The sequence below is a fragment of the Leucoraja erinacea genome, chromosome 7 (assembly GCF_028641065.1).
Source record: "Leucoraja erinacea ecotype New England chromosome 7, Leri_hhj_1, whole genome shotgun sequence".
Lineage (NCBI taxonomy): Eukaryota > Metazoa > Chordata > Chondrichthyes > Rajiformes > Rajidae > Leucoraja > Leucoraja erinaceus.
Genome location: NC_073383.1, coordinates 1,254,370 through 1,326,458, shown reverse-complemented (window position 1 = coordinate 1,326,458; position 72,089 = coordinate 1,254,370). Strand labels below are relative to the sequence as shown.

Genomic DNA, 72,089 nt, shown 5'->3' with positions numbered 1-72,089 from the left:
GAAATAGGTGACGCTTCGGGCCGAAACCCTTCTTCAGATTTAGTCAGATTGAAGAAGGGTTTTGGCCCGAAACGTCACCTATTTCCTTCGCTCCATAGATGCTGCTGCACCCGCTGAGTTTCTCCAGCATTTTTGTGTACCTTCGATTTTCCAGCATCTGCAGTTCCTTCTTGAACACAGGTGATAGGCTGATGCTGGTTAGGGAGGTTTGTTTGGCAGCTAGGTGGAGTAAGTGACAAAGGTTAGAAAAAGAGAAGGAGAGAAGAGGAGGAAGGAAATGTAAAGTCAGTGGGAGGGATACAGATAGAAGGAGACGGGGAGGGAATGTGGATAAAAGAGAAATGATAAACTCTCAGATGGGAGACGAGGAGGAGAGGGGACCAGGGATATTAGGTGCATGTGAGGGAGGGTTTTCTCAAAATTTGAGAATCCATCATTCAAACCATTAAGTAAGTTACCCAAAATGAATAGGAGGTGCTGATTTTCTAGTTTGCATGTTGGATCACTTTGGCAATGTTTAAGAAAGAACTGCAGGTGCTGGAAAAATCGAAGGTAGACAAAAATGCTGGAGGAAATCAGCGGGTGAGGCAGCATCTATGGAGAGAAGGAATAGGCGACGTTTCGGGTCGAGACCCTTCAGACTTTTTAGAATAAATGTTTTATAATACTAAACAATATTGACTATGGTCCTTATCTGATGGTGCTTACTAACCCACTGTTCGTAAAAAGTCTCAAAATAGCCCAGATTACGTGACCCGCAAGATTACTTTATGAGGATAGTGGGGTAGCTTCTATTTCCATGGATTAAAGATCCTAGCTCATCAGAAGTTATGACATGGTCTGGTTTAGATTGAATGATAATATAAAATATAAATATAACATTTAATATAACATTTCAACTAATTCAGATTACAACCTCTTGAAGGGCAGAGATATCCCTGGGGGGGGATGACTGGCAATCACCAAGGTGCAGAGTTAAGTACGGTGACAGCCGCAGGGAAGAAGCTGTTCCTAAACCTGCTGGTCCGGGAATGGAGAGACCTATAGCGCCTCCCGGATGGGAGGAGGGTAAACAGCCTGTGGTTGGGGTGAGAGCAGTCCTTGACGATGCTGCGCGCCCTTCGCAGACATCGCTTGCTCTGGACAGCCTCAATGGAGGGGAGTGTGGAACCGGTGATGCATTGGGCAGTTTTCACCACCCTCTGCAGTGCTTTCCGGTCGGAGACAGAGCAGTTGCCATACCATACTGTGGTACAGTTGGTAAGGATGCTCCCGATGGTGCAGCGGTAGAAGTTCACCAGAATCTGAGGAGACAGATGGACCTTCTTTAGTTTCCTCAGGAAGAGGAGATGCTGGTGAGCCTTCTTAATCAGTGTTGAGGTATTGTGGATCCAAGAGAGGTCATCAGAGAAATTTACTCCCAGGGGGTAAATTTTGTCTACCCGGGGGGGGGGGTGAATTTGTTGATTCTGGATTTTGTACATATATTTTCTCATTGACTGACTATGTTTGGTTCTGGTATACAGGTATCTGTTCATCATTAGTTGTTCATAAATAAGTGAAATAACATTGTTATGTGCTATTAAAGTTGCCAGGGATAAACGGGACAAAAAAGGTTGGGAATCCCTGATCTGGAGGATCATATTTTAACACAAGAAGAACTCATCGGCTTTTCGGTCAAAATCTCACGTTTTGGTCACTCACTTACCCAGTTTAACAAAAGTAAAAGCTTTCCACTTACTGCAAATGCATTGTGGTGATTAGTTTGAGTACTTTTCTCATTATTGCTCCCATTGTTTGCAGTTAAAACAACATATGGATATATTCCTGTCGCATGACTGGCCACGGGGTATCTACCACTATGGCAACAAAAAACAACTGCTTAAGATGAAGGCTTTTTTCCGCCCAGAGGTGGAAGATAACACCTTGGGGAGTCCTGCAGCTACAGAGCTTCTGCAGCACCTCAAACCTTCCTATTGGTTTGCAGCACATCTACATGTGAAATTTGCAGCTCTGATGCAGCATCCGGTAAGAGGCGGGCTGAAATAGTGTTGGCTTCTACACTCGCTTAATAATTCACTTACTGCAGAAATTAATGCCTGTTACTAAAATGAAGGCTTGCAAGCACCGACTGTTGTATTGTGGGAAAAATAGAAAATTTCAGAGTTTAATTTAGATTTCACACATTTGCTGAACGAGCATTTGGAAGGAAGGATGGTCTTTTCACAAGTGGTTACAATGATATGGATCATTATCTAAAGAGTGCCAAGCAACCTTAATCTTATCCTGAAGATAGACACAAAATGCTGGTGGGAAAGACAGCATCTCTGAAGAGAAGGAATGGTTGACGTTTTGGGTCAAGACCCTTCTTCAGACTTATCCTAGTGTTTACTGAAGAGATTGAAGCAACACATGGCTTTATCTCAGTAGAGGTTATTCCAGCTCGCTGCATGTTCCAGGATAATAACAGAATTTGCCTTGCATAATTAAGAAGAGTTACTTTGCATAATTTTATGAAATCTCGGGGCTTTGGTGAATTTTTAAAGTTTGGTAACGGAAAATTGGAATGAGGAAAAATTGGAATGAGGAAAATCATTTGTTTCTTACAAATAAAATAAAAAATGCAGCTGCTGGAAATCTGAAATAAAAGGGAAAATGCTGGATTCGCTCAGCAGGTCAGGTCGCATCTGGGGAAAGAGAAACGTTTCAATCCTAATTTTCAATTTGTTAAAACCTATAAAGGGCCCCTTACCTGAAATGTTTCTCTTTCCACAGATGCTGCCTGACTTCTGAGTGTTTCCTGTATGCTTTGTTTAAATTTGATATAGAATAAACCAACTTGGCTTTGATCTGTCTTTATCCTTTTTGGAGGGAGAATCGGGGCATTTCTGTCCATCCCTAGTTGCCTTTGTGAAAGTAGTGGTTATGCCCTTGTCCCACTTAGGAAAGCTGAACGGAAACCTCTGGAGACTTTGCGCCCCACCCAAGGTTTCCATGCGGTTCCTGGAGGTTTTTGTCAGTCTCCCTACCTGCTTCCACTACCTGCAACCTCCGGCAACCACCTGCAATCTCCGGGAACCGCACGGAAACCTTGGGTGTGGCGCAAAGTCTCCATAGTTTTCCGTTCAGGTTTCTTAAGTGGGACAGGGGCATTAACCACCTTCTTAATCTGTTGCAATTCCTCGGCTGAAGGTACTACCATAGTGCATTTGTGTTGGGAGTTTCATCGTTTAGATGGAGTCATGATGAGACCCAGGAGATAGTACCAACATGCAGCTTTGAGAGGAATCTGCCGGTCATAGTATTTTTTTGCAATGCTTGAGCTTGGGGAAATGATGTCAAAACAACCCAGTAACGGCCGTGCATTTTGGTGAAGGTACACACTGAGCCCATGGAGGGGATTAGTGTTTAGGCTGGTTGTTGAGGTGCCAATCAGTGGACTGCATAGTCCTGTACGCTTTGAATTGTTGCAGCTGCACTTAGTCAAGCAAGTGGAAAGTATTCCAATACACTCCTGATGTGTGCCTTAGTGGAAAGGCATTGAGGTTTCAGGAGATCTGTCACTAACTGGAATATCCAGCTTTGATGTTCTTGTAGCCATGGTGTTTATATAGCAGATGCAGTTGAGCCTTGCAGGAGCTTATGGCCTGGGGCTTGTGATCGTATGGCCATTGAATGTCACGTTCAGACTTTTCTTTGATGTTTCCTTACAGAAAGGTGACGGTGAGCAGCTACCAAAAGCAACAAAATTTTTGGCCCTGGATAAATGTCTCCCTCGCAGAGATTTCCTACAGGTATTGTGCAGCGCTGTTGTAGTCTTCAATCTACCAGAAATCTGAAGCATTGAATCATTCAACCCTTCTCTTTTTGGCATTTCTGTAGGTTGGGTAAATTCAGATGCTCATGAAGTGTCCTTGCACAGGATGCACAAGGAATTGCACATGCAGGTTTACAAAAAAAAAACAAAGTGCTGAAGTGATTCAGCGGGTCAGGCAGCATCTCTTGAGAATATGTAGAGGCAATGTTTTGCATGGGGACTGTTCTTCAGATTGAAGGTATTCACAAAATGCTGGAGTAACTCAGCGGGACAGACAGCATCTCTGGAGGGGAGGAATGGGTGACTTTTCTTTCCAACACATTTTCTTCTGATTGATTCGAGTTTGGGAGGGGTTAGCTGGGAAAGAGGTGAGGATGGGACTAAACCAGGCAAGTGATTGAAGCCTTGCACAGGATGCCAGTTGTAAACCGCTGTTTGTTGTCATAAACATTTAGTTTAGAGATACAGCACGGAAACAATCCATTCGGCCCACCGAGTCTACGCCGACCAGTGATCCCCACACATTAACACTACCTTACACACACACTAGGTACTATTTATAATTTTACCAAGCCAATTAACCTACAAACCTGGAAGTCTTTGGAGTGTGGGAGGAAACCAGAGTACCTGGAGAAAACCCACACAGGTCATGGGGAGACCATACAAACTCTGTACCGACAGCGCCTGTTGTCAGGATCAAACCGGGTCACTGGCGTTGTAAGGCAGCAACTCTACCGCTGCACCACTGTGCTGCTAGGTTGTTGGGCCAGGTTATGTTGGACCCAACTTGTTGCTCATATTTTCCTCCTGTGGTGTCCAATTTACTTTTTATGAATGCAGAAGGCCAGATAGGTTGAACTTGGCAACTCAAAGGTGGAGCGGATTGCTGACAGTGAAGTCTGTCTAACGTATCATTAATGTAGCTTGATGATTTTAAGGCTTTTAAACTGTCTCTAAGCGCCTCTGAAAGTCCAATTAATTCTACACCTGTTCTAATAGATTTGACAACATTTTAAGCCTTACTGGTTCATGGCACAGGTAGTGATCCTGAGATTACAGCCCTGGATTTCTTGCTTTTTAACCTTTTGAATTTCCTAAATTCTCTTTACAAGACCTCACCTCCCCTCCTACCTATGTAATTGGTCTCAATCTGTACCAGAACTCTGGTGGTTGATCCTCCTCTCTCAATGTCCTCTACCGTTTCAGACCTCCTCTGGCACTAGGTCTTACTTACAGCCACAGAAATAATAGCGTCTGTCTAACTAGAAAGTCCCATGTCACTATTACTCACCTAGACGTAGCTCTGCCCTAATGTTCACCAAAGCCCAGCCATGATGCAACTATTCTGGTTGCTGCTACTCTGAGAGGTCATTTCCCCCAACAGTACCCAAAATGTTACCCATTTTAGGGGGAGAAAGCCACATGAGACTGCTGCACTACCCATTGAAGGAAATTGAGGTATTGGTGAAGAATCAGAAGGATGCATGGGACAGGTATAGGCAGCTGGGATCAAGTGCGTCCCTGGATGAGTTTCGGGTACTGAGGTGTAAACTAAATAAGGAAATCAGACGGGCAAAAAGAGGCCAGGAGATAGCTCCGGCAGATAGCATTCAGGACAATCCCAAGAGATTTTATAAATACATAAGGGGGAAAAGAATAACGAGAGAGAGAAAGTGGGACACCTCGGGAATCAAAGCTGTCACCTCTGTATGGGTAGATGGGCAAGGTTTTCAATGGGTATTTCTCTGTATTTACCAAAGGGAAAGACAGGAGGATGGAGGAACTTGGAGCAGTCAATGGAAGTGTCTTGAGACCAGTCAGTGTTGTGGTCCAAGTGATGCTGAAGGTACTATCGTGTATGAAGATAGACAAATCTCCAGGGCCTGGTCTGATATATCGAGGACATTGTGGGAAACCAGAGGAAACTGCGGGGGCCCTGGTTGAAATTTACGTGTCGTCTGTAAAGACTGGAGGGTGGCAAATTTGCCTCTATTCAAGAAGGGCTGCAGGGAAAATGCTGCGAACTATAGGCCGGTGATGCTTAACATCTGTAGTAAAGTTACCGAGAGAGTATTCTGATCAGGGATCATCAGCATGATTTGATATATCGAGGACATTGTGGGAAACGAGAGGAAACTGCGGGGGCCCAGGTTGAAATTTACGAGTCGTCTTTAAAGACTGGAGGGTGGCAAATTTGCCTCTAGTCAAGAAGGGCTGCAGGGAAATGCTGGGAACTATAGGCTGGTGAGCTTAACATCTGTAGTTGTAAAGTTACGAGAGAGTATTCTGAGGGGTTGGTTATACAGGCATTTGGATGGGAAGGGGCTGATTAAGGACAGTCAGCATGATTTTGTTTGTGGGAAGTCGTGTCTCACAAATCTAATTGAGTTTCTTGCAGACATGACCATAAAGATCAGTGAGGGCAGAGCTGTAGATGTTGTGTACATGGATAGAAAATTGGCTCCATGGAAGGAAGCAGAGGGTAATGGTGGAAGGTTGCTTCTCAGACTGGAGGCCTGTGACTAGTGGTGTGCCTCGGGTTCGGTGCAGGGCCCGTTACTGTTTGTCATCTACATCAATGATTTGTATGAGAACATACAGGGCCAGATTAGCACGTTTGTTGATGATACAAAGTGGGTGGTTTTGTGGATAGTGAAAAATTGCAGCAGGATCTTGATTGATTGGCCAGGTAGGCTGAGGAATGGTTGATGGAATTTAATACAGAGAAGTGTGAGGTGTTGCATTTAGGGAAATCTAACCAGGGCTGAACCAACACAGTGAATGGTAGGGCTCTGGGGAGTGTTGCAGAGCAGAGGGATCTAGGAGTGCAGGTGCATGGTCCCTTGAAGGTCGTAGCAGGTAGATAATGTGGTCTTTTGGCACATTAGCCTTCATCAGTAAGAGTATTGAGAATAAGAGTTGGGAGATCATGTTGCAGTTGTATAAGATGTTGGTGAGACTGCATTTAGAGTATTGTGTTCAGCTCTGGGCACCATGTTATAGGATGGATGTTGTCAAGCTGGAAAAGGTACAGATAGGATTTACGAGGATGTTAACAGGACTAGAGGTTCTGAGCTATAGGGAGAGGTTGAGTAGGCTGGGACTCTATTCCTTGGAGCACAGGGGGATGAGGGGTGATCTTATGGAAGTGTATAAAATGATGGGAGGAGTAGATCAGGTAGATGCACTGAATCTCTAGCCCAGAGTAGGTGTATCAAGGACCAGACAACATAGGTTTGTGAAGGGGAAAGGATTTAATAGGAATCTGAGGGGTAACCTTGTCATACAAAGGATGGTGGGTGTATGGAACAAGCTGCCCGAGGAGGTAGTTGAGGCTGGGACTATCCCAAAGTTTAAGAAACAGTTAGACAGGTACATGGATAGGATAGGTTAGGAGAGACATTGACCAAATACTGGCTGGTGGGACTAGTGTAGCTGGGACATATTGGGCGGTGTGGGCAAGTTGGGCCCACACTATCACGCTCTGACTAACCTGCCTTTCTTGGAAGTCACCTATCTATCTGGTTGAACCTTTGGTGTGGCAGCCTCCCTGAAACTACTATCCATAACCCTCTCAGCCTCTTGTATGCTTCTCATGTTTTCAACTGCTGCTATAACCAATCCATGTGGTCTGAGAGGACCTAGCATGATACAGCATCGTAACAGGCACATGGGCCCGACTTGCCCGCACCGGCCAATATGTAGCAGCTACACCAGTCCTGCATTTGGCCTATATCCCTCCAAACCTGCTCTATCCATGTTCCTGCAGCTGGACTGCTCCCTAATTTCCCCACATAATACAGGAGCAGCATTCCACTCCACTGACTACCATAGCTGTTCCCTTAACACACAATAATAAATCTAATGGTTGTGAGGAGAAATAAATGTTAAAGTAGCTTGGCTTTTCCATAAGATCAGTGGCCCCATGAACTGAGTGTGGTCAGTATTTGAATGCCAGCTGTCCCTGAATGTCCAATGTAGCTGGACTCTCTTCAAATCATTGATCTGCCACAGGGCTGAGCAGAAAAGCCCAATGCAGAGCAAGAGGTAAGGTGTGCTGGCATGTGTCATCTTGGAATTCTTCACTGACTCTGCCATGCACACATAAAAACATAGAAAATAGGTGCAGGAGTAGGCCATTCAGCCCTTCGAGCCAGCACTGCCATTCATTATGATCAAAATCAGTACCCTATTCTGGATTTTTCCCCACATCCCTTGATTCCCTTAGCCCTAGAAGCTAAATCTAACTCTCTCTTGAAAACATCCAATGAATTGGCCACCACTGCCTTCTGTGGCAGAGAATTCCACAGATTCACAACTCTGTGGGTAAAAACGTTTTTTCCTCATCTCAGTCCTAAACAGCCTACCCCTTATTCTTAAACTGAACTGTGAACCCTGGTTCTGGATTCCCCCAACATCGGGAAAATGTTTCCTGCATCTACCCGGTCCAATCCTCTAAGAATTTTATACATTTCTATAAAATCCCCTTTCATCCTAAATTCCAGCAAATACAAGCTCAGTCGACCCATTCAAGATTCAATTTAATTGTCACATGTACAATTAAGGTACAGTGAAAGTTGAGTTACCATACAGCCATACTAAGGAAAAAGCAAAAATACACACGTCATCATATGACAGTCCTGCCATCCCAGGAATTAACCTGATGAACCTACGCTGCATTCTCTCAATAGCAATAATGTCCTTCCTCAAATTAGGAGACAAAAATTGCACACAATATTCCAGGTGCAGTCTCACCAATGCCCTGTACAACTACAGTAATACCTCCTTGCTCTTAGATTCAGATTCAGATTCAATTTTAATTGTCATTGTCGGTGTACATACGGAGACAACGAAATGCATTTAGCATCTCCCTGGAAGAGCGACATAGCAAATGATTTGAATAAATAATAATAAGTGTCCGGGGGGGGGTGGTGATTGGCAGTCACCGAGGTACGTTGTTGAGTAGAGTGACAGCCGCCGGGAAAAAGCTGTTCCTCGACCTGCTGGTTCGGCAACGGAGAGACCTGTAGCGCCTCCCGGATGGTAGGAGGGTAAACAGTCCATGGTTGAGGTGAGAGCAGTCCTTGGCGATGCTGAGCGCCCTCCGCAGACAACGCTTGCTTTGGACAGACTCAATGGAGGGGAGCGAGGAACCGGTGATGCGTTGGGCAATTTTCACCACCCTCTGCAATGCCTTCTGGTCGGAGACAGAGCAGTTGCCATACCATACTTAAACTCAAATCCTCTTGCAATGAAGGCCAACATGCCATTAGCTTTCTTCACTGCCTTATGTACCTGCATGCTTACTTTCAGTGACTGATGTACAAGGACATCCAGAGCTCATTGCACCTCCTTCTAAACTGATACCATTCAGATAATAATCTGCCTTCCTGTTCTTGCCACCAGTCACATTTATCCACATTATACTGCATCTGCCCAAGTCACCCTGCAGCCTCATAGCATCCTCCACGCAGTTCACACTGCCACCCAGCTTTGTGTCATCCGCAAACTTGGAGATGTTAATTTAATTCCCTCGTCTAAATCATTAATATATCTTGTAAACAACTGGGGTCCGAGCACCAAGCCTTGCGGCACCCTATGAGTCACTGCCTGCCATTCTGAAAAGGACCCGTTAATTCCTACTCTTTGCTTCCTGTAGACAACCAGTTCTGTTATCCATGTCAATACCCTATCCTCAATACCACGTGCTGTAATTTTGTATACTAATCTCTTGTGTGTGACCCTGTCAAAGGCTTTTTGAAAGTCCAGACACACCGCATGCACTGGTTCTCCCTTATCCATTCTACTTGTTACATCCTCAAAAAATTCTAGTTTAGTTAAATATGATTTCCCCTTTATAAATCCATGCTAACTTTGACCAATCCCATCATTGCTTTCCAAATACGCTGCTATAACATCTTTAATAATCGACTCCAGCATCTTCCCCACTACCGATGTAGACTAACTGGTCTATAATTCCCCATTTTCTCTCTCCCTCCATTCTTAAAAAGTGGAGTTACATTGGCTACCCTCCAGTCCACAGGAACTGATCCAGTCGACAGAACATTGGAAAATGGTCACCAATGCATCCATGATTTCTAGGGACACCTCCTTGAGTACTCTGGGATGGAGACTGGGGATTCATCTGCCTTCAGGTTGAGAAGTACTGAAACCTGGATCATTTTCTACTAGAAGTTGGCTTGACTCACTCCATTTATTTGGTTTACAATTACGTTCAATATAGTTTGCATTTTCAGTCATTTTCTTTTGTCATCTTCTCACTTTAGATTGTGGAGATAGAGCATGACCCAAATGCTTCTGACCAACTTGAATATGATTCCGAATGGCTGGCCATTCTGAAAGCAACAAATGAATTAATTAACGTCACACCGAAAAATTGGAACATGCCTGAGAATAACAGCTTGTACATAAAGTAAGTCTGGTGCATTTTGCAAGTGTTAGATCAGGTTTCTTCAGATCGCACATTTTAAAGCTGAACCTTTAATAACAATTTATGAAATCTATGTATTCAGAAAGAGTAGACCCAGATCATATTTAGAATACAGTAAACTTGAACAAATTAAATTTGAAAAGGCAATTTAGAAAAGTGAATTGTGTATAAATTATTACATTGACCCTTCCTATATGTATGAGTGTGTTCCTCAACATTTGACTGATGCATCCTAATCATTACTGCTTATAATTATATGTCTGATATCGGTCACAGAGTGATATAGAATGGAAAAAGGCCCCTTTGGCCCAAACTCGCCCACGCCAGCCAACATGTCCAGGCTACACTAATTCTACATGTCTGCATTTGGCCCATATCCCTCTAAACCTGTCCTATCCATTGACCTGTCGAAATGTTTCTTAAACGTTGGAATAGTCCCTGTCTCAACTACCTCTTCTGGCAGCTTGTTCCATATCCCCACCACCCTTTGAGTGGAAAAGTTACCCTTCAGATTCCTATTAAATCTTGAACGAATACGCGACAGTCATTACAGACTTCATTAAGAAATGTGTGGAGGACTGCATCCCCATCAAAACCTTCCGAGTGTTTCCCAATCAGAAACCTTGGATGAACTTTGAGATCCACACTCTTCTGAAGACCAGACACCGGGCATTCATGTCTGATGATACAGTGGTCTACAAGAAGTCCAGATACGACCTTGGAAAGGCCATCAAAAAGGCTAAAAGGGACTTCTGCTCCAAACTGGAGGATGATACAGATGTTCGGCAGCTGTGGCGGGGCCTGAATGCAATCACTTCCTACAAGGCGAAACCAGGAGGCAGCTCGAATGTTGGCAAAACATCACTCCCTGACGAGCTCAATGCGTTTTACGCACGCTTTGATAGGGAGAATACTGATGTGCCTTCCCGAGACCCCATTCACTGTGATGGTATTTCAGTCTCAGTCACAGAGGCCGATATCAGGAAATCCTTCAGAGGGGTGAACCCCCGAAAAGCACCTGGACCTGATGGTATACCCGGTCGTGTTCTAAAATCCTGTGCGGACCAACTGGCTGGAGTTTTTACGGACATTTTCAACCTGTCACTACTGAGGTCTGAGGTCCCCACTTGCTTCAAAAGGGCATCAATTATACCAGTGCCCAAGAAGAGTAAGGTGACGTGCCTCAATGACTATCGACCAGTGGCACTAACGCCGGTGGTGATGAAGTGCTTCGAGAGGTTGATCATGGCGAAAATCCACTCCTACCTCGACAAAAACCTGGACCCACTGCAGTTTGCTTACCGCCATAACAGATCAACGGTGGATGCGATCTCGCTGGCCCTCCACTCCACTCTGGACCACTTGGACAACAAAAACACATATGTCAGGCTGTTATTCATCGATTACAACTCGGCATTTAATACTATCATCCCCTCCAAGCTGGTTACCAAACTCGCAGAACTGGGTCTCTGCGCATCCCTCTGCAATAGGATCCTCGACTTCCTCATCCACAGACCACAATCTGTTCGTATTGGTGGAAATGTGTCAGACTCGATAACAATCATCACGAGAGCACCTCAAGGCTGCGTGCTCAGCCCCCTGCTGTACTCACTCTATACACATGACTGCGTAGCCGGTCATAGTGCGAACTCCATCATCAAGTTCGCTGATGACACCACTGTTGTGGGACGTATCACTGATTGGGATGAGTCTGAGTATAGAAGAAAGATTGAGCAACTGTCCATATGGTGCCAGCACAATAACCTGGCCCTCAAGACCAGCAAAACCAAGGAACTGATTGTGGACTTTGGAAGGAGTAGGATGGGGACCCACAGTCCCGTTTACATCAACAGGTCAATGGTTGAAAGGGTCAAGAGCTTCAAATTCCTGGGCGTGCACATCTCTGAAGATCTTTCCTGGTCCGAGAACACTGATGCAATTATCAAGAAAGCTCATCAGCGCCTCTACTTCCTGAGAAGATTACAGAGAGTTGGTTTGTCAAGGACTCTCTCTAACTTCTACAGGTGCACAGTAGAGAGCATGCTGACCGGTTGCATCGTGGCTTGGTTCGGCAACTTGAGCACCCTGGAGAGAAAAAGACTACAAAAAGTAGTAAACACTGCCCAGTCCATCATCCGCTCTGACCTTCCTTCCATCGAGGGGATTTATCGAAGTCGCTGCCTCAAAAAGGCTGGCAATATCATCAAAGACCCACACCATCCTGGCCACACACTCATCTCCCTGTTACCTTCAGGTAGAAGGTACAGGAGCCTGAAGACTGCACCAACCAGGTTCAGGAACAGCTACTTCCATCAGGCTATTAAACCTGGCTCGGCCAAACTCTGAGCATTAATAACCCATTATTTGTTATTTGCACTTTATCAGTTTATTTATTAATGTGTTGTAGTAAATGCCTATTCTATTCTGTGTGCTGAAGTAAAGCATGAATTTCATTGTCCTATCAGGGACACATGACAATAAACTTGAACCATGTCCTCTGGTCCTCGATTCACCTACTCTGAGCAAGAGACTGTGCATCTCCCCGATCTATTCCTCTCATGAGTTTTGTATACCCTTATAAGATCACCCCTCATCCTCCTGCGTTCCAAGGAATAGAATACCAGCCTGTTCAACCTCTCACTTTTAGCTCAGACCCTCTAGTTCTGGTAACATTCTCATAAATCTTTTCTATACCCTTTCCAGTTTGCCAAAATCTTCATTCGCCACTTAGAAATTGAATGATTTAATTCCTCCTGATAGAAATGTAATATAATCATTCTGGTTGTTCTGTTTATTCATGTAGCTGTGTTTTTAAAGGTCTTGGCTGTGTGTCCATCTGTGCATTTATTTTTAATGCATGTATAATCTTCTTAGCTATTAACAAAAACAGTGTTAATTTAATCCCTTCGTTGTTTTATGTGCCTGTAATTCTGTTTTGATGCAGATGGGATTACAGTGTGTCTGAAGAAAACATTGCCGAACTGTTGGAAGAACAGGGCCATGATCTCCAAATTCCCAATAATTTTAGTCCTACAGTTCCCGTCTATGACCCAGCAAATCCACAGAAATCAAGAGAATCTGTCCATTTGATCAATCCTCAAACAACTGAGTTCTGTGCCACCTTTGGCCTCAATGATCTGAATGCCAAGGTGAAACAAATGGAAGATGAGGGGCTCATTGATGAAGAGGATGATATAGATGGTGCTGAGAATCCCGAGGAGCCCAGTGATTATACCACTGATACATCTGGACTTTCCTCCTCCATTAATCCAGATGAAATAACACTGGAGGATGATGTTGATGATAATGGGGAACTCAGCGCACATTCCGTAGAACCTTCCCCAGACCATCCATTTACAGACTCATCAACAAATTTATCTGATGTGCGGGATCTCCCCGATTCTATGATCGTCTCATCTGATGAGACACAGGACTCCGCAAATGAGGAACTGGACAGATCAGGAGATAGCAGCATGACCGAGGGAGAAGGAAAGAGTACACTCACAAAGGCTGTGAAACGAAACAGTAATGAGCATGAGAATGGGAGCAGTGGAATAAAATTAATTAAGAGGCGCAACCAGAATATATATCGCACGCAGCTTGATGAAAATGAAGATAATGAATAAAAAGACAATGTGAGATGTCGGACAGCAAGAGCAGTGCTTTTACCCACAATGTTTTTAACTTGACATGTACGAGTTAGAATATGATCAGTAGAGGATTTGTTTTAAAAGCTGAAGATGCCTAGCACAATGTAGGAAAACAATTTATTTTTAACAATAAAAATGCATTTAATGCATAAATTGGCCCCCTATTAGTCGATTGACACAATGAAAGGCCGAACAGCTAAATAATCTGTGCATTGACTTTTATACTGTGGGAATTAAGCTCATCAAAGTTGCCATATAATGCAACATGTCAAAACGATCAAGTACCTTTCAAACAAAGTTTTTGCCTGGAATTATTTTCCGTGTGTTGCCAACTATTTTACATTTTTTACCTGTTTATTTTCTTCCAAAACAGGAGCAGTCCTGAATTTTCAAATCTTGTTTGATCAATATAAATATTAGAGATTGAAATTAGATTGGCTACTTTCATATACGAGTAATCTTGACTTCTTTTGTTTAAAGTGTTGTTTAAGAGGATTTTCGGAAACAAAATCCCTCTGTTTTACTTTCAATAGTCCACCTTGCGATACAGTAAATAGTATGGTGCTGACTATTTTCTCCCCCCATCTCTAGCCAAGGGCATCTGAAGAAATTGGCACCACCAGTCCAAAATTAACACCTTCAACTTGCTGTCTGACCTGGTACTCTATCAAAGATACTTAACATGCATTCTTCATGAGTTAGCCTCCCCATTTTTAAGGTCTTGCAATAAGATTGTAGAAAAAATCAATGCATTTCTAAAAACAGATAATTGCAGTTTGTGAATTTTCTCATGGGAAATCTCCCCGGTGTCAGTGATTTACCTGACATGCTTCTTACATTGATTACAAAAGCTATCATTCAATTTGAGTTACTACAAACATTAATGTTTCTTTCTACCTAATTATTTAGTAATTTACTGCCTTCAGTGACATTGCATTTGATCTGTCATATTTCAGTTCCTTCTAATTTTAAATCTTAACCATCAGCTCAAAGTGGCACATTGGCTGAGAGCCAGTGCCTTCCTGATGGATGAGGAATAAGATAATAGAGAACTGAAAGGAGGAACAATGTTAATTAGAAGGTTGCTTTGCACGTGCACAGTTGTCAGCAAGGAATGTTCTTCTTTCCTATTACGCAGAGTATGGAAGCAAACTTGCTATTGCTGAATCAAATTGGTCTCTTTACATTGTGTATTTATTATATTAAAATGTTCCAAGTAGTATCACAGGAATATTAAACAAAAAATCCCATGAAGGTATTGGTAATGAAGGCCAAAAGGTTGGTCAGTAAGATGGCTCACAGAACTGTAAATTACAGAGGTGGAGATGTTCAGTGGGCACATTCACAAGCTGCCTTGCTTGGCAGCTGAATGCATCAATGCCAAAGCTCAAAGAAATGAATTTGGGTAAAGCTAGAGGCAAGGATAAAGGAAGAGCTAACATCTTAGAGGGCCAGAAGGGATCATAAAAGTTAAGTACTAAATAATGCCTTTCCAAGAGTGGTAATTCTAACAAGTTGTTGCATAACTAGATGTCTGGTTAAGGAATCTTAGGATGGATGAAATGTGGTTAGAGTAATAAAACATGGGCAGGATATGATATATTTTCTAAAATTCTTTAAATTAAAAGGGATATGGGGAGAAAGTAGGAGCGGGGTACTGATTTTGGATGATCAGCGAAAGGGCCGAATGGCCTACTCCTGCACCTATATTCTATGTTTCTATTTGTGAAATGGCTGTAACCAGCTATTGGAAGTTACGAGTGTTAATGTAGACACCTTCATATTTTATTTGCTACTGGAGCTGTGAAAAGGATTCCAATACAACTGAAGACCATCTGCAAAACTGTCAAGACTTCAGCAATGCAGTCCTTTAATCTAGAAAATGTAGGATTCTTGCGTAAAAGCATAAATGTCGATTTGCTAATGGTCACCAAGAGAAAGCTCTCACTACAAACTAGGTGCAATTTACAAGTTTTTATTAAACTAATTAACGTACAAACCTGTATGTCTTTGAAATGAAATGAAAATGAAATGAAATGATTCAATTTATTGTCATTGTCAGTGTACAGTACAGAGACAACGAAATGCATTTTTAGCATCTCCCTTGAAAGGGAGACACAGGGCGTCGCGGTGTGCCCGCGCCTGCCGCCGTAAATGTATTGGACGTGGAGACGAGAGCTGGAGGTAAACCCTTCGAGTGAACCAGACATTACGCCTCAGTTGTAGAATTAAAGATTGATCACTCTCCCCAACCCCCTGCTTTTCCTTCCATCGGTGTTCAAATGCAGGATTGCCCACTGATAACTGGTTTCAGGGAAATGAACTTTAGCTGTAAAGTGACTAGAATAATAGTTACATTGGGAAGATTTCCTAATATTCAGTAGGACAATCATCAGACTTGGCAATACATTTCTGGATGCACCAGATCGCCCTGATTCTCGGGCATCTAATATAATTATCCTGTATGTACATAGCAGCAAAACTGAGGGGGGAGGAGAAGATCAAAGTAAAAATGGTCCCTGTACTTAATCTTCTGCCTTAATAAAAATGTACTTTTGTGAAAGCAATTAGTGTTGCTAATGACGACAGATATCACAATGAGCTGACTTTCCATCTCTGAGCGTATTGGAGACATGGTTACATTTTTTGCTGAGTGACAAATTAAAGTTCTGCCACAATGTTTTGATCATGGTAATGGCATAAGAATTGGCCTAAAGGACCTGTCCTACTGCTGGGACCTCATTTGCGAGTTTAGGAGAGCATGAAAAAGTGTCATGGTCATTTTGTATCGCCGAAGTAGAACACCTACGACCTCCTTCGACTATGTAGAGAACCTACGAATATGTAGAAGACCTCCTTCGATCTCCTTCGACTATGTTGAAGACTAGCTTCGACTAGCTTTGGGAAAATTGGACGCCGAATAGTGGAGAGTGAAGACCTCCTTTGACTACCCCTTCGACTATACAAACACTATCTACGACTACCTTCGATTACCTATGAATAACATGCCGACCTACTTCGACTAAACCTACGAGTAAAAGAAATCTTGATTTTTTTTCCATGCCAACCAATTTTTACTGGCAGCATACTCCTCGACCTAACTGAGGCCTTGAGTATGCGGGAACTTCTCTCGAGCATGAAGGAAAATTACATAGACCTCCTAGGACCACGTGTCGATCATGCTGTGAATTTGAGTCGAGCGCAAACTATTCTAAACTCGCAAACTAGGTACCCGCAGTGGGACAGCAGGCTATGGAAGCTATTAGAACTGTTCTTAAAGTCATCCCTAGATCTATCATTCTTCACAACCTTTCAGAATGTATTGAGATTGGACAAAGGCACTGTGAACCTCAGAAGTGATGTTTTCTACAATCAATTATGTACTATACTCAACTGAGAAATTGCAACTTAAATGGCAGAGAGCATACTGTACAATAAGTAGTAAAACCATGAATCAAAAACATACATTATGAAGAGGTAAGAGTTTTTCAATCCAGAAGTTTGTATCTTACACCATTAATGGCTCGTAAATATGGACTTACCAAACGACAATTATCCTGTTTATGATTTTATTTATTAAAAACCCACAAAAAGACACTATAAACGGTGCTGTCTGTACGGAGTTTGTCCGTTCCCCCCATGACCGCACGGGTTTCCTCCCACGCTCCAAAGACGTACAGATTTATAGGTTAATTAGCTTGGTATATATGTAAACATTGTCCCTAGTGTGTGTGGGATCGTATTGATATGCAGGATCGCTGGCCGATGGGCCAAAGGGCCTGTTTCCGTGCTATATCTCTAAATTAAAACAATAAGGTACATATCCACCTTAATGGAATGCCATGAGAGGTTGGTTTTGGTACAATTCAACTCTTACCTCAGAAATAATCTGGATCTGCTTCAATTTACCTATCGCCATTACAAGTCTACATTACATGCTACCTCTCTGGTTCTCTAAGCCTTGGACCATCTGATGAACAGAAATGCATACATCAGGCTGGTGTTCAACGATTACAAATTGTTGTTCAACACAATTACCTCCTCCAAACTCATCACCAAGCTTCTATATCTCCCCTTCCAACTGGATCATTGGCACCCTCATTGGCAGACATCAATCAGTGCAAATCGCTAACATCAGTGTCAGAGGTTATGGGAAGAAGGCAGGAGAATGGGTTTCGGAGGGAGAAATAGATCAGCCACGATTGAATGGTGGAGTATGTTTGATGGGTCGAATGGTCTAAATCTACTATCACTTATGATTTTATGATCTCACTGACAACAAACACTAGTTTGTCTCAAGGCTGTGCTTAATCCGCTGCTCTAATTTCTTTATTCCCATGACGGTGTGGCAAGGGACAGCTCCAATGCCATCTACAAATTCAAGAATGACGCCCGCACTGTTGTTGGCTGAGTCACGTTTGGTGATGAGTCAGCATACAGGATAGATAGATCATCTGGTTGAGTGGTACTGCAACAACAGCTTAATGTGAACAAAATCAAGGAATTAATCATTGACATCAGAAAGGGGAAGTCAGGTGACCATATGCACGTTTTCAATGATTGGTCAATGGTGGAGAGTTAACACACTTACGGTTCCTGGACATTAACATCTCAGATGACTTCTCCTGGGGCCAGCGCATAGATGTAATCACATAAAAGGCATGCCTGGCCCGCAACCTTGGCGTGATCTTTGATTCCACCCTCTCCCTTGAGCCTCACATCCGCCATGTCATTAAAACCTCCTTCTTTCATCTCCACAACATCGCCAAACTCAGACCCTCTCTCACACCTCCCGCTGCTGAAACACTCATCCATGCCTTCATCTCCTCCCGACTGGACTACTGCAACTCACTTCTCCTTGGCATCAGCTCCACCTACATCAACCGACTCCAACTGGTCCAGAACGCAGCCGCCCGACTCATCACCCATACCAAATCCTGGCATCACATCACTCCAGTCCTCAAACAACTTCACTGGCTTCCCATCTCCCACCGGATCACCTACAAAATCCTGATCCTCACATACAAAGCCCTCCACCATCTGCCCCCCCCCCCCCCCCCCCATATCTCACTGACCTCCTCTCCCCCTACCAACCCTCACGGTCCCTCAGATCCACATCAGCCGGTCTCCTCTCCATCCACGTCCAACCTCCACAGTTTTGGGGACAGAGCCTTCTTCAGGGCAGCTCCCAGGCTCTGGAACTCCCTCCCCCAACTGATCCACAATTCCGTGTCCCTCACCATCTTCCAGTCCCGCCTCAAGACCCATCTCTTCACCTCTGCCTATCCTTAGCCCCACGTCCCCCTCCCTTTTCATCTGTGCATTAATTGCCTCATATTGTGTTTTGTATTGAATTGTCTTTACTTTGTGTACTAGTCATGTCTCTACTATGTATTTCATTCCCCTTACATGTTTTTCCTCTACCTGCTAAATTTTTGTAAGGTGTCCTTAAGACTCTTGAAAGGCGCCCATAAATAAAATTTATTATTATTATTATGAGTCAGCATACAGTATAGATAGATCATCTGGTTGAGTGGTACTGCAGCAACAGCTCAATGTGAACAAAATCAAGAAATTAATCATTGACATCAGAAAGGGGAAGTCAGGTGACCATATGCACGTTTTCATTGATGGGTCAACGGTGGAGAGTTAACACACTTACGGTTCCTGGACATTAACATCTCAGATGACTTCTCCTGGGGCCAGCGCATAGATGTAATCACATAGAAGGCATGCCTGCTACTTTATTAGAAGAGATTCAGCTTGTCATAATCATAGGGTGATAAAGCATGGAAACAGGCCCTTCAGCCCAACTTGCCCACATGGACCATCATGTCCCAGCTACACTAGTCCCACCCGCCCATGTTTGGTTCATATCTTCCCTCACCTCCCGTCCTACCCATGTACCTGTCTATTTCTTAAAGATTGGGATAGTCCCCGTCTCAACTACCTTCTCTGGCAGCTCGTTCCATACACCCACCACTCTTTGGGTGAAAAAGTTACCCCCCATATTCGTCACTGAATGCTTTAATGAACTTGTACAGATGCATTGTAGAGTATCCTGACCCGTGGCACCATGGCCTGCTACCTCAATTTCAATGCATAGGAATGCAAGAGGCTACAGTGAGAGCTGGACAGCTCAGCCCATGACAGGCACAGTCCTCCCTGTCATTGAATGCATTTACACGAGGTGCTGTATCAAGGAAATTACATCTGGCATCACAGATCTCCACTATCCTGCTCATGCTCATTTCTCACCGTTACGGTCGGGCAGCGAGTACAAAAGCCATAAGTCCACACGATCAGGTTTAGGAACATCTACTTTCCTACAAACCATCAGCTCTTACAACCAACCTGCACAACTCTAATCCTACTTCGACAAAACACTACTGACCACCACTTGGACTTATTTTAATTTTAATTTTAAATCATGTTTTGTACAATTGTCTTGCTTTTTGCACAATCTTTTTCTTTTCACTGTCTTACAGAATTTATATATCATTTATGTCTGTGTGCTCAGTCTAAACCTGTGCCTGTGATACTGCTGCAAGCAAGATTTTCATTGTATCAGTACCTTAGCCTGCTTGTGAATACAACAATAAACTCAACTTGGCTATAATACGCACCCAACATCATCTGCTGTTAACAAAACAAGGAACATTGTTGGCCGGTGTGGGTGAGTTGGGCAAAGGGCCTGTTCCCACACTGTATAAACGTTGGTTTTCTTCTTTCGTGTCCATCTTCCATGTTTCAAATGTTGACATCGCTGTCATCGTCTGTCCTGAAAAGGTGGCAAGCTTCTGGCGACAATCAGTGGGAGCCATCACTTGTTGCAATAGATGATGGTGGTCACAGAATTAGCGCAGGATACTTCCAGTTTCCAGCCTCGCGACGTGGACGCTTCTACTATGGGACCAAGACGTTGGTGAGACCGCATTTAGAATATTGTGTTCAGTTCTGGGCACCATGTTATAGGAAAGATATTGTCAAGCTTGAAAGAGTCCTGAAAAGATTTACGAGGATGTTGCCAGGACTAGAGGGTGTGAGTTATAGGGAGAGGTTGAGTAGGCTGGGACTCTATTCCATGGAGCGCAGGAGGATGAGGGGTGATCTTATAGAGGTGTACAAAATCATGAGAGGAATAGATCGGGTAGATGCACAGAGTATTTTGCCCAGAGTAGGGGAATCGAGGACTAGAGGGCATTGGTTCAAGGTGAAGGGGAATAGATTTAATAGGAATCTGAGGCGTAACTTTTTCAAACAAAGTATGGAACAAGCTGCCAGAGGAGGTAGTTGAGGCTGGGACTATCCCGTCATTTAAGAAGCAGTTAGACAGGTACATGGATAGGACAGGTTTCAGGATTTGGAAATTAATCTTGAAATTTTAATCGCTTGGTCAAAATCTTGAAACTTTATACCCAATAGGAGTTTTCTGCACCAAAAAGAAAGCAGCTTTTCAACAGTCTCCCCCAGTTACTCAAGCAGTGTTGGGTATGTGCAATATTGTGGTCCTGTCCACATCCTTAAACAGAATACATTTAAAAATAGAGCACAAGTTTTGATGATCTACTCAGTAGCATTTACCATCAATATCAAAAGTAGTACAACTGGTCGTTCATTTCATTTTCCTAATCAATCTGAAGATTAGTAATCAATCAATATGATCAATCTGACTTCCTTTACCTCCAACACTGCGCCTGCTATCCAAATGCCACAAACTGAATATGGTCTTTTGAGGTGCCCCACAGCCATGACATACTCATAAAATAGTTTTACAAGTAGCATGCTGCAAGGTTTGTTTCATATATACCATCTTGTTAGAAAATAGAAAAGTTACCCTAGCGGGGCGAATATTTTGAAGTTTTCAAATCCTTTTTTTTGCTACCTGCAGAGGAATGACATCTTAATGCAAAGTCCATTCATATAGAACAGAACAGTCTAAAATTAAAGATGCATTCAGCTTTTCATTTTAATATATTACTTCAACTAGGAGACACATCAGTGTTACTCTAGCTTTTGTCAGTAATAATACAATGTTTAGTAGCCAGTTAGTTCCAAGTTTATTAATCTTATAAACATAACCATAATCCAATCTGTTATTTTATGACAAATGATTATCTTTATCCAGTTTTAATGATCCAGATTTATTGCAATAAAATTGCAACTAAAAGCATCTTTACAAAATCATTTCCACATTTAATGAACACAAGACAGTATTGGTGTGTTATTGTATATAGTGTTTAATTTCAAACTGAAGTTACAGCACTGTTTTCCAATAGGACAAGGATGACAATTTTAACACACATCTTCCATTTGTGCAAGAATAAATTGAAAAAACAGTATTGAAAAGTAATTTTTCCAACTTTTGGAAATGAAGGAAAATGGTCCTTCCATTTTCTCCACCAATAATGACCAACTTTCTGCCTTTTCTGACGCCAGGCTAGTTTTAAAAATAGGACAATCCTACTGCATCTTAGTCATTCTTGTGTTGGACGGAACTGCAGATGCTGGTTTACACCGAAAGAAGACAAAATGCTAGAGTAACAGTGGGACAGGGAGCATCTCTGGAGAGAAGGAATGGGTGACGTTTCCGGTCGTGAATCTTCTTCAGACTGAGAGTTAGAGGAGAGGGAGATGTGTTATTTTGATGTCTCATTTTCACACTTACTCTTCCTTACCTCTGTGTCTCCCTCTCACCTGACTCTCAGTCTGAAGAAGGGTCTCGACCCAAAACGTCACTCATTCCTTTCATCCAGAGATACTGCCTGTCCCGCTGAGTTACTCCAGCATTTTGTGTCTATCTTAGTCATTCTTTGTGCATAAGCATGGATGGAGAAGCTGTGAGCTATTTGATGATGCAGTGCACTACACAGCCCCAATGCGGCCTTCACCCAAGATCCACCGATGTGCACTTTGGAATCATAAGCCTCCCTAACATGGATGTCCCAAGGCCTCAAGCAGCACAGTTAATGTTAAAATGAAGCAACAGTGCCGAGCGCAGAAACAAATGAAGCAGCTCATTTTCTTAAATATATATATAGCAGGGCAGTCCAAATGAAGCCAACTGAAAAGTCTGATGCATCTTTTTACATGAATGTTAACTTGAATTAAAATGTAGAACAACAAAGTATTTGTAAAAATTAAGACCCCATAAAAACAATGCTTTTGAAGCATCTAACAAATGTGGCTGCTTAGATTATTTTTTAAAGAATATTTAGTTTGAGAATAATCAGATATAGAAAGCAATCTTTTTACGTCACAATTCTGGGAAAAACTAAACTACACATTATTCTCAAAGATTTCATCAATTCACCTCCACTGCTTACACACCCTTAAATAAAAATAAATCTCAGTTTCAAAAAAAATTACATGTGCTTGATGTGGGGAAGAAACTTTAAATTCAGGAATGCAAACAATTGGATGAACAATATCATTTTTATAATTGCCAATTTGACTTCTGCATCAATAGGTCTATGTTAGTGATTTCACAATGAAAAGAAAATGCATGAAATGTAAATGTCCAAGTCTGGTATCTCCCTCTACCAACATACTCCATCACCACAGTGGTGACATCAGGTTCACTCATGACTCCTGGTGCTGGAGTTGGGGTATGGGTTGCATACAGGGGCATCTTTTCATTTGTAGCAGGAGGACCACAAAAAAAACAATATGTTTAATAAAACCAATTGTACATTCATAAATTAATTTTACTTTGAACATAACATAAACTATAACAGTTTCAAAAATTGAAATCATTCCAATGACAGATGTCCCATTCCCATTTCAATTTTTAAGAGACATTAAAGTGTTTCTGCACCTTCCAGTCTTATTATTCTAGATACAGAATAAGATATACTTTCATACTGAATTGGCCTTTTTACTTCCTTCCTCTGAAGTCTAGGCATGATGCATGGTTTCACATCTCAATAGATAACTGATGTGATCCATGGTCAGTTCAGCATTCCTGGTGTTTTGGGTGCAAAATTAGCTGTGAGAAAAGTGTTTGTCCTTTCATTACATTTCCACCATGCTTTTATCTTATTATTCACAGCACCAATGACATGTAGTGCCCGAAAGTTGCAACAGATGCCAAGGTTTAAAATGTAGGTAATGCTAACTACCAAGCAATGAGATATTGTATTTGATAAAATTAGCCAATTTGTAACTGAACAAAATGAAGTTCAGTAAGAAATGTACAAAGGTCAATTTTCAGTTTGAGAAAACTGTATCAGAACATAATAAATCAGCCTTGGGCAATGTAAAACTAGAAGAAATAGTATTCATAAAGAGAAAAACTGGTAGAAACTGGAGATTGGGAAAATGTGATGAAATGTAAAAGACAAGATAGCAAAAGACCCACTAAAAAGGAAGTGAGAAGAAACTTGCAAGGGCTATCAAAATTAACATTTTATTTCCATTAGGAAAAGAAGATCAATGATGTACATTTTTAGTACTTACCAACTTAGAATAATGATGTTACAAATGTAGATACAAAATAGTACACATGTTGAGCGATTATTGTGCATCAGTTTTATGGAAGAGGGACAAGGTATCACACAAAGTAAACAAAACAATACAGGTAGTTCTGCTATAAAGCGGGTTTCCTTACGGCAAACTGGATACAAGACGATTGATGAATTTGGGAATAATATGTTTAAAGCTGGCTGAATTGGTATAATATATTGTTGACCGGAAATGAGAGAAACACTTTAGTTACTTTAGAAATTGTCAAACTGTATTGGAAAAAAGAATCTAGGGGAAAAAAACTGTTTCCTTGTAACGTTCTCACTGTTATCAGACACCATTGTCTCTGAAAAACTATCTGTCAGTTTCACAGCGTGGCCATTGAAATTGCCAAGCAATTGCTTCTATTGACACTTGCGCAATGATACTCTATTAAACAATGTAACATATAACCTTTAAGTACTTTCAGCTTGCAGTAAAAAATAACCATACCTATTAAAAAATACTTTTTGAACATTATGCTGAAAAAACATTGTAATTACGAGCCTAAAACTCTCTCACCCCTTTCCCCCATTGACACAATTGTTATTATAATCGATTTACAATAACACCATGTTTATTAAGAATGTAACTATTGCATTCTAGCAGAACTAACTGTAGAAAGAAATGTTGTAAAGACATGAAAAGAATGGCAAAGGATCACATTTTTTTACGCAGTTTTAAGGAAAGTAAGTACATAAGCAGTGCAAATGCTCAAATGATTATCTGAAATGTCCTTGATTCAGAAATGGATAGTATAGACTGGGAAGTAGTACAATAGTACAACACTTGGATATTTAGGAAGGGTGAGATGTAAAGGATTAGCCTACTATTGCTTTTTGCTGCATGGTCATCAGGAAAGAGTGACTGATCATCTTCATAACATTTAATTCTTCAGCAATCCAGCTTGATTTAAAGTTGGCCGTGCCTGATAAAGCTGGTTAAATTCTCAGAGGAGGTTCACTAGAAAACATCTATCAATATTGTTATCAACTCCTGGAAAATATTTTCTGGCTAAATTTAACAAAATTATTGTGATCTCCAGAGGTCATATTTTGTGTATACTCGCATTAAGGTTAAATTTCCTGAAATTTTACGGTTAGATTTAAGTTTAAGACATTAACACAAACTCATGGGATTGACAGAAAAATTATCTCCCCTCACTGGAGAGGTCTAACACTAGAGGGTATAATCTAAAAATTTGAACCAGGTTATTCAGGAATTAAATTAACAGATTTCCACATGCAAAAGGTTATAGAGGTTCGGAACTCTTCTGTAAATTGTGGTTGAAGCCAGTTCAAATATTATTTTTATTCAGAGTGATAAACTTCTATCTAAAAGTATTGAGCAATAGGGGACAAGGATACCCATGGTATCTCTGAATGAATGAATAAGCTTGAGGAGCTAAACAGCCTTCTCATGTTCCTTGATAGGTGTTCATATCATAACAGTAAATTGGACAACTCAAGAGACCAAAGTGTCGCCTATACCCTCACTGCTTCAAAACAACTGAGCAAATTAAATCATACTCAGCAGTATTGTTGAAAGTTCTATTAGTGTCCTAGGAGTTTTCATTGATTTTTATTTATTTCTAAAACGATTTAGAGTGTCTAGTTTTAAATAGTCTGTCTCATTGCAGCAATTCTAAATCCATTAATGGAACAACATTTTTTTCAACTGCAATTTAGACAGGAATAATGCTTGGCTATAAAACCCTTTTAAGTTGCTTCCTGCTTTCAATTGATCAATAAAAGACCATTAGCATTACTAGTTTAGTTTAGTTTAGAGATACAGTGCGGAAATATGCCCTTCGGCCCACTGAGTCCGCACCATCCAGCGATACCCACACATTAACACTACCCTACACACACGAGTGACAATTTTACATTAACACCAAGCCAATTAACCTACAAACCTGTACGTCTTTGGAGTGTGGGAGGAAACCGAAGATCACGGAGAAAGCCCACACAGGTCCCAGGGAGAATGTACAAACTCGATACAGACAGCACCCAGTCAGGATGGAACACGGGTCTCTGGCGCTGTAAGGCTGCAACTCTACCACTGCGCCACTGTGCTGCCTGTACTACATGTCTGTATTTTTATACTCCAGATGTACACGGATAAAGCAGTTTCCTGTGCTGGCCTTTTGCCTGCAGACGGCTAGAGGGAAAATACATAGGACAGTGTTGCATGCAACTGAAGGTGTTAGAAAACATAAAAGATATAATTTCAGTTTGTCAATTTAAACAGTGTTGCAAGTTGCTTATCATCTACCACAACAGTAGGTTAAATAAATGAACCGCCTCAATCCACACAAATTTGGAAACTTGGATCACGTTTCTTTTCATTTTATGTAAGAATATTGAATATTAACTCAAAATGTGCTGAGAATCAACCATACAAGGCAGACCTACAATCAGACCATTTCCTTCTTGTTTGAAGGGGGATATCCATATCATCAGGATACATAATGTGTGCAAAACAAAAATATTACTGAAAGCAGCACAAACAATATTTAACGCATCTGTAACAATTTATCCAAGAGCTTTCTTAGCCTGGGTCATGATATCAATAATCCTGATCTAAATGCTAATTTTGTTCATTCAATGAATTAACAGTATTTCCTGTAAAATTAGAATGGATTAACTATTGCCAAGTTTTCAAACTACAAAAACCAAAAAAAGTCAAACTTCTATAATACTGAGCCCAAGTAAACAGGATTAGCACACCCTTCAAATATTCTCATAACTAACTTGTACAAGATTTAATACAAAGCTGCATTACATGTTTTTTAAATATCTCCCCCCCCGCCTCAAAATGACAAGCTAAAACTATATGAGAAAGTATGCAGCTAAATAAGGAGACTTAATGCAGAACATTAGAGAAAACTTAATTTTGTATTCTTATTGTACATCAATTGTATTAAAATTAATAAGGAAGACTGGGATAGGAGATCAGGAGACAGGGAGGGGGGGGGGGGGGGTATTTTCTCTCAGCAAAGTTAAATTTACAAAGAAAACCTTCATTGAAACAGGTGGGAAAAGAGTAACTAACCTTTACATATTGATTTATCACGCTATTTACATTGTTTACTTTCTACAGGACAGATACCTGTAGTCAAGTGTGAGAAAAATGACTCATGCAGATGTCCACAGTGAAGGGTAAAAGGATTTAGCACAATAATGTGTGCTGATAATATAAAAAGGAAGCCAAATTTCCAATATCCATTTTTGAATTGTTCATGTTGTTTCGAGGCCCAAATACTGTTCTTAATTGCCACAGCAACCCCGTTGGCTCTGCTGATTCGTTTCTTGTAGATTTAACCCCCGATTTCTAGCTGCGGTTGCTGGATTTTGAGGATCATTTTTTGGCATTTTCTTAGCTGTGGGGAAAATAATAGAATACATTGATAACTTCCCTAAATAGCCAACCGTGGCTGAGAGAAAGTGTTCCAACTTCCCAAGGATGTTTGTGCTCCAGCATGAGGCACATATGAAATTTAATCTTCACTGAAGCCGAGTTGATGTTTTGTAGCAATGTTACAAAATTTTGAGATTTTAAAAATCAAGTCTGAAATTTATCCCATCAGATAAAGCATAAAAAGAAGTTTAATTTGACACCTAATTCACTTTCATATCTTCAGTATTAAAAAAGTTATGGCCATTTACACACTCGGAAATTAGCATCTTGTTCCCTATTGCTTTTCCATTGACTTAACACAAAAGCTGTGATCAAGGACTGTCAAAAGCCCATAACTTTCTTAAAAATTGAGAGAACTGAATGAAATGTTCAGTTATTATAGATTGAAGCATTCTGAAACAAATATGAAACAATCTTACTTGGATGACCTGAAATTAAAGCATATAATTACTTAGTTACCTAATTGTAGAAACAACACGAAAGAACATGATTTTCCATTTATGTTATACAGAGCCAGCAAACAAACTCAAGTCCTTCATCACCTGTTCAGCATCCAAACAATTCTCTTTGCTGTAATTTTATGCCTCGTGATTCAATTCAAGCTATTTAAAATCATCTAATCTAAGATCCCTGCAAACATCAAAATAGAGAAATTTGTTGATATTTCCAAGCAAAATCTGATTTCATCTGCTTAACACCTCACCACCACCACCTGCAACCACCTACAACCTGCCACACTTATTCCTGCCTCTCCCCTCTCCCAGTTTTCTTGTAAACCCCCCCCCCCCCACACACAGTCTGAAGGACCTCAGCCTGAAACATCACATATCCATGTTCTCCAGAGATGTGTAGGTAGGAACTAAAGATGCTGGTTTAAACTGAAGATAGACACAAAACGCAGGAGTAACTCAGCGGGACAGGCAGCACATCTGGAGAGAAGGAATGCCTGACATTTCAGGTCAAGACTCTTCTCCAGAGATGGTGCCTGACCCACGGAGTTACTCCAGCACTTCATTTCCTTTTTAAAAAAAAAATACGTGGGGTTCATAAAAAGTATAACTTTATTTATAAATAAATAAAGCTGGTGAATGGGTCACAATTAGTAGGTAGTGTGCAGCAGAGAAGGCGAAGAGATTTGATAGCATGCTATAAATATTTAAAGAATGGCAATTATTTATGCATACAATGACATGGAAATTATTTGGACAGGTACATGTACAAGAAAGATTTAAAAGGTAGGGGCAAGTGGGACTAGGTTAGATGGACATTATATATTTTTCTTTGAATGAGGCATTGTTAATTTAAATTTGTTATTGTAAATTAAAGTTTCTTTCTGCAAAGAAGTCCAGAAAGGGGGGGGGGGGGGGGGGGAGGAGTTGATTAAAATAAAAGGGGAATAAAAAAGAATTGACACATTAATTGGCAGTATAGATTAAAGGGGCCAAAGAGCTTGGTTCCAAAATATAACCGTGTAATTCATCATTCAGATGGAAATCTGATCTAGATGAAATCTTCCAGATGAAATCTTATAGTACTATAGTCTGTATATGTTAGATCCTCATGTTCATGTGATAGGAGGGGGAAAATCAGGCTGTTTGTCCCATCAAGTCTACTCCACCATTCAATCATGGGTGATCTATCTTTCCCTCTTAACCTCATTCTCCTGTGAAAATCTTCTACTCTGAAATTAGAGCTATGCGTCATCCCCCTGCATAAAACTACAATTTATCCTGATTACAAACACTTATTTAGATTTCATGTATTCCTAATTCACATTTACCAAACAATGCAAATATTATAATCTAAAACACCTTACCTATTGCTAGAAATATATCATTGACGTTCATGGCAGTCTTTGCTGATGTCTCCATGAAGAGAAGGCCACAGTCTTCTGCATATGTTTGTGCTTCCTAAGGGAAAGAAAGTGAAATGCTTAAGTGCTTAGGCCATTCCAAATATCAGTCCTGCCAAATCTTTTACATTTTGTGCACTTGGAAATTAAAAACACTCAACAATCTAAGATTAATTAAGAAAGACAATACATGATTACAATCGAGCCATCCACAATGTACAGAAACATGATGAAGGGAATTATGTTTAGTACAAGATAAAGCCAGTAATGTTCGTTTAAAGATAAACCGAGCATCTCCAATGATGTAGATAGTAGTTCAGGACTGCTCTCTATGATAAATTGCATCAGTCATGGAGAGGGAAGGTGAAAGTGATGTTTCAAACTGAGGGTGTGAAAAAAATCAGGGACATTCTATGTAAAGGGCACGGCACAATAGCATGTTGTCTCAAATCATTACCTCATACTCCACCATTCGTTTATCTGCCAGATCAGCTTTATTGCCAGCCAACGCTATCACTATGTTAGGACTGGCTTGTCTCTGCAACTCCTTTACCCATGCTTTTGCTCTATCAAATGTTTCCTAAATAAAATCAAATAGAATTAATGCATTAACTTATTACTCAAATACCATAACATATGCAACAAATTTGCTTCTGGAATTTAGCTTCATTTTGGAAATATTATGGCAAATATAGAATACAATAATTGGGTAATAACAAGTCAATATGCATACAATGAATACAACTGAACAACAAGCACTTTAACAAGATCCTAGTGCTTTCATTATTTGAATTCCTTCCTAAAGATGCCAGACATTATGGAGGCAACCTACAGTTTTATTCTGAAATGCAAGCACGCATTCTGAAAACACAGCTCTGTGATGAAAAGCTTATTTGTTTGACCCACTGTACAAGACATTCAATACAAACAACAGTCTGATACATATCGACGTTTTGTTAATTAAAAATAACTTTCAATTCAAATTTCCTCATGACTTGCTAAATACACCATCTAGTGGCTTGACTCAGGATCTATGGTACAGTTGGATTATTAACCATCACTCAGATATAAAAATAAACTAAATGAGAGAAGTTTTTCCTTTGATCAGTGACCCACAGTAGACATTTTAAGAAGATATAACATTTCATAAGGACAAGATGCAGACTGGTCACTGCGATTGTTGACACAGTGTGACGCAGTACACAACTTACCAAACCACAACTTACCAAACCACCAAACCTCCGGTTCTTCCTCGACCAGAGAAGCAACCCATACCCAGCCACTGACACTCTCCTCCGCCTAGCGGAGCTGGTCCTTACCCTCAATAACTTCGCGTTCGACTCCTCCCACTTCCTCCAAATACAAGGCGTAGCTATGGGCACACGCATGGGCCCCAGCTATGCCTGCCTATTTGTAGGTTACGTCGAGCAATCCTTGTTCAATACATACCAGGGCCCCATCCCCAACCTCTACCTCCGCTACATCGACGACTGCTTTGGTGCCACCTCCTGCACCCGCACACAACTGACTGACTTCATCCACTTCACCACTAATTTCCATCCGGCACTGAAATACACCTGGACCATTTCCGACACTTCCCTACCATTCCTTGACCTCACTATCTCCATTGCAGGTGATAGACTTCTAACCGACATACACTATAAACCCACTGACTCCCATGGCTATCTGGACTACACTTCTTCCCACCCTGCTTCCTGTAAGGACTCCATCCCCTACTCCCAATTCCTCCGTCTACGCCGCATCTGCTCCACGGATGAGGCGTTCCACACCAGGACATCTGAAATGTCCTCACTATTCAGGGAACGGGGGTTCCCCTCCTCCACCATAAATGAGGCTCGCACCAGGGTCTCTTCCATACCCCGCAACACTGCTCTCTCTCCCCATCCCCGCACTCGCAACAAGGGCCGAGTCCCCCTAGTCCTCACCTTTCACCCCACCAGCCGTCACATACAAAAAATAATCCTCCGTCAGTTTCGCCACCTCCAACGTGACCCCACTACTCGCCACATCTTCCCATCTCCCCCATATCTGCCTTCCGCAAAGACCGCTCCCTCCATAACTCCCTTGTCAATTCTTCCCTTCCCTCTCGGTCCACCCCCTCCCCGGGCACTTTCCCTTGCAACCGCAAGAGATGCAACACTTGTCCCTTTACCTCCCCCCTCGACTCCGTTCAAGGACCCAAGCAATCGTTCCAGGTGCGACAGAGGTTTACCTGCATCTCTTCCAACCTCATCTATTGCGTCCGCTGCTCTAGATGCCAGCAGATCTATATCGGTGAGACCAAGCGGAGGTTGGGCGATCGTTTCGCTGAACACCTCCGCTCGGTCCGCAATAACCAAGCTGACCTCCCGGTGGCTCAGCACTTCAACTCCCCCTCCCACTCCGCCTCTGACCTCTCTGTCCTGGGTCTCCTCCATGGCCACAGCGAGCAGCACCGGAAATTGGAGGAACAGCACCTCATATTCCGTTTGGGGAGTCTGCACCCCCGGGGCATGAACATCGAATTCTCCCAATTCTGTTAGTCCTTGCTGTCTCCTCCCCTTCCTCAGCTCCCCTGCTGTCTCCTCCCCCCCTCCAGCCTTCTGGCTACTCCTCCTTTTCCCTTTCTTGTCCCCACCCACCCCCACCCCCGATCAGTCTGAAGAAGGGTTTCGGCCCGAAACGTTGCCTATTTCCTTCGCTCCATAGATGCTGCTGCACCCGCTGAGTTTCTCCAGCTTTTCTGTGTAACTTACCAAACCACTAAATGCCCTGGTCAACAATACAGTGACATAAATCCCAATCCCATCAATGTTAATTTAATTAATCATTTGGAGTTAAAACAAATGTTTTAGTCATGATGAAGACAATAAAACTACTGAATTGTAAAAACTAATTTGGTTCACTAATGTCCTCTGGAAAGATAATCTTACCTTTGCTGATGTGAGTGAAATGCTACTCCAAACCCACAGAAATTTGATTAACTCCACCCTATCCACTGAAATTACTCAACTGTGCCATGTGAAAGTAGAAAAGGGATAAATGTGGCCAGACGACAAAAGCTGGAGTATCTCAGCGGGTCAGACACATCTCTGGAGAAAAGGTGGCATTTCGGGTCAAGATGCTTTTTCAGATGGGTCCTCAGAAGGATCTCGTCCCGAAACGTCATCCATTCCTTTTCTCCAGAGATGCTATCTGAGTTACTCCAGCTTTTTGTGTCTATCTTCGGTTTAAACCAGCATCTTCAGTCCTTCCTACACATAAACATGGACATATCGAGGGTCTGAATTCACTCTGGTCTTCCTCACAAACCTTCAGGGATCTGGTGTCTAAACCGAAAGCACACATAAAATACAATGGCCCATTGAATCCACCATCACAACAACCCTGTCTCACCAGCAGGCAGAATCTATAGAAGTTGATGGTGACCATGTGAGATGAACCTAGTTAACCTCAGCCTTTCCAAACTTACCATTGAAGATGTACCTATCCATGACAGCAATAGCAGAAGCTGCTAAATTCTCAGACGAAGGATATGATGGCCACTATAATTTTACTAAATGGGAGAGACTCAATTAGAAACTAGACATCCACAAAACATTGTGGACCCTCACTAGCAACATCACAATAGGCCCAGCCTATTCCTCACACAACCACCACTATGAGGTTAAGGGATTAATCTTAGCTTCATGGGTAATGCTGAAGATCATGCCAGGAGAGGCATAAGGAGTACATAAAAATGGATTGCCGAACAAGTGAAACTGTACAAAACCATATGCACGCAAAACAATGGTCAAGATTAAAGTGATCACACAATAGCGCTCTAATGTCTTGTGCGAATAATTGGGTACAATCAAGTAGTGAACAGAAGGAGAAGGAAGGCCTCAATAATGAACCCATCGTCAAAGACAGCGGGCAAAGCAAGCAAGTGCTGGTAGCAAAATTGAGGCATTCATATCCACGTTCAGCCAGAAGTGCTAAATGCATGATCCATCTCATCCTTTTTCTGAAATCTTATGCTTGGAGCCAATTTTCAATTACAGTACAGTTTAACACTGGCATGTACTCATCGATGTGGCAAGTTCCCAAGGATGCCCTATTCACATTCAATTCCATTCTCTAATTTTAACCAGTGAAATATTGCTCAGATTTTGCACTTCAGAAGTACCAGACAATGACCATTTCCAACAAAAGCATGCTTAACCACCAACCCATCACATCCAATGGCATTGCCGCCACCAACTGTACAACAAGATCCCGGGCGAGGGGGTAGCAATAACCAGAAGTCCAAGTTGGCCATCCGCATAAATATTGTGGTAATAAAGCAAATCAGGGGCCGGGTATCCCGTGACAATTGACTCAGCTCCTGTTGCAAGATGTAATATGGAACATGATGGAGTTGCACTGAATGAGTGTAGCTGCAACAATATTCAGGCAGCCCCACTTTATGCAGGACAGAGCAGCCTGTGTAATCGTATCCTCTGCATTATCGTCAACATTCAGTTCCTCTACCAGCAGTGCACCATGCTGCAGGATGGGCAATCTACAAAATGAACGATTATTACTTCTAAACCAACTGTGTCTCAAACTAGCTCCTCTACCGTGAGGAAGAACAAGGCAGATACATGAGAACACCTGCATAATCTGCTCCATCTCATTCCAAATAGATATAAAGGAAGGAACTGCAGATGCTGGTTTAAATCGAAGATAGACACAAAAAGTTGGAGTAACTCAGCAGGTCAGACATTAACTTCTCAAATCCAATAAACAATGGCCAATAATAACCATATAACCATATAACAATTACAGCACGGAAACAGGCCATCTCGGCCCTACAAGTCCATACCGAACAAATTTTTTTCCCCTTAGTCCCACCTGCCTGCACTCGTACCATAACCCTCCATTCCCTTCTCATCCATATGCCTATCCAATTTATTTTTAAATGATACTAATGAACCTGCCTCCACCACTTCCACTGGGAGCTCATTCCACACCGCCACCACTCTCTGCGTAAAGAAGTTCCCCCTCATATTACCCCTAAACTTCTGTCCCTTAATTCTGAAGTCGTGTCCTCTTGTTTGAATCTTCCCTATTCTCAAAGGGAAAAGCTTGTCCACATCAACTCGGTCTATCCCTCTCATCATTTTAAAGACCTCTATCAGGTCCCCCCTTAACCTTCTGCGCTCCAGAGAATAAAGACCCAACTTATTCAACCTATCTCTGTAACTTAGTTGTTGAAACCCAGGCAACATTCTAGTAAATCTCCTCTGTACTCTCTCTATTTTGTTGACATCCTTCCTATAATTGGGCGACCAAAATTGTACACCATACTCCAGATTTGGTCTCACCAATGCCTTGTACAATTTTAACATTACATCCCAATAAATCCCAACAAAATCCAAATTCTAGAAAAAATAAATAAAACAGCCTCCACCACATTACACAAATGGTTTATGTCTACTTGGATTAATTAAATTGTTATTTGCAAGTTTGTCAGTGTTCTCTAGAGGAAGGAGAATTAAGTTGAATATTTAAATAAGAAATATTTTAAAATAATGATGATTATGATTATCAGCTACAATTTTAGATGTGTTCTGCATCTTTGAAGAATACATTTTATTATATGATATTCTAAAATCTGAGAGGCTGGCTGTGCTCATTCCAGCTACCATTATGTATTAACTTACAATATTTAATGTTACCTGTTTTGTGATATCAAAAACCACTATGGCAGCTTGGGCTCCCCTGTAATACATTGGTGCTAAACTGTGGTAACGTTCCTGACCGGCAGTATCCCAAATCTCAAATTTCACCGTTGTGTCATCCAAACAAACGGACTGAGCAAGAAAGGCAGCTGCAAAATAAAAATATGTAAAGTGCAATTAATTTTATATAGTCAAATTAACAATTTTACATCTTGTTTATTCAGAAATTGTATTTTGTTTTTTCCCCAATTCCGTTGTGGATGCTAATCCAATTACTGATGTACAGTAGAGCATCACAAAGCTCTGCATCAGAATCCAGTGGATTTACGCAGCAGCTGAAACAAAAGTAGTTTCCCTCTAGTTTCTCTCTCCCCTGACTCTCAGTCTGAAGAAGGGTCTCCAATTCATTTTCTCCAGAGATACTGCCTGACCCACTGAGTTACTCCAGCATTTTGTGTCTACCCCAGAAGAACATGGGGATCACAGTGGAGAATAGAGAATGCATGGGCAATTCGACAGCACCCGTAGTCAGGATAAAACCCGCATCTCTGCCCTGTAAGGCAGCAACTCTACCACTGTGCCGCACACCATGTGATGGAAGATTGTTTTGCAGATTGGAGGCCTTTTCCTAATGATGCATGAAGGGATTAGAGATATGCCATTGCTGTTTGTCATCAATATCAATGATTTGTTCGACAATATACAAGACATAATTAGTAAGTTTTCAGATGACACTAAAATAGGTGGTATTGTATATAGTGAAGACGGTTATCAAGAATTAAAGCAGGATCACGATCAGCTGGGCAAGTGGGCCAAGGAATAATTCATGGAGTTTAATTCTGATAAATGTGAGGTGTTGTATATTGGGAGAACCATGACAATGAACAGTAGGGCCCTAGGGAGTGTTGTAGAACAGAGAGATGTTGGAGGACAAGTACATAGTTCCCTGAAAGTGGCATCACACTTAGATTGAGTGGTGAAGAGGCTTTTGGCATGCTGGTCTTCATCAGTCAGAGAATTAAAGACAGAACTTGAGACATGTTATTGTTGTACAATATTTACGTGAGGCTGTACTCAAGAGTATTGTGTGGGAATACTAAAGAATGGTCTCAACCCGAAATGTCACCTATTCCTTTTCTCAAGAGATGCTGCCTGACCCACTGAGTTACTCCAACATTTTGAGTTACCTTAGAGTATTGTGTTCAGTTTTGGTCACCCTGCCATTAAGATGCCATTACACTGGAAAGGTGCAAAGAAGATTTATGAGGAACAGGCTGCCAGAGGAAATTGTTTTGTGGGGTACAATAGCAACATTTAAAAGACATTTTTTCCACACGGACTGGTACATGGATAGAAAAGATTCAGAGGGTTATGGCCCAAACCACAGGCAAAGGAACTTGGTTAGAGGGGCATTTTGGTCCGCATTGGCGAGTTGGGCCGAAGGGTCCCTTTCCGTGCCAGATGACTCTATGAATGCCTTCTTCACTACCTTATTCACCAGTGTCATTTCTATCCACAGATGCTGCCTGAGCTGCTGAATACTCCAGCAGTTTGTTTTGTGTTTTAGATCAAGCGGCATCTATGCAGAGTTAATGTTACAGCTGGATGACCTTACACTGGAAATGACTAATTATGACAAATTTTGGAAAAGTTGCATAACTCAAATTGCTGAATTCAATCGAGTCTTGAGGTCTCTACCTTGCTTAGATGGTGGATGAGGCAATATTCTTCAAGCTTACATTTGGGCTCTGTTGGAACACATAGTTCAAAGTGCTGGTGGAATGAAAGTAGTGACACGTAACTGAAGTAAGTGTCTAAAGGAGGTGCTCTGCAAAGCAGTCACCCGATCTGCATTTGATATGTACAAAGTACAGGAGAGGATATCTTGTATGCTGAATACAATACACTAGATTGGAGGAAGTGCAAGTGAGTGGCTGGAGCATTATCCATCCATCTAAATGATGGCACTCTGAATCAATTTCCTGCTCTATGAGAGATTTGGGCAGATGGGCGAGGGTGAAGAGACCAGTGGAAATGATCGTTAACTGTAGATATTCAGTCAGGATGCTTATATAATATAATCATACTTGGCTTCAATGCAAACTCCACAAAATATGACCAGTGGAAAAAATGTCTCCGCATTGCAGATTTTACAGTGGCCAAGAACATTGTCAAGTGCCTGATTGCAGTTGTCTGCCAGTGCCACTGGTCCAGTCCACCAGGAAAACCTCTGGACAATAAACTGATGTTTGACTAACCATATTATAAAAATAACATTATCAAACAATAAAATCGCTATGGCACATCTAAGATGAAATAGTTATAACATACATCAAATAATGTGTTATTCAAAAACTCACCACCGATCGTTGTCTCTTGGAATTCGTCAAACTGGCCTTTGACAAATCGCAGAACTAAACTTGATTTACCCACTGCCATATCTCCCAGTAGAACTAGCTTGAACTGGCAGATCTTTGTCTGGCCAAGGCCATTTGGTCTGGAGGCTCCTCTGCTTGCCATCATCCCTTATGTTTGTAATTTCCTCTTCCAGTTTCAGTGAGATTGCCACTGTTCAGTCATGCGAGAAGAAAACTGGTGTTCAGTGACTACTTCACAACTGTTAAAGTAGAAAATTCAAGATTCAAATACATCAAATAGTTACATTGAAGCATGTTATAGTATCATACAGACAAAGGGTAGGGTAATATTCAACGACAACAACATTAATGAAATATCCTTCTCAGGACCACAATTATACTGTCCTCAGGAGCACAATTAGTGTCAATGGGATTTTTTTTTTTTAAAACATCACAACGATGTTAAAGCTGTTTTAGAAATCCAGAATCTTGATTAGTTTTAATTCTGGATAAAAGTGCAACTTTTTGGCATTTTGGTGAAAATTATTGAGTTAAGAAGTTACTCTCTTATTTAATAAGTAGCAAAAGTTTCATGATTAAACAAAACAAAAACAATAATACTTACTTTCCTTAAAATTGTTAATTCATACTAGGATTATTCAAACCTTGAATATATGACCCTAATGCAATTTTTCAGAATATAATAAATCATAGCTGACACAAAGAATAAATTCTTGATAAAGTTTGGCAAATTAATACACGCCAATTTAGTTGGTAAACTAATCACCACGTCTCAAAAATAGAATAGAATGTACAAGAAAATTGTAAGCACAAGTTATTTCCATGTGATTAAATTAATTTAAATCAAAAATGGAACAAGATGTTACTCAGCTTCAAATGCATCCAATACAAAAGGTATTCAAAATACACAAGCATTCTTAAAGTTTGCTATGGCAACTGTTCTGTCCAAAGTGGCAAGAAATTGTAGAGATTTGAATGCAGCCTGCACTTTCTCTGTAGCTACAACATTCTGCACTGGTTATTTTATCAATTGCACTACCTGATGTACTCACCTACGGTATGATTAACCAGTATAGCGTGCAAAACAAAACTTTTCACTGTATCTCAGAGCACATGACAATAATAATAAACCAAACCAAGCATTCACGAGCCTTAATTTAATTTAAATTAAGTTAAATTGATGGGTCTCAACCCAAACGTCACCTATTCCTTGTCTCCAATGATGCTGCCTGTTCCGCTGAGTTACTCCAGCATTTTGTGTCTACATTGATATTTACCATATTCCATCCTATGTTACACCTATACCAATGGTTAGCTAGCAAATTCAGAGCATGCCTATGACCTCCAAAAACAAAACAGATGGCGGTGAACTATCGACAACTGCTACAATTGTGTTTTGGAATCTCCATTTGGTCCAACTTCAGATCTGGAATTCATACTATAAAACAGGTTGGAGATCAAATCATTAAAAAAATCCTGAAAACAATGTTGCATTTAAATACAACTTCTTGAACATTTTATACTATTTCAAAATGCTAATTTATCTAAAATGGTTAAGAGATCTTAATGTACATCATAATAAATCTCAACGACAAATCTCAAATATCTGAATTTTATAAGGGAGAAAGAATAGGAAAAAAAAAACACTGCACTTCCAACACATTTGCCCAGTGAAGGAGAGGGGCTTTGGAGATGTATCATTCATAATGTCCCAGAGCTGAACCTCACGATTGAGGAACACTGGCAAATGCAACAAAGAAACTTCTATAGTTGTACTTCCCAAACCCTCCAGCCCCAAATTTCCCTTTCCCTATCAACACACTTGTTTTATAATGTTTAAGAAAGAACTGCAGATGCTGGAAAAATCGAAGGTAGACATAAATGTTGGAGAAACTCAGCGGGTGAGGCAGCATCTATGGAGCGAAGGAATAGGCGATGTTTTGGGTTGAAACCTTTCTTCAGACTGATGTGCGGGGGGGGGCGGAAACAAGAAAGGAAGATGCGGAGACAGTAGGCTGTGGGAGAGCTGGGAAGGGGAGGGGAAGGAGGGAGAAAGCAAGGACTACCTGAAATTGGAGGTCAATGTTCATACCGCTGGGGTGTAAACTACACAAGCAAAATATGAGGTGCTGCTCCTCCAATTTGCGGTGGGCCTCACTCTGGCCATGGAGGAGGCCCAGGACAGAAAGGCCGGATTCGGAATGGGAGGGGGAGTTGATGCGTCAGCCACCAGGTAATCAGGTTGGTTATTGCGAACTGAGCGGAGGTGTTGGGCAAAGCGATCGCCAAGCATGCGCTTGGTCTCACCGATGTACAGCAGTTGACACCTGGAATAGCGGATGCAATAGATGAGGTTGGTGGAGGTGCAGATGAACCTCTGACTCGCCTGGAATGACTGCTTGGGTCCTTGGATGGAGTCGAGGGGGGAGGTAAAGCGACAAGTGTAGCATTTCCTGCGGTTGCAAGGGAAAGTACCAGGGGATGGTTTGGGAAGGGACAAGTTGAACTGTGAGTTTGGAGGGAACGGTCTCTGCAGAAAGCAGAAAGGGGTGGAGATGGAAAGATGTGGCCAGTAGTGGGATCCCGTTGGTGGTGGCGAAAATGTTGGGAGGATTATATGCTGTATGCGATGGCTGATGTGGTGGAAGGCGAGGACAAGGGGGACTCTGACTTGTTGCGAATGGGGGGAGAGGGAGTAGAAGCGAAGCTGCGGGATATCGAGGAGACCCTAGTGAGAGCCTCGTCTATAATGGAAGAGGAGAACCCCCATTTCCTAAAGAATGAGGACATGTCCGATTGAGTCTTTACAGGAAGCAGGGTGGGAAGAAGTGTAGTCAAGATAGCTATGGGAGTCAGTAGGTTTGTAGTAGATGTCAGTCAATAGTCTGCTTCCTGTGATGGAGACGGTGAGATCTAGAAACGGTAGGGAGATGTCGGAGATGGTCCAAGTGAATTTGAGTGGATTGTCACCTTGTCATGGTGGAGAAGCGTGTGTGGTCCTGAGATCCTGAGAGCGATGCTATCTGGAGCTATGCTCCTGGTTGGGTCACCCATGGTGGTAAAGTCGAGGGGGAGGTCTCTGACAAAGAACAATCCAACCAAGACCTCAACGGTGGAATAGGCGGAGGATGATGGCTGACTTTAGTGGAGCGTCACAACGGTTGGGAAGGCGGATGAAGGCTGCAGCAGAAAAGGATCTCCGGTCGTCTTGGATCATGCCACTAGATTCTCACCCAGATTTGTCAAGGTCCATGGGGTGGCTGTCTGTGCACCAGTCACCCCACATTAAACAAAGTCACTCACAGGTGTCCTCAATGAGAGGACAGTCATCCTCGTTTCGAGTGACCGCCAATGATGATGCTGAGTGCAGGATGGAATTTGAGTGCAGGATGGAAATTAGTGGTGAAGTTGATGAAGTCAGTGAGTACTGCATGGGTGCACGAGGTAGCACCAATGCAGTCATCAATGTAGCGGAGGTTGAGTTCGGGGGTAGGGCCAGTGTAAACCTGGAACACGGATTGTTCAACCTACCATACAAAGAGGCAGGCATAGCTAGGGCCCATGCGAGAGCCCATAGCTATGCCTTGGATTTGGAGGAAGTGGGAGGAGTCGAAGGAAAAGTTGTTGAGGGTAAGGACCAGTTTTGCTAGGCGGAGGAGAGTATTGGTAGACGGAAATTGGCTGGTTATGCGGTCAAGGAAGAACTGGAGGGCTTTAAGACTCTCCTGGTGGGGGATGGAGTTGTAGAGTGACTGGACATCCATAGTAAAGATGAGGGAGTGTGTGCCTGGAAAACGGAAGTCATTGAGGAGGCAAAGAGTGTGTGATGTGTCTTGGACATAGGTAGGAAGGGATTGGACCAGGGAGGATATGATGGGAGTCGAGGAATGTGGAATGTGGGACATGAACGAGCAGAAACAATGGGTCTGCCAGGACAGTTCTGTTTGTGGATATTGGGGAGAAGATAAAATCAGGCCGTGCAGGTTTGGGGAACGATAAGGTTGGAGGCTTTAGAGGGAGTTGGAGGCTTAAGGTTGGAGGCTTAAGTAATGGTGCTTGTGATTAAGGCCTGGTGCTCATCTATGGGGTCATGGTCCAAGGGTAAGTAGGAGTAGGTGTCTGAGAGTTGTCGCCTGGCCTCGGTCCGGTTGAGGTCAGCGTGCCAGACTACCAATGCACCTCCCTTGTCGGAGGGTTTGATTATCCAGTCAAGGTTGCTGCAGAGTGAGCGGAGGGCTGTACTTTTGGGGGGGAGAGGTTAGAGTGAATAAGGGGAGTGGAATATTTGAGGCAGTTGATGTCCCGCCGGCAGTTGGAAATGAAAAGGTCTAAAGAAGGTAGAGGGCCATCCGGGGGAGTTGGAAATGAATAGGTCTAATTTTAAAGTAATTCTCCATTTCCCAGAATCTACAGATAGTGTTCCCTAATTCATAAAAGATTGAAACAAATGCTGGAGTAACTCAGCGGGACAGGTAGCAACTCTGGATAGAAGGTATGAGTGACGTTTCAGATCGAGACATTTTTTCAGACTTTTCAGACTTTTAGTAAACCAGCATCTGCAGTTTCTTCCTACACATCCTTAATTCATAAACTGCACTACAATCCAATGAGCATTATGGAAACATGTTAAAGCATAACATGTACTTTGGATGGGCAAATGTAATTGTCAGGCATGAATCTACAACCAACATTGAACTAACTAACTCATTCCACCGTACAATACAAAAATGCATGATGCGCCATTTCACACCAAGCTGAAGCTTACCAAGCATTCAATGTGCTGGTACAGATCAAAACTATAGACGAGCATGTAAGTCAAACAACAAACAAGAACAGACAGAACCCAGGACGCTGTTCAAACTTCAAGTAAAATATTGCGTAATTTTTAGAATATTTTACATGAAACATCATCTCAGGATTTTTGATAAGTAACGTTGCCTCCACCCTTCACACCAAAAATGTTTCCCCCCTCAAAGTGGCTAGCAAAGCAAAAACAACAAGTGATCTTTGTGTGCAATCAAGTAATATATATAACCTATAATATACGATCAGAAAATAAATAAGGGAAGAATCAAGGAAAGGATGATTTAGGTGATCAAATCAGTTTCCAAACAAAAAAAAAATGAAATGGGGGGGGGGGGGGGGGGGGGGGGGGGGGGGTGGGGGGGGGGGGGGGGGGGGGGGGGGGGGGGGGGGGGGGGGGGGGGGGGGGGGGGGGGGGGGGGGGGGAAAGAAAGAGGAAGGGAAATAACCTAATTTCAAATTCACTAATTGCAGGAAAATACTTTTCCAAATGTATTGGTCATCATTATTTATCATGCTAATTAAAATAGTATTAGTGTTTTCTAATGATGACAATTTTTAGAATCTAGTTTAATGAAGATTAAGATAAGGAGGGATAGGACATGGACAGTAATTGTTAGGCCAATAAGGAATGTTGTTGATCAGACACACTGTGGGATTCTATCCACAAATTCCTGAAATTGGCATACAAGTTGATACAGTGATAAAAAGGCATATGACATGCTGCCTTCATAGGTACGGGCATAGAATAAAAGTTGGGAGATTACATTGCAACTTTACAAAATATTGGATAGACTGCACTTGAAATACTATGTGCAGTTCTGATTGCTATGCTATAGGAATGAAGTAATGTGATGCAGAGAATGTCAAGGAGATCACCAGGGTGTAGCCTGAATTGGAGGGTTTTTGTTATAGGTAGGGACTGGACTTGGTTTTTCCTGCAGCAAGTCCATGATAGAGGTTTATGAAATTATAAGAGGCACATATAGGGCAGTTACAATTTCCCTTCCACAGTAGGGAATCATAAAGCAGAGGACATAGGTTGAAGGTGAGAGGAAAGAGTTTTAAAGGGGATTTGAGGAACTTTTTTTTTTAAACATAGCGGTAGATATCCAAAACACATGGTCAAAGGTGAAATCAGAGAAAGTCAGTAGGTTTAAGATGGGCAAAAAGATTGACATGGATGTGAGCCCATGTCTGTTCTGTATAACTCCATGATTATATATAAATATAAATATGAAAACACACAATTGAAAGCAACGATGAAGTGCCAACCTCAGTAATTCATAAGCAGGGACTGATTATTATTATTTTTATTGGTGTCAATAATAATTTTTAATTCTTTAAAAAACTTCATACAAGAGGTGCATCAATGTCCTGCCTTTATAATCCCATTACACTATTGGCACATCCCACAAACAAGTGATTTAGTGAAAGCTCTACAATTAGCACTTTGAAAGTCAATTGCAGCATCCTTTAAAGGCCTGTTCCACTTGGCGATTTTGCCGGTGTCATATCAGTGTCGCCAAAAGATTTTGAACATTTCAAAATACGCTGCGACAGAAAAAACATTGCGACACTTGAAAAAACACCGTGCGTCATACGTCATCACACCGCGTCACCGTTCATATCTAAACTGAAATTAAGTCTCTGAAGTGCTGAATAAAACAATATTCTTTGTTAATGTTTGATAGAAACATAGAAAATTGGTGCAGGAGCCAGCACTGCCATTCAATATAATCATGGCTGATCATCCAAAATCAGTACCCCGTTCCTGCTTTCGCCCCATATCTCTTGATTACATTTGCCATAAGAGCTAAATCTAACTCTCTTGAAAACATCCAGTGAATTGGCCTCCACTGCCTTCTGTGGCAGAGAATTCCACAGATTTACAACTCCATGGGTGAAAAAGGTTTTCCTCATCTCAGTCCTAAATGGCCTACCCCTGCACTGTGAACCCTGGTTCTGAACCCCCCCAACATCGGGAACATTTTTCCTACATAGCCTGTCCAATCCCTTAAGAATTGTATATGTTTCTATACGATCCCTTCTCATCCTTCTAAATTCCAGTGAATACAAGCCCAGTCGATCCATTCTTTTTCTTTACACATTCTAATTCCAATTCTACTTGAGTTTTGTTTATACCATGTAAATCTATTTTTATTTAAGCAAAACAAAATTGGGTTCATTTATACAAGTTACATTTTCTCAAGGGAAAATGTTTTTCAATTTAAGAAATTCAAAATATATACAATTTTTAAAGTTAACATTTGGCATACTCTAAACATCCCAGAAACATCACAGGGCTTCTTCAGTCAGAGTATTGAGTATAGATGTTGGGAGGTCATGTTGCAGTTGTATAAGACGTTGGTGAGAACGCATTTAAGGGCCTGTCCAAATTTGCGGGGACCTAATTTGCGAGTGTACAAGCGTTTAGGAGAGTATGAAAAAGTGTCATGGTCGTGTTGTATCGCCAAAGTAGAACACCTCCTTCGACCCTCCTCGACTATGTAGAGAACCTCCTATGAATATGTTGAAGACCTCCTTCAACGATGTGGAAGACCTCCTCCGATCTCCTTCTACCTCCTTCGACTATATTGAAGACTAGCTCCAACTAGCTTCGGAAAAATTGGACACCAAATAGTGGAGAGTGAAGACAACCTCGTTCAACTATGTTGAAGACTATCTACGACTACCTTTGACTACCTTCGATTACCTTCGACTACCCTCGATTGCCTTTGATTACCTACAAATAGCATTACGACCTACTATGACCTATATCGACTAAACCTACGAGTAAAAAAATATAGATTTTTTTTCCATGGCAACCTTTTTTTTTACGCACTGGCCTTTTTCAGCATGCTAAAGAAAAACACGGCAACCTAACTGAGGCCTCGCGTACGTGGGGCTGCGCTCGAACATGAAGGAGAGTTGCAAAGACCTCTTAGGACCTCGTGTCGACCATGCTGCGAGTATGAGTCGAGGGCAAACTCTTCTAAACTCGCCAATTAGGTCCCCGCAGTAGGACAGGCCCTTTAGAGTATTGTGTTCAGTTCTGTCCAATGTTATAGGAAAGATATTGCCAAGCTTGAAAGGGTTCAGAGAAGATTTACAAGGATTTTGCCAGGTCTAGAGGGTCTGAGCGAGAGGGAGAGTTTGTGTAGGCTGGGTCTCTTTTCCTTGGAGTGCAGGAGGATGAGGGGTGATCTTATAGAGGTGTATAAAGTCACGATCGGGTAGATGCACAGAATCTCTTGTCCAGAGTAGGGGAATCGAGGACCAGAGGACATAGGTTCAAAATGAAGGGGAAAAGATTTAATAGGAATGTGAGGGGTCACTTTTTCACACAAAGGGTGGTGGGTGTATGGAACAAGCTGCCAGCGGAGGTAGTTGAGGCTGGGACTATCCTAACATTTAAGAAACAGTTAGACAGTTACATGGATAGGACAGGTTTGGTGGGATATGGACCAAGCACAGGCAGGTGGGGCTAGTGAGGCTGGGACATGTTGGCCGGTGTGGGCAAGTTGAGCCGAAGGGCCTGTTTCAACACCATCACTCTACGACTCTATGACTCTAAACATTCTAGAACTTCAATTTGCTTGTCCTAGAGTTGCAGGAAGCCGAGAACGTCCAATGTCCTTTTTGTGATCCAAACATTGTCAAACTTTGGGAACTGAGTTTTACTCACCCCTATGCAACTGGATCCTCGACTTTTGCAGCAGACCACAATCAATGCAAAATGGCAACAACACTTCTTCCTCGTTAACCATTAGCATAGGAGCACCTTATTCCCCTGCTCTAGTCACTGTATACCCACAACTGTGCAGCCAGACACAGTTCCAATGCCATCTTAAAAATTTTTGATAATACAAATAATACAAAAATATAAATAATACGAATATAGGGAAGGACGATTCAGAGTATGGGAAGGAGATTGAACATTTGATTAAATGTGCCAGAAAAACTATTTTACACTCAATGACAGGAAGACCGATGACCTGATTGTTGACTTTAGAAGGGGAAAACCCAAGGTTCCATGAATCTGTCTTCGCCAAGTGTTGGTAGTGGAGAGAATCCATAACTTCAGGTTTCTGAGAGTGCATACCTCTGAAGATTGTCCTGGGCCCAGCAAATTGGGACAATACTAAAGAAAGCCCATCAATGCTTCTACTTCCCTAGAAGTTTGAGGAGAATTGGTATGTCAACAAATACTCTGTGGAACTTTTACAGGTATGTCAGAGAGCATACTGACGAGTTGCAACATGGCCTGGTTCGTTAACTCACACCAAGGAACCAAGGAGTGGCAGATGCTACTCGGTTAATCACAGGTACTGACTTCCCCACCAAAAACATCTGGAGGAGGTGCTGCCTCAAAAAGGTAACATATCAAAGACCCATATCACCTTGGCCATGTTCTCATTTCACTCCTTGCATCCGGGAAGAAGGTACTGTGAAAACTGTGGCCACCAGGTTCAAGAATAGTTTATTTCCAACAACTATCTGGCTCTTGAACACCACACAATATTTACTACTGTGAATTTCTATGGACTGGCTGGTTCTATGAACTGAGGAGGATACTATGAGAGTGAACTGTGAGGAGGATGCTATGAGAATGCAGGGTGACTTGGACAGGTTGGGTGATGGGGCAGATGCAGTTTAATGTGGATAAATGTAAGGTTATCCACTTTGGCAGCAAAAACAGGAACGCAGATTATTATATAATTTGTACAAGTACAACGGGATCTGGGGGTCCTTGTTCATCAGTCAATGAAAGTAAGCATGCAGGTACATCAGGCAGTGAAGAAAGCGAATAGCATGTTGGCCTTCATAATAGGAGGAGTTGAGTATAGGAGCAAAGAGGTCCTTCTGCAGTTGTACAGGGCCCTCGTGGACTTTCTTTAGTATTGGAATGAGAGAGGATCTTATTGAAACATATAAGATTATTAAGGGTTTGGACACGCTAGAGGCAGGAAACATATTCCCGATGTTGGGGGAGTCAAGAACCAGGGACCACAGTTTAAGAATAAGTGGTAAGACATTTAGAACGGAGATAAGGAAACACTTTTTCACACAGAGGGTTGTGGGTCTATGGAATTCTCTGCCTCATAGAATTCAGTGGAGGCCAGTTCTCTGGATACATTCAAGGGAGAGCTTGATAGGGCTCTTAAAGAAAGAGGAGTCAGGGGATATTGGGAGAAGGCAGGAACGGGGTACTGATTGGGGGATGATCAGCCATGATAATATTGAATGGCGGTGCTGGCTCGAAGGGCCGAATGGCCTACTCCTGCACCTATTGTCTACTGTCTATTGCACTGAGGACTTTAGGATTTTTTAGCACGCCAACAGTCTGTCTGTTTTTTCGTATTTTTTTGTTATTTTTAGTGCGTTTAAAAGGTTTGTGTAAATGTTCTCCGGTTTGTTTTATGTGGGGGGTGGGGGAGGGGGAAACTTTTATTTCATTCTCTTACCTTGCGGGAGATGCGATTGTTTTCCGGATCGCATCTCCGGTAGTTTTGCGGCCTAACATCATGGAGCTTGAGGCCTCCTCGGACCGACTTTGAGCCCTACTGCGGGGCGTGGACGACATCGGAGCTGATCCCTTGCCTGGGATCGCTCTAACCACGGCCTGCGGACTTTACATCGAGAGCTCGCAATCTCGGGAGAGGCCGAGTTGGGAGCTCCAACGACAGAGGTTCGACACTCTGACCCGGGGTCTGATCACCCGAGGCGGAGGAGCTAACATCCACCCGATACGGGAGCTGATCGCCCCGACGCAAAGGTCCCAAACGTCGCCAGCTACGGGAATCAAGATCGTCCCGTCAACGAAAGGCTCGAGGCCCCCGACCGCGGGGGAACAAAGAAGGGAAGAGATAGAACTTTTTTTTTTGCGCCTTCCATCACAGTGAGGAATGTGGAGGAGTCACTGTGGTGGATGTTTATGTTAAAATGTATTTTGTATGTTCCGTTGCTTTTTATTTGTATGACTAACATGGCAAATGAAATTCCTCGTATGTTGCAAAACAAACTTGGTTAATAAAGTATTATTGTATTGTATTGCAGTTTTTAATTTATTGGGGTTTTTTTTTTATTATTATGTATTGTTTCTGTGGACTGTATTTATAGGTCTGTTATGGTGCTGCAATTAAGAATTTCATTGTTCATTTATCAATACATATGACAATTAAATACTCTTGATTCCTGGAAGTCTATAATTCACTGATCATTTTAAACAAATAAGCAATCTGCTCAATTCCAGGCAGAGAATATCACTTCAAATCATTAAACATCAGACCAGCATCAATCTGGTGACCTTGTGTGTATCAGAATTTCACATGCAGTAGTTCAATACATGTTAAAAGCTGTCGATTAGTGGAAATCTCATTTCAAGAGGAAGTCATTTGCTAGCTTGTCATCAAAGTTTATCTAATCCTATTGTTTTCCTTTTACCCAATTCATTTATTGCTATTCTTTTTATTATCTTGGTTCATTTATAAAATGCAACATTTAAAAGTCATTTGGACAGGTCCATGGATAGGAAAGATTGAAGGATATGGGCTAAATGGGACTAACTGAAGAAGACATCTTGGACTCAGCATGGACAAGTTGGTCTGAAGGATTTGTTTCTGTGCTGTATGACTTTATTAGATACTAAATGCTTGATAAATACTTTAACTTGAGCATAATACTCATTGACAGAGCAGCCTCGACGTTACATTCCAACATTCTACTCTTATGTCTCAGTATAATATCACAAAGATATTTAAAATTATTCCAAGTTCTCATGATTTGATAATTCTAACTTCTTACTAACCATGGGCAAACTGGAATGACATAAATCTGAATAACCTTAAAAAGTTGCATAACCCACTTGAAAACATGTGTTGTGGAAGCCAAAAACAAAACATTAATTCAAGGAGTAATAGTTTCTCTTTATTTTGCTAAACTTGGCCAAAGCTAGTACGTCACATCACATGGTTCACAGGATTCATTAGTTAAATTAGGTTTACCTCAACTGCTGACTGATGCTACAATTTTAACCTTAAATGATGATAAAATCATGGAATTACAAAACCTTCACAATTCCTCCATTTTGTGTCTACCTTCGATTTAAACCAGCATCTGCTGTTCTTTCTTACACATTTTGAATTGAAATGGTTTCTAAATACTGCTCATTAAGCAATACATACTTTAGTATACCGGGCTTGGTTTAAACAAACTATTGAATAAAGCTGATGTCAGACATTCTTGCAACAGCCAATTCCCGACATGCTGAATATGTACATATTGTTAAACACATACTTCATGACATTTATTTATTTATTGATCAATACAAATTTGAAGGATGGTTCAAGCTGCAAAACAGAACAATTCATGTTTAGAATAGACAGAAATGCGGGTGAGGCAGCATCTAGGGAGCGAAGGAAATAAGCAACGTTTCGGGCTGAGACCCTTCTTCAGGGACACGACACAAAACCTTGCCTATTTCCCTCGCTCCATAGATGCTGCATCACCCGCTGAGTTTCTCCAGCATTTGTGTCTACCTTCGATTTTCCAGCATCTGCAGTTCAATCTTAAACATGTTAAGAATGTGTTGTTCCAGACAGCAGTCCTTAAATTAAACAATCCATGCGTGCTCTATCCAGTTCCCTCAAAATGTTAGCAGGTACTATTGCCTAACAGAATAGATAGATACATAGATAGCCTTTTATTGTCATACTAACTCAAAAACGGTTTTGTTACTTGGTGATCTGTAATGTGATAATGGATTTCCTGAAAACAGATCAGTTTATGGTTATCTTTAAAATGATTTGGGCACCATGAAATGCCTTCATTTTTTAAATTTCACAATTGAATAGCTTGTACATTGTAGACAGTTCACACTGCAAGCTTGCAGTTCTAGTTCCTCAAAACTGCCTCCCTGAGCTTTTCAACAGGAACTTTGAATGTTAACTTGAAACATACACACCAACAAACTAATCACGAGTTGATTTTGTTGACACAGCAATCTGCTGGGGTTTCACCTACCCCCAGCACTAATCAACTGCATCTCTATATTTCCTATACTTAATACATTGTTGAACCTGTAAGGTGCATCAGAAATAATTTCATAATTTCAAAATTGTGCTGAAGTGCTTCTTCCCAATCAGTGCCAGCTATCATTTGAACATGCTTCATGGAAAAGTTATAGAATTTTGGATGAATTTAACATAACAGTTTGTTTGCACTTAGTGAAGTAATGCATCCATAGTTAACAGAAGAATTCTCAGACAATTCCCAAAAATGTAAGATAAAATTCAGAGAGATGTAATCACCAACCTAAAGCAAAATAAAAGTAGAAAGGTAAAAATGCTACAGAAAAAGGTTCCAGAAATTAGGATCAAGTCATCCCAAGGCCCTACTACCAATAACGAAGCCATTAAAGGAGTGATAAGCAAATGACAATGATGGAGATGTACACAGATTTTAGAAATTTGAGATCAGAAGTAAGAGGTTATAAAAATGAGGACATGGAAGAACTGTTTTAATTATGAGAAATTTAATGGGAAGCACCTCAGCCTGTAATGGATGTGGTTAGGGGCAACAGAAGTGATTAGCGAGTGAAAGTGGACATCATCAGGGTATTTGCTGAATTTTCCTCCTGTTAGCTGATTTCATCATGCTGTACAAATTTAAAATAGGGTAGGTCCAGGAGAGATGCTGGTGGTGATGAAGCCAAAGAGGGAAGAAAAGAAAGTGATCTGCTGCATATAATTGAGAATGTAAACAGATAACAAAGTAGAGTTCAAGTTCAAGTAATTTACCATGCAGCGTTACAATTAAAAAAGGACATAATACACATAATTCAACAGACATCCACCACAGCATTCTTCACTGTGGTGGAAGGCAATACAGTTCAGACAGTCCTCCTCCTCCCTTGTTCACCCGTGGTCGGGGCCCTGACCCTCCGTAGCCTCTGCTACGGACGGCTCAATGTTCAAGCTCTTTGGTCGGGATGGTCGGGATGGTCGGAACACCGACGTCGGGAAAGGTCGAGCACACCCCGCAGCCCAGAGCTCCCAATCGGCCACCTCCTTACCGGAGTATGCAGCTTCAAGATGTTGTAGGCTGCAGGCCAGCAGTCGGAGCTCTTATCTGGCGAGCCCCGGCGAGGGATCGCCTGCTCCACAATGATAAAGTAAATTCCGCTCCACGCCTGCCGCCAGAAGCTCCACAGACCGAGGCTCCAAGATGTTATAGGCCACAGGCCAGCGGTCGGAGCGCTTCTCCGGATTAGAATTATTAGAAACACATTCTGTAAAATCTGTATTAGAAACACATTCTGTTGTGGCTATATGAAAAACTACAGATGGTTCAAGAAGGTGATGAGAGGCTGCCATTGTCTGTCACAAAGCATGAGCTTTGTCAGTTCTGTAAAGCCTACTTTGGTTCAGGTTTGGGGCTAATCCAATTAGAGTTTGCACATACAATTGTGGAAAAGGTCAGTGATAACTCTGAAGAGAGAAAAAATGTTGGAGATGTTGCAACAGTTAAGGGTTTCTGTTGGATGTGACTGGGCTGGCATGACAGGCTAGTACAAGATAAAGCACAATTCATAATTTCAACTCGTATATTATATTTCAATATAATTATGCAGAGGGTCAGAACTGGACCTAGGGTTGAGATTTTTGATTGGAGAAAGGCTAACTTTGAGGAGATGCGAAAGGATTTAAAAGGAGTAAATTGGGACAGTTTGTTTTATGGGAAACATAGAAACATAGAAATTAGGTGCAGGAGTAGGCCATTCGGTCCTTCGAGCCTGCACCGCCATTCAATATGATCATGGCTGATCATCCAACTCAGTATCCCGTACCTGCCTTCTCTCCATACCCCCTGATCCCCTTAGCCACAAGGGCCACATCTAACTCCCTCTTAAATATAGCCAATGAACTGGCCTCGACTACCCTCTGCGGCAGAGAGTTCCAGAGATTCACCACTCTCTGTGTGAAAAAAGTTCTTTTCATCTCGGTTTTAAAGGATTTCCCCCTTATCCTTAAGCTGTGACCCCTTGTCCTGGACTTCCCCAACATCGGGAGCAATCTTCCTGCATCTAGCCTGTCCAACCCCTTAAGAATTTTGTAAGTTTCTATAAGATCCCCTCTCAATCTCCTAAATTCTAGAGAGTATAAACCAAGTCTATCCAGTCTTTCTTCATAAGCAGTCCTGACATCCCAGGAATCAGTCTGGTGAACCTTCTCTGCACTCCCTCTATGGCAATAATGTCCTTCCTCAGATTTGGAAACCAAAACTGTACGCAATACTGCAGGTGTGGTCTCACCAAGACCCTGTACAACTGCAGTAGAACCTCCCTGCTCCTATATTCAAATCCTTTTGCAATGAAAGCTAACATACCATTCGCTTTCTTCACTGCCTGCTGCACCTGCGTGCCTACTTTCAATGACTGGTGTACCATGACACCCAGGTCTCGCTGCATCTCCCCTTTTCCTAGTCGGCCACCATTTAGATAATAGGAAAGATGTGGAAGAGAAATGGAGGACATTTAAAGGGGAAATTTTAAGAGTACAGAATCTTTATGTCCCTGTTCGGTTGAAAGGAAATAGTAAAAATTGGAAAGAGCCATGGTTTTCAAGGGAAATTGGAAATTGGTTCTGAAAAAGAGAGAGATCTATAATAATTATAGGCAGCATGGAGTAAATGAGATGCTTGAGCAGTATAAAGAATGTAAAAAGAATCTTAAGAAAGAAATTAGAAAAGCTAAAAGAAGATATGAGGTTGCTTTGGCAAGTAAGGTGAAAGTAAATACAAAGGGTTTCTACAGATATATTAATAGCAAAAGGATAACGAGGGATAAAATTGGTCTATTAGAGAGTCAGAGTGGACAGCTATCTGCAGAGCCAAAAGGGGGGAGATATTGAACAATTTCTTTTCTTCGGTATTCACCAAGGAGAAGGATATTGAATTATGTGAGGTAAGGGAAACAAGTAGAGTAGCAATGGAAACTATGAGATTCAAAGAAGAGGAAGTACTGACGCTTTTGAGAAATATAAAAGTGGATAAGTCTCCAGGTCCGGACAGGATATTCCCTAGGACATTGAGGTAAGTTAGTGTAGAACTAGCAGGGGCTATGACAGAAATATTTCAAATGTCATTAGAAACGGGAATAGTGCCGGAGGATTGGCGTACTGCGCATGTTGTTCCACTGTTTAAAAAGGGGTCTAAGTGTAAACCTAGCAATTATAGACCTGTTAGTTTGACGTCAGTGGTGGGCAAATTAATGGAAAGGATACTTAGAGATAATATATATAAGCATCTGGATAAACAGGGTCTGATTAGGAACAGTCAACATGGATTTGTGCCTGGAAGGTCATGTTTGACTAATCTTCTTGAATTTTTTGAAGAGGTTACTAGGGAAATTGACGAGGGTAAAGCAGTGGATGTTGTCTATATGGACTTTAGTAAGGCCTTTGACAAGGTTCCTCATGGAAGGTTGGTTAAGAAGGTTCAACTGTTGGGTATAAATGCAGGAATAGCAAGATGGATTCAACAGTGGCTGAATGGGAGAAGCCAGAGGGTAATGGTGGATGGCTGTTTATCGGGTTGGAGGCAGGTGACTAGTGGGGTGCCTCAGGGATCTGTGTTGGGTCCTTTGTTGTTTGTCATGTACATCAATGATCTGGATGAAGGTGTGGTAAATTGGATTAGTAAGTATGCAGATGATACTAAGATAGGTGGGGTTGTGGATAATGAAGTAGATTTTCAAAGTCTACAGAGAGATTTATGCCAGTTGGAAGAGTGGGCTGAAAGATGGCAGATGGAGTTTAATGCTGATAAGTGTGAGGTGCTACATCTTGGCAGGACAAATCAAAATAGGACGTACATGGTAAATGGTAGGGAATTGAAGAATGCAGGTGAACAGAGGGATCTGGGGATAACTGTGCACAGTTCCCTGAAAGTGGAATCTCATGTAGATAGGGTGGTAAAGAAAGCGTTTGGTGTGCTGGCCTTTATAAAAAAGAGCATTGAGTATAGAAGTTGGGATGTAATGTTAAAATTGTACAAGGCATTGGTGAGGCCAATTCTGGAGTATGGGGTACAATTTTGGTTGCCTAATTATAGGAAGGACAAAATGTCAACAAAATAGAGAGAGTACAGAGGATATTTACTAGAATGTTGCCTGGGTTTCAGCAACTAAGTTACAGAGAAAGGTTGAACAAGTTAGGTCTTTATTCTTTGGAGCGCAGAAGGTTAAGGGGGGACTTGATAGAGGTCTTTAAAATGATGAGAGGGATAGACAGAGTTGGCGTGGATAAGCTTTAAGGGACAGAAGTTTAGGGGTATCATGAGGGGGAACTTCTTTACTCAGAGAGTGGTGGCTGTGTGGAATGAGCTTCCAGTGAAGGTGGTGGAAGCAGGTTCGTTTTTATCATTTAAAAATAAATTGGATAGTTATATGGACGGGAAAGGAATGGCGGGTTATGGGCTGAGCGCAGGTATATGGGACTAGGGGAGAATACGTATTCAGCACGGACTAGAAGGGTCGAGATGGCCTGTTTCCGTGCTGTAATTGTTATATGGTTATATGGTATAGATAAACTTGAGCAGTGAGCAATTTTCCTGGAAGGGCAGAGAGCATGAGATGGTTCATGTGGATGAAGCGAGTTGCAAGGGAGGAGAGAAAAAAGGTTTTCACACACTATTAATATCTATTTATTAAAAGCATGCATAAGTGGCTCTTCATTAAAAGCTTATTTCAGGTTACATTTTTGTTACATTTTCCATTTTAAATGTCCACCTGCATCTTCTTCTCACCCAATATTTACATTGAAGCAGCTGCCCCTTAATTGATCTCTGGAAATTCTTAATGTTTTCCCAATTGTAGATAGTCTACACAACCTCAGGGATCCATATCTAAAAGGTAAAATATTCCTAGACAAAAATATTTTATGAAAATAAACAAAAATATTTCCTTCCAATGGGATCAACATCCATCACTGGTTTGTTACATGCCTATTCAAATAGCCATATCTGTGTATACACACTTCAAATATAACAGTGTGTAACAAGTACAAAATAATGTACCCGAGTTTGAGCTCTATCATAAACAATAAATAATCTGCATGAGTTTGAGCTCTATCATAAACAATAAATTAGGGAAAATGGCCATAACAAATATTTTCTGCATTCTAATCTGTTTCTGCAAATGTATTTTTGTAAAGCAACTCAATCTGTTGAATCTAAAGATTTAACTTTCAGGAGAAGGGAGAAGTGAATTGCAAGAAACATAAGGAGAACTAAAAGGATTTGGTAACTCTGAACTAAACAGAAGAGAAAATAGTACAGGGTGCTGATTGTTAGAATGAAAAGTGCAAATCTTATATTTTGTGGGCAATTAATTAAAAATGAAATCGAAAGGAATCTGAGCAGCTGAACTTGTCACATTTCACAAAATTCTATTAGTGTGATACTTTATGATAGCAATAGAAAGCTTTGCTAATTGGATAGCCAATTTAAATAAGTCATTCTAAAACAGTACAGATCACTGGCATTGTTAATTACTGTTATAATTTTGTTCTTAAAATATAAAGGAAAAAAGCAGTCCATGTAATGAAGAGTAACTGTTGTTGTTGGAGGACTGATTTTGTGGAATATGAGGTTTGAGGGACCACATAAGGAAGTAAGCAAGTTAATAAAGTCTGGTGAAATAAATGAAGTTCCACACCTCAGGATGCTAAACAAAAAGATAGACATTGATAAAATTGATGGAAGGCTAATTTAGGACTGGCTTTTAGGAAAAATTGTATATGCATGTCATCTTTGCAATAGGTTGTTGGTAGTGTGGTGGAGGTAGAAACGCGGCCCTTTTGGAGGAGAGTTAAAGCCAGTAGTTAATCAGGGCAATTTTTGGCCATGGATGATATTCTCCAAATAGACTCTTCTCTATTTTTACTCCACGTAGTGATTTATAGTTCTCTTGACTGTGAGATATTATAATTCAGCCTGATTACAATTTTGCCCAATGTAGATGCACAACTAATATTTTGGAGTGACAACCTGTGAGCTCTTTCCATCTACATCCTGAGTTTTCGCCTGGGGTCTGGAGATAGAAACATAGAAAATAGGTGCAGGAGTAGGCCATTCGGCCCTTCGAGCCTGTACCGCCATTCAATATGATCATGGCTGATCAGATGCCAAGGGCTTTCCTTTTTAATTCAAACCAAAATGTTGGCATGCCATATTGTCATGAGGGATTCACAATGATTGAGTTCAGAATTGATGCACCTGGTGTAATTCTGAGCCACGCAAACTACTCAAATTTTTAGTTTGATCAGTTTTGTTCTTAGGAAGCAAAAATTTCCCCGAATTCTAGCTTATGGATTCTAGTCCATTGCGGATTGTCAGAAGGTGCAAATAATTGAGGTTAAATGGTGCTGGAAATACTCTGCTAAGGCAGCATCTGAAATATGAAATGGGGAATCTGAAATATTAACTGTGTCTCTTTCCAATTATGATGCCTGTCATGAATACTTTTGTGTGTGTAGGAAGGAACTGCAGATGCTGGTTTAAACCGAAGATAGACACAAAAAGCTGGAGTAACTCAGCCGGACAGGAGGCATCTCTGGAGAGAAGGAATGGGTGACGTTTCGGATTGAGACCCCTCTTCAGCCTGTAAATACTTTTGAGTATGCTCTCTTTGTTTTCAAATTTCCAAAATCTGCAGTGTTTTGTTTTCTGCATATATGAAGAATGATAGATGGCTTTTAATACATTATTATTCTGATGCATGGATATTGATCATAACTAAAATAAAAAAAAATAGGCTCCCTGACTCTCTTGAATTTCTGGCATGTTGCTGGTGTTTACCACGGTGAAAACTAACATAAAAAAACATATTCCATTTCTCCTTATGGCTTCAAGGAAAAAAACAGAGGGTGGTAGTGACAGGTTGTTTTTCAGACTGGAGGCCTGAGGCTAGTGATTTGCTTCAGGGATCGCTGCTGGGCCCATTGCTATTTATAGCTTATATCAATGATTTAGATGAGAATGAACAGGGCATGATTGAAAAGTTTACAGATGACACTATAGTAGGTGATATCGTAGTTGGTGAAGATGGTTATCAAAAATAACAACAGGATCTGTTTCAGTTTATGCTTTTGTCACGTGTGCCGAGGTACAGTGAAAAACTTTTGCTGCGTGCAATCCAGTCAGCAGAAAGACAATACATGATTACAATAGAGCTATTTACAGTATATAGATGCAATAGACAATAGGTGCAGGAGTAGGCCATTCGGCCCTTCGAGCCAGCATCGCCATTCAATGTGATCATCCCCGATCAGTACCCCGTTCCTGCCTTCTCCCCATATCCCCTGACTTTTTTTAAGAGCCCTAACTATCTCTCTCTTGGAAGCATCCAGAGAACCCGCCTCCACCGCCCTCTGTGGCAGAGAATTCCACAGACTCACCACTCTCTTTGAGTAAAAGTGTATCCTCGTCTCCGTTCTAAATGGCTTACTCCTTATTCTTAAACTGTGGCCCCTGGTTCTGGACCCCCAACATCGGGAACATGTTTCCTGCCTCTAGCATGTCCAAACCCTTAATATGTTTCAACGAGATTCCCTCTCATCCTTCTAAACTCAAGAGTGTACAAGCCCAGCTGCTCCATTCTCTCAGCATATGACAGTCCCACCATCCCGGGAATTAACCTTGTAAACCTACGCTGCACTCCCTCAATAGCAAGAATGTCTTTCCTCAAATTAGGGGACCAAAACTGCACACAATACTCCAGGTGTGGTCTCACTAGGGCTCTGTACAACTGCAGAAGGACCTCTTTGCTCCTATATACATGCTAAGGGAATAATGTTTAATGCATTAATTTAATGCATTAAGTCAGCAAAGTCCGATCAAGGATAGTCCAAGAGTCACCAGTGAGGTAGACAGTATTTCAGCACTGCGCTCTGGTTATGATGGGATGATTCAGTTGCCTGATAACAGCTGGGAAGAAACTGTCCCTGAATCAGATCTCAAATCAGTTGTGCAAGAGTGTTGAGTAATGGCTAATGGAATTTAATACAGATAAGTGCACAGTGTTGTATTTTGGGAAGTCACATCATGCGGGAGCATTGTAGAGCAGATATATCCAGGAGTGTGTATATATTTACTTGAAAGTGGTGTCACAGATAGATAGGGTGGTGAAGACGACATTTGGTACAATGGACTTCATCAATTAGGGATTGAGAATAAAAGTTGGGGCGTCATGTTCCAGTTGTAGATGATGTTGGTACCAACGCATTTGGAGTATTGTGTTCAGTTTGGATCACCCTACTATAGGAACAATGTAATTAACCTGAAAGAGTGCGGAGAAGATTTGTGAGGATGTTGCTAGGACTCGATGGACTGAATTATTAGGGAGTGGTTAGGCAAACTAGGACTTTATTTCCTGGAGAGCAGGATGCTAATAAGGGTGATCTTACAAAGGTGAGAGGTGAATACTTAATTGAAACACAAGGGGCAATGTTTTCACTTCGAGGGTGATGAATACAATGCATTCAGAAAGTATTCAGGCCTCTTCACTTTTTCCTCATTTTGTTACGTTACAGCCTTATTCTGAAATGGATTCAATTCATTTTTTTATCATCACCTACACACAATGCCCCATAATAAAAAAGCGAAAACAGGTGTTTAAAATTTTTTGCAAAGTAATTAAAAATAACTGAAATATTACATTTACAAGTATTCAGACCCTTTACTCAGTAGTTTGTTGAGGCACCTTTGGCAGCAATTACAGCCTCAAGTCTTCTTGGGTAAGACGCTACAAGCTTGGCACACCTGTATTTGGGTAATTTCTCCCATTCTTCTCTGCAGATCTTCTCAAGCTCTGTCAGGTTGGATGGGGAGCGTCGATGCATAGCTATTTTCATGTCCCTCCAGCGATGTTCGATCGAATTCACGTCCTGGCTCTGGCTGGGCCACTCAAGGATATTCAAAGACTTGTCATGAAGCCACTCCTGCATTGTCTTGGCTGTGTGCTTAGGGTCATTGTCCTGTTGTAAGTTGAACCTCCACCCCAGTCTGAGGTCCAGAACACTCTGGAGCAGGTTTTCATCAAGGATCCCTCGGTAATTTGCTCCGTTCATCTTTCCCTCGATCCTGACAAGTCTGACAGTTCCTGCCGCTGAAAAACATCTCCACAGCATGATGCTGCCACCACCACCATGTTTCACCGTAGGTATGGTATTGGCCAGGTGGTGAGCATTGCCTGGTTCCCTCCAGACGTGACACTTGGCATTCAGGCCAAAGAGTTTAATTTTGGTTTCATCAGATCAGAGAATCTTGTTTCTCATGGTCTGAGAGACCTTTAGGTGCCTTTTGGCAAACTCCAAGTGGGCTGTTATGTGACTTTTACTGAGGAGTGGCTTCCGTCTGGCCACTCTACCATAAAGGCCTGATTGGTGGAGTGCTGCAGATATAGTTGTCCTTCTGGAAGATTCTCCCATCTCCACAGAGGAACTCTGGAGCTCTGTCAGAGCGACCATCGGGTTCTTGGTCACCTCCCTGACCAAGGTCCTTCTCCCCCGATTGCTCAGTTTGGCCGGGTAGCCAGCTCTATGAAGAATCCTGGTGGTTCCAAAGTTCTTCCATTTAAGAATGACGAAGGCCACTGTGCTCTTCGAGACCTGCAATGCTGCAGAAATTGTTTTATACCCTTCCCCAGATCTGTGTCTCGACACAATCCTGTCTCGGAGGTCTACAGACAACTCCTTCATCTTCATGGCTTGGTTTTTGCTCTGACATGCATCGTCAACTGTGGGACCTTATATAGACAGGTGTGTGCCTTTCCAAATCATGTCCTATCAATTTAATTTACCACTGGTGGACTCCAATCAACTTGTAGAAACATCTCAAGGATAATCAATGGAACCAGGATGAACCTAAGCTCAATTTTGTGTGACTGTAATATAACAACATGTGGAAAAAGTGAAGGGGTCTGAATACTTTCTGAATGCATTGTATATGGAATGAGCTGCCAGAGGAGTTAGTGTAGGGAGGTTTATAATTTAGGGTGCAATAAAGGGCACCTATGGTGATTGTACTTTTGAAGAGACGATTAATTCTATTTTGTTGGTGTCATCTTTCATCATTAATAACTTACAAGGAATGAATGAAAACATGTTTTACATAGAATTGGAAACTGTAAAGAAGAGCAATATTCAAATTCAACATTGGACCATAATATGAAAGGATAGTAGTGCACCACTACGCTTGTTCTTTCACACATCTCATTGAAATTATTCTCCAATTTAAGCAACCGTAGTGAATGAACAAGAAAAATGTCAAAGGTAAATTATAATACAGGAGTGTTTAATATGAAAATAGATTCGCTATTATTACTGAACAAGATGTCTTTGTGAAACATACCTGTTCTGGAAAGCCTAAAAATGGGGATCACAGTTTCAGAAAAAGGGGTCACAAACAGAAATCCCTTCAAAGGGTTATGAATTCACCTCAGAGGACTCTTAGTATTCATCCACTAAATATATTCATGACATAGCTTGATTGATTTTGATACTATGTTGAATGAATCGGGATATAATGGAAAAGGCAAAACCAATGTCAAAAATGAACCATCACCTTACTGAATTGCAATGAAGACTCAAATAGCTGAGTGGTAATTCACCGTGATATTGCTCATGGTCTAAATGCATATAATTAATCCTGACGTCCCACACCACCAGGTTCAGCAACAGCTAATTTCATATGACCACCAGGTTCTAACCTGTACAACCCTAATCCGACCTCAGCCACAGAACACTATGGTCCACCTCTTGCACTACCATCAACTTGTTTTTTTCCCCAAAATGTTTTTGTACCAATATATTTTTTTTCCCACTTTTGTTTAGAAATGTTCATGTTCACAAGTGATAGGTGCAGAATTAGGCCATTCGGCCTATCAAGTCAACTCTGCCATTCAATCATGCCTGCTCTAACTTTCCCCCACCTAATCCCATTCTCCTGCTTTCTCCGCATAACTCCTGACACCCGTACTCATCAAAAATCTATCTATCTTTGCCTTAATAATATCAATTGACTTGGCCTCTACAGTCTTCTGTGACAATGAATTCCAGATTCACCACCCTCCAACTAAAGAAATTCCCCCTCATCTCCTTCCTAAAGGAATCTCCTTTTATTCTGAGGCTATGACCTCTAGTCCTAGACTCTCCCAATAGAGAAAACATCCTCTCCACATCCACTCTATCCAAGCCTTTCACTATTTGGTAAGTTTCAATGAGGTCCCCCCTTATTCAGCTAAACTTCAGCGAGTAGAAGCCTAGCACCGTCAAACGCTCACATTTTTACGTGTAATTTATGTACGATTAATGTATAATTTGTTTTTTTGTGTCTATGTTGCCTGTGATGCTGCTACAAGCAAGATATGTCATTATATCTATACTTCACCACACTTGTGCATATGACAATAAAGTAATCTGGACTTGATTCATGTTGTATCCTAATGGAGAATATTACAATATTCAAAATGAAAGTTAGCCAGATTTCAAAATATTAACGTAGAAACAGGTAACATCAGATGCTGGTTTCCAAAAAAACAAAGACAAAGTGCTGGAGTAAGTCAGCAGATCAGGCAGCGTCGCTGGATAGGGCGACATTTTGGGTCCAGGACCCTTGTTCAGATCCTGAAGGATCCCAACATGAAACGTCACCTATACTTCTTCTCCAGGGTACTATCTGACCTGCTGTTTTACTCCAGCACTGTGTGTCTTCAAAGTATTCATCTTTATTTAGAATTTCTACTGGAAAATGTACATTTCTGGACATCAGTAAAACATATTAGACTCAGATATAATAGCCGAGACGATTAAACAGTCGTTAGATGAGAAACAAGACCATTGCTGTTTGTTAGGGAATCTACATCCTAGCCAAAGTAACTGTTGTTAGAAGACAGGACAAAATATGAAGTTATTTTATGACATAACCACAGAAAATACAAAAGCAATTTTAGACTTCCACAACCCAAAAAACTGGTACTGGTACTGGAAAATAGAGAAATGTAATTTCCATAAATGTTGCCTGACCCGCTGAGTTACTCCAGCATTTTGTATCCCAAATTCAAGACTGACCTTTTTAAGGTCAGAGTTCACAAAATTGATAACTTACAACTCCATCTGCGACGGAAACATTCTAATAAATGAGTAAAGTAACTCCTATCTGCAACATTTTTTTTAATTTACATTCAAACCTATTATTCCTAGTGGTGTGTTCACTTTTGCTTTCAAGGGTTTATCAGTTTATCTGAACAAAACCAAGGAGCTGACGCATGAATATTGAGAATCCAAACCTCATTATCGTCAAGTAAATATCATTGTTTTGTAATTACTGTTGTAACTAAGCAGCAAAATCTGTTCTCAAGCATCTCACAACAGAAAAAATGCAGACTAAAAATCTACGGTATGGGGCAGTTGCCAACAGACTACTTTATATGGAATGGTGCACATTTCTTGAAGATTTGGAAGGTTATTCATCAATTTGCATTTTAAAAGAAATGTTTTTAGAGTGCAATTTCAACTTAATTGATTTGGATTGCAATTCAAAGTATCATTATCAATCTACTGTGAGCAAAATGGTTACCATGATCAGGGAGGCAGTTAAAAACATCTAATCCCTGCACATAGGAAAACAAGAGTTGTTTGCTTTTGTATAAAAGATTCCACTGTACTATTCTGCTACTACCATGCAACAGGTCAACGTATCCTGATTTTCCACATATACAATAAAGGACAGGCATGAAAGAGTGGCAACTGTCCGATCTACAAAAGCTCTAATAATCTGCGCCCACTGTGTAATGCATGATCCATTTTGTTTCTCTAACACATCCACAAAAAGGATATACAGTGCATTCAGAAAGTATTCAGACCCCTTCACTTTTTCCACATTTTGTTACGTTACAGCCTTATTCTAAAATTGATTAAATTCTTTTTTTTTTTATCATCAATCTACACAATACCCCATAATAAAAAAGTAAAAACAGGTGTACAGAAATTTTTGCAAAGTAATTAAACAGAAATAACTGAAATATCACATTTACAAGTATTCAGACCCTTTACTCAGTAGTTTGTTGAGGCACCTTTGGCAGCGATTACAGCCTCAAGTCTTCTTGGGTATGACACTACAAGCTTGGCACACCTGTATTTGGGTAACTTCTCCCATTCTTCTCTGCAGATCCTCTCAAGCTCTGTCAGGTTGGATGGGGAGCGTCGATGCACAGCTATTTTCAGGTCCCTCCAGAGATGTTCGATCGGGTTCAAGTCCAGGCTGGGCAACTCAAGGACATTCACAGACTTGTCACGAAGCCACTCTTGAGTTGTCTTGGCTGTGTGTTTAAGGTCATTGTCCTGTTGGAAGGCGAACCTCCGACCCAGTCTGAGGTCCAGAATCAAGGATCTCTCTGTACTTTGCTCTATTCATCTTTCCCTCGATCATGACTAGTCTACCAGTTCCTGCCGCTGAAAAACAGCTCCACAGCATGATGCTGCCACCATCATGCTTCACCGTAGGTATGGTATTGGCCAGGTGATGAGCGGTGCTTGGTTTCCTCCAGACGTGACACTTGGCATTCAGGCCAAAGAGTTTAATCTTGGTTTCATCAGACCAGAGAATCTTATTTCTCATGGTATGAGAGTCCTTTAGGTGCCTTTTGACAAACTGCAAGGGGGCTGTCATGTGCCTTTTACTGAGGAGTGGCTTCCATCTGGCCACTCTACCATAAAGGCCTGATTGGTGGAGTGCTGCAGATATAATTGTCCTTCTGGAAGGTTCTCCCATCTCCGCAGAGGAACTCTGGAGCACTGTCAGAGTGACCATCACCTCCCTGACCAAGGCCCTTCTCCCCCGATTGCTCAGTTTGGCTGGGCAGCCAGCTGTATGAAGGGTCCTGGTGGTTCCATTTTCTTCCATTTAAGAATGACGGAGGCCACTGTGCTCTTCGGGACCTGCAATACTGCAGAAATGTTTCATACCCTTCCCCAGATCTGTGTCTCAACACAATCCTGTCTCAGAGGTCTACGGACAACTCCATCATCTTCATGGCTTGGTCTTTGCTCTGACATGCATCGTCAATTGTGGGACCTTATATAGACAGGTGTGTGCCTTTCCAAATCATGTACAATCAATTGAATTTACCACTAGTGGACTCCAATCAACTTGTAGAAACATCAATGGAAACAGGATGAACCCAAGCTCAATTTTGACTGTCATAGCAAGGGGTCGGAATACTTATGCAATTGTGATATTTCAGTTATTTATATTTAATGACTTTGCAAAAATTTCGAAACCTGGTTTCGTATCTTCATTCTGGGGTATTGTGTGTAGATTGATGATAAATAAAATGAATTTAATCCAGTTTAGAATAAGGCTGTTACGTAACAAAATGTGGAAAAAGAGAAGGGGTCTGAATACTTTCTGAATGTACTTTACATGCTGTAGGCCCTTACATGTGGAGAGGTGTAAACCATTTAGAACAAAAAGAGGTATACAAAATTCTGACAATGATAGATAGCGAGAGTATGGTTTGCCTGGCTGAGGAGTCTGTGCAAAGGGTCAGTGCCGCAAAATAAAAATTGGGGGGGCTGGTACAGGGATGACATGTGGAGAGATGTGCTCACTCATTGGAGCTGTTAAGCTGAATTTTTGGAATTCTATACTACAGACTGCATTTAGTACAGAGATGAATAAACTTCTGGATATTACAGAAATCAATGTATATATAAATGGAAGAGGTAGAAGGTTAGCCATGATCTAATTCAGGGGTCGGTAACCTACGGCCCCCGGGCCGAATGCCCGTATCCGAAATCATCCGGCCCACAGGTGGATTTTTTTTGCCCGTAATCATCCGGCCCGCTGAGGCCGAGCTCTGGCTGTACTGCATCCTGCGCAAAGCCACCGGAAGGGCCGCCCGCGCACATTCTGTGAACACGTTTAAGAAAGAACTGCAGATGATGGAAAAATCGAAGGTAGACCAAAATGCTGGAGAAACCCAGCGGATGAGACATGCAAGGATTGCATGAGGCTGCCTCACCCACTGAGTTTCTCCAGCATTTTTGTCTGCCTTCTGTGAACACGTGATTTGATGCCTGCCATCCGAGGTGGGATGTGTACACGTGATAGATGTGGCCCACCATCCACTCACAGACATGCATCCCGGCCCCTATGCAGAAAAAGGTTGCCGACCCCTGATCTAATTGAATGGTGAAGGAGGCTCAATTGTCTGCTCTCTAACCCATTTCTTATGTTCTTCTGCCCTTCAACTACACATTTATTCTGAGGCAGAACATTCAACACGTTGCCATTCTACCAACACCTGTTGTCTGTTTTAAATGCCATATTCAATCACTAGCTTTCCCTTCCACACTCCTACTATAGCTTCTTCAGTGGAAAACTTAAATAGTCTTTGTTCACGTCTAACTTCCTGTTGACAACCCTCCTCATCCTAAACAATCTTGGCCCCACATCATCCCATCTGCCCATTCATCATCTCGTCTAATCTTCACTTGTTCCTAAAGGATTCTTATCCTTGTCTTGTCACTCCATCCAAATCTTTTCAACTTCTATACTCTCAAACAACATTCCATTCCTCTGCCTCAAAATATCCCAATGATCAATTACTCTTCAATCTATCATTGGCTACAAACAAGACTTCAATATCTCAGATTTATTTACTGGAATTTTCAGTATTCAAAAGCTTCTAGCCTCAAGTACCTTTTCAAATCTGAAGTCTGCAAGCAAGTTTTCTCAAACAATTGATTTTTTCCCAGATTCAACAGCAGTAATATTACAACTTCCACTTTTTCTGCAGTCCGAACACTGAACACATCAGGGACATGACCAGAGCAAAAACACCACTGCCCAAAGGCAAATATTTGTTCTGCCTTGTTAGTAATAAAAGTAAGCTTCAAAAAAACACATCAAATGTCACCAGTGTTTCTAATATACAGCCTCTGTGATAAAGCATTTTGAATTCTGGCCAATGCAAATATCTCATGCTCATTACAAATAGATTGATACTGCCCAAACAATTAACTTACAACTAACTACAATTGCATTGCATAATACTAACTTAGATTCAAAACCATATGCAAAATATGGAAACATAGTAAGTCCAAATTAAGCTTATTTTGCATTCGTTTTGCCTTGGATGTCATGTATTATTGGAAAATCTGATGAATTATTTATTAGAAATTACACCATAATAAATGAGTTAAACACCTGGTAAGCACAGCGGTAGAGCTGCTGTCTCACAGTGCCAGAGACATTGGTTCAATCCTGACTATGGGTGCTGTCTATGCGGAGTTTGTATGTTCGCCCTGTGACTGTGTGGGGTTTTTCCAGGTACTCCAATTTCTTCCGACACTCCAAAGACGTGCAGGTTTGTAGATTAATTGGCTTCTATAAAAATTGTCCCTAGTGTATAGAATACGAAAGTGAGGAAACATAAAACTAGTGTACGGGTGATCAATGGTCGGCATGTACTTGGTGGGCTAATGGCCTGTTTCCACACTGTATCTCGAAACAAACCAAAATCTTTTTTATTATTTGATGTTTCTCATCAGCACGTTAGAATTTTGGCTTAAAGAACAATTTATTTTGATATGGTATCACCATTGTTGTGAAGACAAACACTAAAATAACATGTTCTATGTAGCAACCACTTGGTAATAGACCCCATGGAAGAAACTCTCTACATAGAGAGTGTAAAACCAACTACATTTGAACAAGATTATAGGGAAAAAATACCCACAAATCAATGGTCTTTTTTCAGGAATAGAAGTTAAAGACCAAATAGTTTATTAAGCAAGTACAGCAGAGTAGGATGGGTGAAGGTTGAACATGGAAGGTTGGTTAAGAAGGTTAAACTGTTGGGTATAAATGCAAGAATAGCAAGATGGATTCAACAGTGGCTGAATGGGAGAAGCCAGAGGGTAATGGTGGATGGCTGTTTGTCGGGTTGGAGCCAGGTGACTAGTGGGGTGCCTCAGGGATCTGTGTTGGGTCCTTTGTTGTTTGTCATGTACATCAATGATCTGGATGAAGGTGTGGTAAATTGGATTAGTAAGTATGCAGATGATACCAAGATAGGGGGTGTTGTGGATAATGAAGAGGATTTCCAAAGTCTACAGAGTGATTTAGGCCATTTGGAAAAATGGGCTGAAAGGTGGCAGATGGAGTTTAATGCTGATAAATGTGAGGTGCTACACCTTGGCAGGACAAATCAAAATAGGACGTACATGGTAAATGGTAGGGAATTGAAGAATACAGTTGAACAGAGGGATCTGGGAATAACCGTGCATAGTTCCTTGAAGGTGGAATCTCATATAGATAGGGTGGTAAAGAAAGGTTTTGGTATGCTAGCCTTTATAAATCAGAGCATTGAGTATAGAAGCTGGGATGTAATGTTAAAATTGTACAAGACATTGGTGAGACCAATTCTGGAGTATGGTGTACAATTTTGGTCGCCCAATTATAGGAAGGATGTCTACAAAATAGAGAGAGTACAGAGGAGATTTACTAGAATGTTGCCTGGGTTTCAACAACTAAGTTACAGAGATAGGTTGAATAAGTTAGGTCTTTATTCTCTGGAGCGCAGAAGGTTAAGGGGGGACTTGATAGAGGTCTTTAAAATGATGAGAGGGATAGACAGAGTTGATGTGGACAAGCTTTTCCCTTTGAGAATCCCTCATTCAAACAAGAGGACATGACTTCAGAATTAAGGGACAGAAGTTTAGGGGTAACATGAGGGGGAACTTCTTTACTCAGAGAGTGGTAGCGGTGTGGAATGAGCTTCCAGTGGAAGTGGTAGCGGCAGGTTCGTTGGTATCATTTAAAAATAAATTGGATAGGCATATGGATGAGAAGAGAATGGAGGGTTATGGTATGAGTGCAGGCAGATGGGACTAAGGGAAAAAAAGTTGTTCGGCACCGACTTGTAGGGCCGAGATGGCCTGTTTCCGTGCTGTAATTGTTATATGGTTATATGGTTAACAAATGGAAGGTCAAAATTGGGTGGAAGGGCAGAACAACGTAAATACCAAGTGATGAATTGCAAGACAGAATGTGGCAATATAACAATTACAGAAACATCAGACAACAATCACCTGAAATCAATATTGAAACCAATATGTAGTTTGATCATTTTAGAACCAACAGATGTTGGCAACATTTTGTTTCTTAACCCCCTACCTTTATTTATCCTGTTACTGCTTTCTAATGGTTTGTTTTCCTCTAACCACCTCAGAAATGACTGGTCATCACTGCATCAATTGTTTAAAAAGCTTAAATAAGAATTCAGTTGAATCAGTGTTTTGGCACAATGACATCAAATCAATGCAATGAAGATCTTTAATACAGAATGTACTGATCAGTTACACATGTAATATGATATTGATGCCAATATCCCAATTCATCTGTTTTGCTGGTAGCTAAAGTAAAAATAAACCAAAACAATATTCTTTAAAAAGCAGAAAAGACTAAAAGTGCTTTATTTGCAAGATCTTGAAAAATCCTGACACAATTTCACTGCTCCCCAACCCCTCGATTTTATGTTTATCGTGGCAATGAATAGTTTATCAACAAAATGTTTTTTTAATCTAATCAGCAAAAATCCAAAACTATTATTATAGAATAAATTTTCAATCAATACCGATGCAGTCATTAGCAAAGATACAAGAGGAGTATAGTAGTGTACTAGAGGAGCACTAATGACCAAAGATACTAGTATATTTGGTCATTAGTGAGAGAATTGTAAACATTTTTCATTTCAGGCATTTCATTTCAACTCTCTCATGTCAGGTATAATGCAACATCAAAATAAGAGCACGTCTTATGCTTGAGCTCGTGCTCACTTCTAGGATTGATTCTGCTAAAAGTTAATTCATAAGAAACCATTACTGTCAGTGGCTTGGGAAAATCATTCCATCAACTCATTCGGTGCCAAAGAATGTGACATCAATAAAATAGCTTATCAACAAAATGTCAACAAACTCAATAGCTCAGGCCACCCAACTGGAGAAAGTGCTAAAATTAGGCCAGGTAATTTTATGATTAGCATTACACCTTAGCCCATTCCAGCTGCACCTTCCTCTGCAGGGGTAGGTCAAAACAAGCCCAAATTCAGCCCGTCAATGCCAAGTTACAGATAACTAGAGGATACTGCTTTAAAAAAACAGCAACTTAATCTTGGTGCTCAGATGATAACAAGGATACACAAACACTGGTTTTGCAGTTCCTTCCTTCAGTCATGCTCCTGATTTAAACACACATAATATATATATACACATATATATATATATATACATATATATATATATACACATATATATATATACACATATACATATATATATATATATATATATATATATATATATATATACACACACACGCACACACACACACATACATATATATATTAAAAATATGGCTTGCCTCAAAAGATTGACAACAAATAAAATCAGAAACATATTGTCATTTCTTTCTGGGTGCCAACATTAGGGTTACTGAATCAAGGCCAATCCTTCAATGCCAAAAATCAAACAAACTCCCATTTCACAGTGTAATTCACTCCTAAATATACAAGGGTGTGCCTGATCATGTTTCATCTTGTAATATTTTACATTACGTTACAAATAATTGTTTTACTTGTCTTACTTGGATTTCCTTGCCATATCAAAGATTCAGTGGCCTTTATAAATGCGACCTATAACCCAACCCTGGACCTGCCTAAGTAAAATGAATGCTGGAAAAATAAAAAACATGAATATTGCCTGCTGATTGCAGGCAATGGGGTGAAACATAACCAGTTTCCACATCCATCAAAAGCAAGGTGATTTTGTAACCAGGCCCTGCTTGTGCAGTACAGACTTTCAGAAATAGGTGTTTCTGTTGTTACCCAGTGGAAGCCAGACTGGGGGCGGGGAGGGTTCAGTGCTGACTGAGAGGTGGCCTCCTGCTCTGAAGAGAACAGCGTAGGGGAATTACGATGAGGTTTTTTGTGGAGCAGAGGTTGGGATTGGGATTGGGGTTGTGGTTGGGAAAACGACTGTCCTGGGGAGGGGAGACGGGGAGACGCGGAGACGCGGGTGGGTGCAGACCAGACAACGGTGGACGGGCCTGACAAAGGCTGCGCTTCTCTTCAGCCCGCTGCCCAAGACGCCCTTCAGTACCGCGGCGAGGGTGGGTGTGGGGCGGGGGTCCGGGGTCCGGGCAAGGCCGGGGGCCTGTCAGCGGCTCCCCTGCGCCACAGAGGCCCCGGCTGCCGGCTCTGGCCTGACAGCTGCCGGTCGGCCGACGGACAGAGAGAGAGGGTGGGTGGGTGAGGGAGAGTGGGACACATAGAGAGAGTCCATGCCCAGGTCCATGTTAATGTTCATGTTGACGGCCCGACCCGACCCTCACCTCCTCCCGCCGCCGCCTCGCTCCGCGCTCCCGGCACCGCCGCCTCCCGCACTCTTTCGCCGCCTTCCCCCCTCGTCCTCGTCGCTTCCGCCGCACACCGAGCCGCTGCGCTGGGCGAGTATCACTCCGCCGCCAACCGCCACCCGACCCGACCCGACCCCGCTGACGGGCGCCCTGGTGAGTGTGAGTGTCAGTGTCACCAACAATGGACCGCGATGGGCTCCATTCACCCTTCATCGTCCTTTTATCTTTGCAAATCTTTCATTAATTGTTCTATATCTCTCCACATCACCGCCTATATATGTATAATATATAATATATATCTCCCTTTACCCCATTCTCAGCCTGAAGAAGGGTCTCGACCTAGAAACGTCCCCCCCCCCATTTCTTCTCTCCAGAGTTTGCTGCCTGTCCCGTTGAGTTACTCCAGCACTTTGTGTCTATCTCCAGATTTGCCCAAGTTGCTTCAAACATCAGTTATATCCAATAATTGCAATTGTAGGAAGATGACAAGGGACGTCAGGGACAGTATAAAAATAAAAGAGAAGTACAACATAGCCAAGATGAGCGGGAAGCAAGATAATTGGGTAATGTTTAAAGAACAACAGAAGATAACCAAAAAGACAATATGGGGAGAAAAGATGAGGTACGAAGGTAAGCTAGCCAAGAATATAAAGAAGGATAGTAAAAGCTTCTTTAAGTATGTAAAGAGAAAAAAATTAGTTAAGACCAAAGTTGGACCCTTGAACACTGAAAAAGGGTGAATTTATTATGGGGAACAAGGAAATGGCAGACGGGTTGGACAGGTACTTTGTATCCGTCTTCACTAAGGAGGCCACAAACAATCTTCCTGATATACTAGTGGCTAGAGGATCTGAGGAATTAAAGGAAATCCACATTGGGCAGGAAATGGTGTTGGGTAGATGATGGGACTGAAGGCTGATAAATCCCCAGGGCCTGATGGTCTGCATACCAGGATACCTAAGGAAGTGGCTCTAGAAATCGTGGACACATTGGTGATAATTTTCCAATATCCTATAGATTCAGGATCAGTT

The 72,089-nt window shown here is 41.5% G+C and overlaps 2 protein-coding genes across 2 annotated transcripts in view; one reads left to right on the top strand and one right to left on the bottom strand.

Moving 5' to 3' along the window:
- The window catches only part of dbr1 (debranching RNA lariats 1), a 20,998-nt gene extending 5,996 nt beyond the window's left edge, over nt 1-15,002 (top strand). The window contains exons 6-9 of the mRNA XM_055637645.1: nt 1,804-2,028; nt 3,714-3,794; nt 10,105-10,250; nt 13,213-15,002. Coding sequence (XP_055493620.1) covers nt 1,804-2,028; nt 3,714-3,794; nt 10,105-10,250; nt 13,213-13,894 — 1,134 coding nt within the window. The 3' untranslated portion in view covers nt 13,895-15,002. The remainder of the gene's footprint in view (nt 1-1,803; nt 2,029-3,713; nt 3,795-10,104; nt 10,251-13,212) is intronic.
- Nucleotides 15,003-26,739: 11,737 nt separating this feature from the next.
- Nucleotides 26,740-71,175, bottom strand: rab5b (RAB5B, member RAS oncogene family). Its single transcript, XM_055637644.1, has 6 exons — nt 71,035-71,175; nt 37,759-38,015; nt 35,396-35,547; nt 30,151-30,273; nt 29,658-29,751; nt 26,740-27,803 (listed from the first exon to the last, which is right to left on the bottom strand). Exons 2-6 carry the CDS (start codon nt 37,919-37,921, stop codon nt 27,691-27,693), a joined length of 645 nt encoding a protein of 214 aa, XP_055493619.1. The 5' UTR covers nt 37,922-38,015; nt 71,035-71,175; the 3' UTR covers nt 26,740-27,690.
- Between the last annotated feature and the right edge of the window lie 914 nt (nt 71,176-72,089).

Coding starts and splice junctions, on each gene's coding strand:
- rab5b (XM_055637644.1), bottom strand. CDS start 37,921: ATGATGGCAAGCAGAGGAGCCTCCAGACCAAATGGCCTTGGCCAGACA. Junction 30,274..35,395: donor TTTTTGATATCACAAAACAG/GTAACATTAAAT, acceptor GATTTTATTTAG/GAAACATTTGATAGAGCAAA. Junction 27,804..29,657: donor TGATATATTTCTAGCAATAG/GTAAGGTGTTTT, acceptor TTTTCCCCACAG/CTAAGAAAATGCCAAAAAAT.